The sequence below is a fragment of the Palaemon carinicauda genome, chromosome 4, assembly GCF_036898095.1.
Source record: "Palaemon carinicauda isolate YSFRI2023 chromosome 4, ASM3689809v2, whole genome shotgun sequence".
NCBI lineage: Eukaryota > Metazoa > Arthropoda > Malacostraca > Decapoda > Palaemonidae > Palaemon > Palaemon carinicauda.
This window is the reverse complement of record NC_090728.1, coordinates 188,087,839-188,159,927: the sequence shown is the minus strand read 5'-3', so window position 1 is coordinate 188,159,927 and position 72,089 is coordinate 188,087,839. Positions and strand designations below refer to the sequence as shown.

The 72,089-nt window shown below is 37.5% G+C and overlaps 2 protein-coding genes and 1 long non-coding RNA gene across 5 annotated transcripts in view; 2 read left to right on the top strand and 1 right to left on the bottom strand.

Moving 5' to 3' along the window:
- LOC137640290 (uncharacterized) overlaps positions 1-403 on the bottom strand; it is a 79,133-nt gene extending 78,730 nt beyond the window's left edge. The window contains exon 1 of the long non-coding RNA XR_011044325.1: positions 284-403. This is a non-coding gene — a long non-coding RNA (uncharacterized lncRNA). The remainder of the gene's footprint in view (positions 1-283) is intronic.
- A 611-nt stretch (positions 404-1,014) lies between these two features.
- Positions 1,015-16,221, top strand: LOC137639791 (uncharacterized). The gene is made up of 6 exons (XM_068372032.1): positions 1,015-1,046; positions 1,215-2,371; positions 8,038-9,119; positions 10,334-10,521; positions 11,865-12,056; positions 15,724-16,221. The coding sequence occupies exons 1-6, from the start codon at positions 1,015-1,017 to the stop codon at positions 16,115-16,117; spliced, it is 3,045 nt and encodes a 1,014-aa protein (XP_068228133.1). The 3' UTR covers positions 16,118-16,221.
- A 6,378-nt stretch (positions 16,222-22,599) lies between these two features.
- LOC137640288 (tubulin polyglutamylase ttll-4-like) lies at positions 22,600-64,126 on the top strand. 3 transcript variants are annotated; one of them, XM_068372901.1, is made up of 16 exons: positions 22,600-22,771; positions 27,061-27,902; positions 37,799-37,918; positions 38,469-38,690; positions 38,793-38,961; positions 39,310-39,442; positions 40,687-40,864; positions 41,494-41,651; positions 42,094-42,209; positions 42,541-42,736; positions 42,850-42,945; positions 43,099-43,223; positions 43,393-43,514; positions 45,999-46,072; positions 53,761-53,795; positions 62,412-64,126. In XM_068372901.1, the coding sequence occupies exons 2-16, from the start codon at positions 27,080-27,082 to the stop codon at positions 63,079-63,081; spliced, it is 3,237 nt and encodes a 1,078-aa protein (XP_068229002.1). In that variant the 5' UTR covers positions 22,600-22,771; positions 27,061-27,079; the 3' UTR covers positions 63,082-64,126. The 3 variants fall into 3 exon arrangements, with proteins under 3 accessions (XP_068229002.1, XP_068229004.1, XP_068229003.1); XM_068372902.1 differs by lacking the exon at positions 22,600-22,771 and adding an exon at positions 22,791-22,876; XM_068372903.1 differs by lacking the exon at positions 53,761-53,795 and having other exon boundaries at positions 22,601-22,771; positions 62,412-62,732.
- The last annotated feature ends 7,963 nt before the right edge of the window (positions 64,127-72,089 follow it).

The window sequence follows — 72,089 nt, the reverse complement described above, 5'->3', positions numbered from 1 at the left end:
TGCCATAAAGTGCAGGGCGAGGTTAGCCTAGCAAGTTAAGTTAATTTGGGGATTAAAAACAAACAAGTCTTACTTTATTTTAATAGCTAAAACAAAATAACAATTAAAGATAAATTGATGATATCCTGCCATGTAAAAAAAAAATGTGATTCCATAAATAACATACATAAATGTATAATACTAAATGCCTAGACCTAAGCAGATGTCACACTTCGGTGACGCCGAAATCGACAAATTTTATCTTGAAATGGAGAAAAATTATGCATAATCTATTAAAACTTACCTTGAATTGGAAGCAGATAAAAACAACAATAATACCCAAGATATTATATATGTTCGTAGTACTGAACACTCCTTAAAAATTGTATAAATAACGAGACGTTCTGAAAGGTTTCCACATATCACAAACATAAATAAGAGACTACTGTCATTATTCAGCGCCTACTCAACACCAAAAGAAAACCACAAGACGAAAATTTAATTTATTGTTTTCAAAACAAAATTTATTGACAAATCAATAGCTGACTATGGATGAATTATAGTATCTAATAAACATACACATATTATATATATTTGTGTAATAAGTAGAAAAAAAGGCTTCAAAAGTTTAAGGTTGGAGCAAATGTTTTTATGTTGACCAGGCTGACATGAGTCTTTTTATAGTTTGTATATGACATATCTGTTTTTGACGTTTTTAGTTTATATATGACATGTCTGTTTTGACGTTGTTGCTGTTTTCAGAATGATTTATTGTTAATTTATCCTCATCATTTATATTTCCTTATTTCCTTTCCTCACTAGGATATTTTTCCCTGTTGGAGCCCTTGGGTTTGTAGCATCTTGCTTTTCCAACTAGGGTTGTGGCTTGGCTAATAATAATAATAATAATAATAATGATAATAATATTTTAATAATAATAATAATAATAATAATAATAATAATAATAATACAACTCACAGGCCTAAGATTCTAAGTTTATTTGTGCCCATCTGTGTTTATATATTGTGACACATTATGCATATTGCTACTCCAGCCTCCAATGTATTGTAATAACTAATAAACTATCAAAGAAACATGGGGCCGGGCCCTTAGATATAGGGTTTAGACACCATTAAAGAGGAAATGACACTTATCTAATGGTTAAACCTAAAACTTATCTCCTGAGAAATTTGTTTAGAAAGATATTTGATTGTTGGAAATATATTGTTTTCAAGGTTGATCGTTGGAAATACAGGGTTTTCAAGGTTGATTGTTGGAGATACAGGGTTTTCAAGGTTGATCGTTGGAAATACAGGGTTTTCAAGGTTGATCGTTGGAAATACAGGGTTTTCAAGGATGATTGTTGGAAATACAGGGTTTTCAAGGTTGATTGTTGGAAATACAGGGTTTTCAAGGTTGATTGTTGGAGATACAGGGTTTTCAAGGATGATTGTTGGAAATACAGGGTTTTCAAGGATGATTGTTGGAAATACAGGGTTTTCAAGGTTGATTGTTGGAGATACAGGGTTTTCAAGGTTGATCGTTGGAAATACAGGGTTTTCAAGGTTGATTGTTGGAAATACAGGGTTTTCAAGGTTGATCGTTGGAAATACAGGGTTTTCAAGGTTGATTGTTGGAAATACAGGGTTTTCAAGGATGATCGTTGGAAATACTGGGTTTTCAAGGTTGATTGTTGGAAATACAAGGTTTTCAATGATGATTGTTGGAAATACTGGGTTTTCAAGGTTGATTGTTGGAAATACAGGGTTTTCAAGGATGATTGTTGGAAATACTGGGTTTTCAAGGTTGATCGTTGGAAATACTGGGTTTTCAACGTTGATTGTTGGAAATACAGGGTTTTCAAGGTTGATCGTTGGAAATACTGGGTTTTCAAGGTTGATCGTTGGAAATACTGGGTTTTCAACGTTGATTGTTGAAAATACTGGGTTTTCAACATTGATTGTTGGAAATACTGGGTTTTCAAGGTTGATCGTTAGAAATACTGGGTTTTCAACGTTGATTGTTGGAAATACAGGGTTTTCAAGGTTGATCTTTGGAAATACTGGGTTTTCAAGGTTGATCGTTGGAAATACTGGGTTTTCAACGTTGATTGTTGAAAATACTGGGTTTTCAACGTTGATTGTTGGAAATACTGGGTTTTCATGGTTGGTTGTTGGAAATACAGGGTTTTCAAGGTTGATCGTTGGAAATACAGGGTTTTCAAGGTTGATTGTTGGAAATACAGGGTTTTCAAGGATGATTGTTAGAAATACTGGGTTTTCAAGGTTGATTGTTAGAAATACAGGGCTTCCAAAGAAGCAAATGGAAATTAGGCCTATATTTGAAAAAAAAGGAAGGAAAAGTATTTCTTTCATTATAGCCCAGCGGCATAGTAAGAAATATGAAACCAATTGTTCAAATTGTTCTAAAAGCACCAAAATTGGCACACATGTGGATTAATACATTCTGAACAATTTTGGATATGGAGGCATTCAAGATTCTCCCCGTAGCACATTTGGCGGCCATTTTTCAAAATGGCCGCTATTTACCGTTAGCGTCATTGAATATGTACCATAATTTGTCTTTTTGTGGATGCTAAAGGTGATAAGTGTGCTAGAGGTGATAAGTATTGTACAATTACACATACTTCTGTGCTTACCAAATAATTTGGCTACCATTTCACAAGAAAATGAATTTTACTTTGCAGCGGCAGCGTTGGTGGCAGTGACGGCGGCTGCAGTAATAGTATAGTGTTGATAGTCATGGTGCTTGTAGTAGTAACTTGTGGTAACATGGTGGTGTTTTGTGTCTTTGCAGGTGAGGCAGCAGCAGCACCACCTGACATCAGAGACGCATTGTTCCAGACTGCAGCCATGGCAAAGAAGTTCCAACTGGTCGATACTTTTGAGCAACGTACTCCCACAACACCTCCTGAGACAAACTGGAAGCTGTGTCTTGTATGTCAAGAGGAGACAACAGAGTCACTTGTCTGCCCAGTACTGTCTAAACGCCGAGACCCTGGGAGTGGATACACGACAATGGCTGCAAACTTGGTCAAATTTGATGAACTCGGAGAACTGCCAAGAACTGTTCAGTTACAGAGACTAGATGAAGGACAAGGTGTTGAGGCGACAATGGTTGCCCACCAGGCCAAGTGGCATAAAACATGTATGCTCAAATACAATAACACAATGCTACGAAGAGCAGAGAAGAGACGCATCGCAAGCAGCTCAGCATTTGATAGTACTGACAATGTCCAGGCCAAGCGCGCCAGAACACACTCTTCAGAAGCCACTACCAGCGGCACCTCCTGCTTTTTCTGTGGAAAGTCTGGCACAGAGACCCTACATGAAGTAACAACCTTCCAGGTGGACACACGCGTACGGAAGTGTGCAGCGCAAGTTGGGGACAATGAACTCATAGCCAGGCTCAGCATGGGTGATATGGTGGCTCTGGAGGCCAAGTACCATTCCAAGTGTTTGTTGGCTCTTTACTATCGTGCAAAGACCACTGTAGAAGCCGAGCAGAAAACTGACCATGAAGGTGTAATGTCAAGAATCGTACTGGCTGAACTGGTCCTGTATATCGAGGAAACCCACCTAGAAGAGGGCACCACCCCAGTCTTCAGACTCGCAGAACTTGTAAAGCTATACACAACAAGAATGGAACAGCTCGGGGTTGTTTTGTGCCAGAAAGTTAATAGCACAAGGCTGAAAGAGCGCCTGTTAGCCCAGATACCAGGCCTGAGATCCCACAGCAAAGGCCGAGATGTTTTACTAGCGTTTGATGAAGACATTGGTGAAGCGCTAGGCAAAGCCTGCGAGCAAGACTGTGACACTGAGGCAGTTCACCTTGCGCGTGCTGCACAGATAGTTCGTCGATATATGTTTGAAGACACTTACCAATTCCGTGGATCATTCCCGGGCGGCTGTCAGGAGGACTCTGTGCCAAACGTACTAGTTGCAATGGTAAATATGGTGCTGGATGGCCCCACCATCAAGAATCAAAGCCATTCCTCTTCAACACAAGCAGCTCTTTCCATTGCGCAGCTTCTCAAGTTCAACAGTGTCAAGCAAAGTCGGAAGCAGGGAGCAACCAAGACACAGGAGCCTCCAGCTGTCAGACACAGTACGTCTCAAGAAACTCCTCTTCCAACCTATGTTGGGCTGATGCTGTATGCTGAAACACGCAAGAGAGGCATCAACCAGAGAACAGCGTGGAAAGGGAGTACGTCGGCGTGTTGTCGACTCAGCAGTCATACCAGGAAATTGGCAAAGTTTCCTGCGAGTTGATAGCAACAAAGTGGAGCTCTTCAGCTACCTCTCCACCATGCTTGCAGAGTCCTTTCAAGAAGAAGGCAAGGAACTGGTCGTCACTGATGGGGAGCAGGTGATCTGTGTTCCACAGCAAGAGGATGTCAACTCACTCGCACCATGCAACCAAGAAGAGGCAGACACCCGCATGATGCTACATGTAGCACATGCTGCACAACATGGTCACCACCAGATACAGGTTCGAACAGTAGACAGTGACGTCGTGGTCCTAGCAGTGATGGTAGTCCAGAAACTACCAGCTGGAGACGAACTCTGGGTAGCCTTTGGGACAGGCAAGAACTACCGCTACATTGCAGCCCATGAAATAGCTTCCTCCCTTGGTCCAGAGAAGGCATGTGCTCTTCCAATGTTTCATGCCATCACAGGGTGTGATACTGTGTCAGCCTTCGTCGGACATGGGAAGAAATCTGCCTGGGCAACATGGAACACGCTGCCAGAACTCACTGATGCCCTGCTGAGTCTGGCAAATGCACCCACAAGCATCCAAGAGGATACAATGCATGTCATCGAGAGGTTTGTCATACTCCTGTATGACCGCACAAGCAAATGCAAGGACGTCAACAAGGCGAGAAAGCAGCTCTTTGCAAAGACGAACTCTGTTCAGAACATCCCGCCAACCTACGCTGCTCTGGAGCAGCATGTGAAGAGATCTGCCCTTCAGGGTGGTCATGTCTGGGGCCAGGCATTGGTACCAACGCCCGTGCTCCCTCCACCAACAGACTGGGGCTGGCATCGGAGTGATGATGGGCTCTACACACCACTCTGGACCACACTCCCTGAGGCATCCAAGGCCTGCTATGAGCTGGTGTCTTGCGGATGCAAGAAAGGCTGCAAAAACCGCTGCAAGTGCAAGAACGCTTCACTGCAATGCACTGGTCTATGTTTCTGTGAAGGCGAATGCCAGTAGATTGGGACAGAAAACTTGCTAACCAACATTATGATCTGTAGACATTCATAATTCTGGTGACCAGATTTGAAAAGTTCGGAATCATAATTAACATAGTGTGGCAAAATCTACGTTATTGTATTACATGTATGTACTGCAGGATTACACAAGTACTGTGCCTAGAGACTGGGCTTTTGGTCGACTATATAACTACAATCTGACCATACTGTAAACTTCCCGTACTCTGTGTATTATTTTGACTAGCAATTTTGCCAGCAATTTGAAATAAAAAAGCAACTTGAGCAATTAAAGTGTGTTCCTGAAATCAGGTACTGGTTATTAGAGGTATTATGTCATTGAGTATTGAAATCTTCATCAAATGTCCACTTTTTCCACAAAATGGCGGCCAGTTTGGGGGCCATTTTTGAGAAGATTCATCTAAATATCTGTTAAACATTTATTGATGTTAATTCTGATGTAAAAAAAGGGAATTTTGGCCCATCTAGCACCAAACTAACGACACATAATGAAGTCTATGTAATGACGCTAATGTTAAATGGCGGCCATTTTGAACAATGGCCGCCATATCTTCCTAAGGGCTAATCTTGAATGCCTCCATATCCAAAAATGTTTAGAATATATTAATCTACATGTGTGCCAATTTTGGTGCTTTTAGACCAATTTGAACAATTGGTCTGCTATGCCGCTGTACTATTATAAAAGAGGGTTTGCTACATAGATTTCTGATCATTATTATGATCAAAGCAAAATTTAAGATAGATGAAGACTCAGACTGAACAGAACGTAGGAGAAATGTAACCTTAAAGATAACCAAAAAAAGGTTTGATAAAGAATAAGGAGATTATTTGGAAACTAAAAGATGAACAGCTGGTTTAGATAAAAGACAGGAATTGAAGATCTATAGGAAATAATGTAATATTTCGGATTGGAGTCATAGAAAGAGTAATGAGGTCTGGTGGTTTTGGGAAGGTGTTAAGAGAGAATTTAAACAGTGAGCTATGGAACAGGGAAACGAGAAGCCGCGGGTATTAAAGGAATTGGGCGAGAAGTTGAGCAAGAACTTTACGGAGATGAAGTGAAAGCAAAAATCCATGTATATGTTTTCATGATTGAATGGGATAGAAAAGTATGTGCGTGGGTGCGCAGATTGTCCGGACCTTATTAAAATAACAAACGAGATCCTGAGGTGTGGTGAGTTTAGTGTGATCGGGTAGCTGGTCTGAGTTTGTATGCTATAGGCCTATGCAGACTTTTCTTTTTAGAGGAAGGGGTAGTTTACTTTTCTTATTTTTTTAACAAAAGCTTTCCATCCCATTCTTATCCTTTTAATTTCGGTTTCCCGTCCTGGGGAAATTTTAATGTCTGTCATAAGAACGTATATTCATCAACAATCTCTTCAATATCTCTCTCTCTCTCTCTCTCTCTCTCTCTCTCTCTCTCTATATATATATATATATATATACTGCCTTGTCTTTCTCTCTCTCTCCTTATATATATATATATATATATGTGTGTGTGTGTGTGTATGTGTAAATTTGAAAAAAAATAAAATGAAATTAACTCATACAGCACATAATAATTCAGTTTCAAAATACTAATTTTTTATAAATTGATTTCATTTTACCTCTCTATTTACTTTTAGTTGTGTACATAACTTTCATTTTAAAGTTTTTTTATTATTCTTTATTGAACTGTTTTACTAAGTTTTACTTATAATGTTTTTATGTATTTTTTTAAGCCATGATTATGGAATAAGTAGCGAAATGTAGGCCATGATAAATATGAAAGATATATATATATATATATATATAATATATAATATATATATATATATATATATATATAGATAGATAGATATAGATATAGATGTGTGTGTACATAATGATATATGTGTACATATACTGTACATATATACACACACACACACACACACATATATATATATATATATAGTAAAAGATGTGCACATTCAGATATATGCACTATACAGACTGATTATACATAATTAAAATATCAAATAAATATGTAAACTCGCATGTTCATAATGACATATGCGAAATGATTTAAACGCTTTGTTTTTATTCCATTAATATCAAAATAGCATAAAAATACTAACATAATAATAATTTACGGACTATACACAGTCTTATAGACACGTGGCAGATTACAATACATGTATATTATTATTATTATTATTATTATTATTATTATTATTATTATTATTATTATTATTATTATTACTTTCCAAGCTACAACCCTAGTTGGAAAAGCAAGATGCTATTTCAGGGGACTCCAATAGGGAAAAATAGCCCAGTGAGGAAAGGAAATAAGGAAATTAATAAATGATGAGAACAAATTAACAATAAATCATTCTAAAAAAAAAAAGTAACGTCAAAACAGATATGTCATATATAAACTATTAATAACGTCAAAAACAAATATATCATATATAAACTATATAAATCGTATTTCAACTCTTTGTAAACTTTTCTGTACCAATCTAATTTCTGATGCATTGAATTTACCTAGAGAGAAATCGTTACTGAAAAAAAAAAAAAAAAACGTACAAGTAATCAAAGGAGAACATGGTTTTCTTACGGGCCAATATCATAAACGGGACAGAGCAGACAAAACTCGTAATGGTTTCATCAAATTTTGAAAACATCAATACGCTTTTAAGCTGACTGACGCAATGCGCAGGTGGCAATGCTCTGATACGCTACGTATAAAGACTCGAAATCGGACCAAGATTGCTCAATACCAGGGAAGGCACCATGAAACTCATTACTCTCTTCTTTGCTTGCAATCTAACCCTAGGCTTATGCCTTGCCTTAGAAAGTCTAGCAATTAGTAGACCTACAGTTTTGGATAAGGTTCCTCCCTTAGCAGATGCCATCTTGGAAATCATCGAGAATATCCTTACGGACGAATGGATTGTATTAATCACGGAAATCCAGTCGCCAGTTTTGGCGGTCGTGTTGCAGTCACTGCACACTTCGACGGAAAGGCCTCTGATTCTTCTGAGTCCGGAGGATGGCTGGGAGGAACAGCTACCGCCTTCGTCCCTTCTACGCGGGCGTTGTGCTGTCATCCTCATTGTCAGTGATTCACCGACATGGCTCTTGGACATTGGAGATGAATGGTCGCCCAGTATATTGCTGGTTGTTAACGCTAATTCCTCCTTGCAAAGCGAGAAGCTGTTGGCCATGCCCCATATACAGAGGTCTCCTTCTCTGTCGCTTCTTGAGGCGCCCAAAGCAAACGGCCCACCTACCGTCTATACATCACGACCTTTTCTCCGGAACGCAAGGGGGAAGAGGCTGTTCCTTGACCTCGTTGGTAAATGGGATATTAATGATTTCGAGGTCAAAGAAGACCTCTTCCCGAACCGATTTCGGACATTCGGCGGGGAGGTGCTACACGTAGCGTCCGATCTGGATGACTATCCTCTGATTTTCGAAGATGGTGAACACTTGGATGGCACGAACATCCGAATACTTGACGTCTTGGGTGACTGGCTTAACTTCACTTACACCACCACGATTTACGCCGAAGACGAAAATTGGGGCGAATTGGTCAACGGTTCCTGGAACGGTCTGCTGGGGGAGGTGTACCGAGGAACGAAAAATCTCACCGTCAATTATTTCACGGTTGTGTACGAGAGATCTCGGGACTTCGAACACACTTCGTCCTACTTCAACGAGGGCTTCGGCTTCGCCCTCAGAATTCCCCCTCCTTTGCCAGCCTGGATGAGCCTCCTGTACCCGTTCTCCACTTGGGTGTGGACGAGCACAGCCTGCATACTACTTTTCATGATCCCGATTTTGTTCCTGCTGAAGAAGGCGACGAAGGCTACAGCTGGTGTTTCTGTCCAGGACGTCACTTTGGAAATTTTAGCAGTGAGTAATTCAATACCAGTGATTCTTATTTTTTGATTATCAATTTATCGTTTAACCATTTTACTGTTTAGCTAGGGTAAGCACCTCTTCTAGGAGAAGGACACTCCAAAATCAAACCATAGTTCTCTAGTCTTGGGTAGTGCCATAGCTTCTGTACCATGGTCTTTCAGTGTCTTTGGGTAGAGTTCTCTTGTTTGAGGATACACTTGAGCACACTATTCTATCTGATTTCTCTTTCTTTTGTTTTGTTAAAGTTTTCATAGTTTATATAGGAAATATTTATTTTAATGTTGTTATTCATCTTAAAATATTTTATTTTTCCTTATTTCTTTTCCTCACTGGGGTATTTTCCCTGTTGGGGCCCCTGGGCTTATAGCATCCTGCGTTTCCAACTAGGGTTATAGCTTAGCAAGTAATAATAATAATAATAATAATAATAACATGTTCGCCGAGCATTTGCGTGGCAGCAGATCGATCCCAGCCCTGGAGTTTAAGCTGTTTTGTGGGGAAACCACTGTTGTGGTTGGGCACCATAGTGGGGCGATGGCCCTTCCTGGCTGACGTTCTGGTGAGCATCAATTCTGATGAAACTGGAACTGAAACTAGACACCTTTAACCTTTAATATATCCTTTAGAAGTATTTCAAAGAAAATATTTCAGTTTCAGGAATATTACACAGAGTTAGGCCAATTACAGAAATTGACATACGAATAAACAAACAATACGATAAACAAAATAGACAAGAAATAAATAGGCCTATGTCAAATTAAAATAACAGTCTTGCCTACCGATGAAGTATTTTTCCGATTACAAAACAGAATTGATGAAATAAGTGACATTCAAATTATTATCATTATTATTATTATTATTATTATTATTATTATTATTATTATTATTATTATTATTATTATTATTATTATTATTATTATTATTGTTGTCACTAACACGCATGAATTTTTTGTTCTTAATTATGCCACAAATAGTTTTAAATATCGAATTCACTCCACCTCTGAAAGAAAAACTTTAAGGAAAATTCTTACCATAAGTGTATCTGTCCGGCCAAGGATTCAAAACCTAATCTTCTTAGAAAGCAAAAACTTTTTACTTTTGGTTTATATTCCCAAGGCAGAGCTAATCCGATATTAAAACCTATATGTGGCCTAATATATCAATGGTACCATGAAATCTTAATAGTATTGTTTTCTTTATTTCAGGGCATACTGAAGCAAACTACCACTCAAATATTTACCAGCGATGTTATACGAATATTCATGGTATTTTGGTGGTTGGGGACTCTCATTCTTGGAGTGAGTTACACCTGTAACCTTATCGCCGTTCTGACTGTGCCAGTTTTCCCGCCAAAAATATCTTCGATTCAAGGACTCGCCGAGAGCAGTTTCAGGTAAGCGTTTAATCAGACAATATATATAGGGATAAATCAGTACTGTATGTGATATCTTACTTTGGTTATAAAAATATCTAAAGAGAATATTGAAAATGTAAAATAAAATAAACAGGGTATTAAGAACCACTATGTATGGCACATATAGATTGTGAGAAAGCTTTCAATTCTGTCAAAACTTCAGCAGTAATGAAAGCCCTTCAGAAGCAAGGAATAGATGAAATTTATGTTAGAACACTTTTAAAGATGTCTGTATGGGTAGTATACCAATCCTAAAACTATGTAAAGATAGAAACTCCAATTGAGAAAGCAGTTAGACAAGGGGACCTCAAATTATTTACAGTTTGTTTAGAAGAAATTTTTAAGAATTTATATTAAAAAAATGCAGGAATTAACATTAATGAAGAATAGCATAACAACTCAACATTTGCAGATGACAAAGGTCCATTTAGTGAATCATGGATGAATTGCAAAAAGTAATAGAAGATTTTAATAGAGAAAACAGAATGGTAGGACTGAAAAATTAATGTGAATAAAACTAAGTAAGATATTGTTAAATGAAAATGCAGAAAGATAAGAAATAAGGGTTATGGCCCAATCTCTGGAGATTATTGAAATACAGATCGTAAGTGTTTCTCCATGACATGAGACCGAAATTAAAAGAAGAACAAGTATGAGATAGAGAACTTTTGGTAAACAAGATTATAATATGAAAATTAAAATGCCACTCTCTCTAAAAAAAAAATCTATTTAATCAGATGGTCTTACCAGTATTATCTTATGCTTCAGAAGCTTGGAGCCATACTAAATGCAAAGAACATAAGCTAGTTACAGCTTAAAGAGCTATGGAAAGAATAATGATGGGAATAACACTAATAGACAGAAAAGAAAAGAGCATCATGGATACGAGAGAAAACTAAAGTAGAGGATATTCGAACAACATGTAAGAAAAAGAAATGGACATGGACAGAACATTTATTGACTATGACAGATAATAGATGGACTTTAAGAATAACAGACTGACTCCCTAGAGATTGCACACGAAGCAGGGGAAGGAAGAGATGACGGAAGATTGACGAACTAAGAAAATTTGCTGGTTATAGAATGGTGCAGAAAGACCATAAACAGTTAGAAGTGGAAGGACATGTTCAAGGCCTTTGTTCTGCAGTGGATTAGCAACGACTAAAATGATAGTAATTAATGGGTCAATGGGTAAACTTGAATGATTCGAGTGGGGGAGCCGTTTCAAAGACTGTCCTTATGAATACTACTATTCATTTCGTTTAAAACTGAAAAATTGCATTTTTTACTTTTAATCTAAATATGTTTTTAAATCAAAAAAGAGTGAGCATGGTCGACTACGGGGAATTCGTACCAGAAGCCTTGGCCACTTCCAACGACGAGTACCTGAAGGCCCTGGGAGATCGCATGGACCTCGTCTACAACTACGAAGACGACGAAATAAGCTACGAGGAACTCGTCAGGAAAGTCCTGGGTGGATATCATGCCATCATTGAGACTTACTCTTATCTAAGGTTAGGATTCTCAACTAACTCTCTCTCTCTCTCTCTCTCTCTCTCTCTCTCGTCTTAGTCTGCTCTAGGGCATTCTCTCTCTCTCTCTCTCTCTCTCTCTCTCTCTCTGGCTTGTCATAGTTCACTTTATTTTTTCTACCTTGCCTTGGTCTACCTTGTTTCTGTCTGACTTGCCTTTGTCTTCCTTGTCTTAGTATGTCTTATCTCTCTGCATTTTCTTTTTCTGTCTTGTCTCTCTCAGTCACGATTCTCTTTGCCTTTTGTCTGTACTTTGTCATCTCTGCCTTGTCTTTTCTACCTTGATTTTCCCTACCTTCCTTCTACTTGCATTGGCATTCTTTACCTGACATTGGCCTGCCTTGCCTCTCTCTACCTTATTTGTCACTGCCTTGTTACTATCTGCCTTGCTTTATCTGCCTCATCTTTCCTTATCTGACTTGTCATTATCTTCCTTGTCATGTCTGCCTTATATACCTGTGCCTCTCTACCTTGTCTTTCTCTGCCAAGTCTCTTTTTGACATGTCTTTATCTTCCTTGTCTTTGTACATATTATTATTTTTGTCTGTCCCCCCCGCTCTCTCTCTCTCTCTCTCTCTCTCTCTCTCTCTCTCCTTCCTTGTCTTATTCTGCTGTGTTGCCTTCCTCTACCTTGTCTCCGTCAGACATGTCTAAATTCTTGCCTTGGTCAACTCTCTCTCTCTCTCTCTCTCTCTCTCTCTCTCTCTCCTTCCTTGTCTTATTCTGCTGTGTTGCCTTCCTCTACCTTGTCTCCGTCAGACATGTCTAAATTCTTGCCTTGGTCAACTCTCTCTCTCTCTCTCTCTCCTTCCTTGTCTTATTCTGCTGTGTTGCCTTCCTCTACCTTGTCTCCGTCAGACATGTCTAAATTCTTGCCTTGGTCAACTCTCTCTCTCTCTCTCTCTCTCTCTCTCTCTCTCTCCTTCCTTGTCTTATTCTGCTGTGTTGCCTTCCTCTACCTTGTCTCCGTCAGACATGTCTAAATTCTTGCCTTAGTCAACTTTCTCTCTCTCTCTCTCTCTCTCTCTCTCTCTCTCTCTCTCTCTCTCTGCCCAGCTGAAATCAACACTGAAGATCTACAAAGAGCACTTTAGTGTATTCCAACTGCACACCTCCTTTGCATCCCATCACCGCTTATACTATTTGTAGTCAAAAGAGAGACATTGCTTGCAGTCATCCTAAATGTCTTTAACTTCAATAGAAAACACCTGAAAATGGAATTAGTAAATAGTATTTTCATCTTATAATCTTTTTTATTTACAAAATACATAAAATAAACTATCTTCAAGATTATTTTAGTGTTGTGAATTAATGTCTGAAATACTTTAACAATGTTATGAAGGACAAAACTCCCTATTGATTTATTATCTGTCTGTTTTGTCATAATAATGAATGGTTTTGTTTACGTTTACTCGAGGTAAATTGGAAGTCTTTAAACATCAATAAATCTATTGATTATAACTTAAATAATGGTTATGACCAGAGGTTATTAAAATGTGATAGTTGCATGCACAGTTAATTGCATACATTATTTTTACCAATATTTGCGTCAATAGGTGTAGGAGGAGATGATCATATATATATATATATATATATATATTTATCTATCTATCTATCTATCTATCTATCTATCTATCTATACATACATACATACATACATACATATATATATATATATGTGTGTGTGTGTGTGTGTGTGTGTGTGTGTGTGAGTGAGTGTTCTATGGACATAGCCGTTTCCTTAGGCAATTTTCAGTAATTGACCAACACTTGTGGAATCAACCATTTTAAGAGAACAGTTTTCACGTTTTCTGTAAGCCATATTTTTAAAATTTGGAAGTAAGAGACATAATTTGTTACTATGATACTCCATTTATTAGATATTTTAGATATTAGATATTTTAAAGAATTATCGATTATTATTACTTGCTAAGCTACAACCCTAGTTGGAAAAACATTATGCTATAAGCCCTGGGGCTCCAACAGGGAAAATAGCCCAGTGAGGAAGGGAAACAAGAAAAATAAACATTTTATGAATAGTAACATTAAAATAAATATTTCCTATATAAACTATAAAAACTTTAACAATACAATTGGAAGAGAAATAAGATAGAATAGTGTGCCCAAGTGTACCCTCAAGCAAGAGAACTCTAAACAAGAAAAAAAGAAAACTAGAATAGTTTTGCCTTATAGTAATATACGACACAAGTGTTTTTTTTATTGTTTATTCTACTCTTGTTTGTTTGTTTTTCATTGTTTCTTTTTCTCACTGGTCTATTTTCCTCGTTGGACCCTTTGGGCTTATAGCATCTTGCTTTTCCAACTAGGATTATAGCCTAGCTTGTAATAATAATAATAATAATAATAATAATAATAATAATAATAATAATAATAATAATAATAATAACACACTTATGTATATATATATATATATATATACAGTATATATATATATATATATATATACAGTATATATATATATATATATACTGTATATATATATATATATATACAGTATATATATATATATATATATATGTATGTATATATATATATATAATTTCCAAAACACCAGCTGCTAAATTCCGGCGCTGCTGCTCGGTACTATTATTCTCCTCTAGTGACACGTCTTTACCAGGCGTTACTATTATTCACCTAAATCACCTCCCGGGTCCAGGGTTGCCATTCTTACGATAATTATCGTACATGTACGATTCTTTTGGGTCCGGTACGATGTACGATACATACCTTGGGTATATACAATGTATATGTGTGTGTGTTTGATTAAGCAATTATACTAAAATAACTTGAAATAAGCTATATATGTTACTCCTTAATAATCATGTTGAAAGTGTGTACGATAATTTTGGTTTGAAAAAACGATAATTTTAAGGTTCATGTATGATAATCCAGTGGAAATAATCTGGTAACCCTGCCCGGGTCCCGCGTTACTATTCTTCTCAGCGCGAGGTGTCGTTACTATTATTCATCTTGAGATATGTCACAGGGTTGCCATGATTTGTAAATGAGAAAAGGCCTATTTTAATTAAACGCGGCTTTAAAAGGCCGAGCCATTAGTAGAAAAAGGCCAAATATATAGTATTTACGACCCAGCTTTTTTTCAAGATATTACTAAAGGCCAACTAATTAAAAAAAGAACAAATTTTAGGTTTTTTTTTGGCCTGAAAAAAGGCCAAACTGGCAACCCTGATATGTCAGCCTTTTGATGGTAGATAGTTCTCATGAGCGAGATTTTGCGGACACTTTCTCACATTATATATTTTTTTCAGATTCACATAACTTTTAGTTTAAAGAAGTAAATAGATTTTTATTTTATTTTATTATCTATTGTTATGTATGTTCTTCCTATATTAATACGTGATTAGCTATTCTGATACATTTAGAAATATTTACTTTTTAATGATAGAGTAAGCGGCAAAACAAATCAATAATAAACCATCAATATTAAAAGAAAAACTACGATAAAATATGTCATCCATAAAACAGCATTAAAGAAAATGGTCATTTCTGAGAAATGCAAAGAATTTCTTACGCGTTCAATCGTTCTTCATTTATTTTACTGAACATTCTTCAGATAAGAAACATATTACGAAGTTTATTATAAGTATATTTTATTTTGTATTCACAGAAACCTCCTGGCACACGACGAGGAGGCTAATGGAAGAACATACGTCCTTAAAGAACAAATATATCAAGGTGCGTTGGCGTTTTTCCTGGCCAAACACACACCGTGGACGGGGCGTTTGGATCAAGGGCTCAAGCGACTGGTGGAAGCCGGACTGGTAAATAAGTGGTACACGGATATCATGAGCAGTTCCGAAAATGCAATGAACTCTACAAAAGAAGCTTCTAAAGAAAAGGCATTAACTATTTTCAACCTCCAAGGCCCTTTCATACTCTTGGCTTTGGGATTTTTAGCATCGACGGTTGCCTTTGTCTTGGAATTGTTGGTGTGCGTGAACGCCAGGGAGAAAAGACAGAGTGGGCAATCTATCGTAGAGGAAAGCGAATACTCTAGTTAATTTTGATTGAATCAGCTATTTTAATTAGTTTTTGGATATGAATGCTATTTTATTACTTTCGTTGGTATTTAAGTGGTAGTTGGCGCCATTGCAAAGTGAGATAATCTTCATACAATACTATTTATGCAGTAGGATATATCGCTTTATTTTGGTGTAATGTTTCGTGAAAAAATCAAGATCTTTATGCTGGGTATTATTATTATTATTATTATTATTATTATTATTATTATTATTATTATTATTATTATTATTATTATTATTATTATTATTATTATACCCTCGTATACGTTAATAGCAGGAAATTTTATTTATCAAAGGATTGTGGCTTTAGAAAACTATTACAAATTATTATTATTATTATTATTATTATTATTATTATTATTATTATTATTATTATTATAGCCTCGTACACGTTAATAGCATGAATTTTTAGTTATCAAAGGATTGTGGCTTTAGAAAACTATTACGAATTAGAAAATAAAACATTTTTCAACACAATCAATAATAAAAGGAATACATTAAAGCCAATGTAGACAGAGGAAACGAAAATCCCAGTCCACCACCAGAAAAATCTACTAAAACCAATGCTCTAAGAAATTTCGAAATATACATTGAGAAAAAAAAATAATCCACATAAATAAATTACTTATCTAAAAAGTTTTTTCTTCTCGCTTTTAAGATGCTATTGATAAAAAGTGCTGAGATATCGAAATGATCTTCAGAGTAGCTTATGTTCCTGTAAAAATATTCTCTCTCTCTCTCTCTCTCTCTCTCTCTCTCTCTCTCTCTCTCTGAGGAAAGGAAATAAGGAAGTAAATTAACTACAAGTGAAGCAGTTCCCGATTAAAATAAAATATTTTAAGAAGAGTAACAACAGAAATAATTTTTTATATATAAACTATTAAAACTTAGAAAAAATACGAGAAAGAGAAATAAGATTGAATAGTGTGTCCGAGGGTACCCTCCAGCAAGAGAACTCTACCCAAAGACAGTGGAAGACCAATGTACAATGGCTAAGGCACTACCCAAGACTAGATAACAATGGTTCGATTTAGGAGTATCCTTCTAGAAGAGCTTCTTATCATAGCTAAAGAGTCGCTTCAACCCTTACCAAGAGGAAAGTAGCCACTGAAGTTCACATTGCAGTAATTGACCCCTTGAGTGAAGAAGAATTGTTTGGTAATCTCAGTGTTGTCAGGTGTATGAGGACAGAGGAGAATCTGTAGAGAATAGGCCAGACTCTTCGGTGTATGTGTAGGCAAAAGAAAAATAAGCCGTAGCTTGTAGCATCATGCTTTTCCAACTAGGGTTGTAGCTTAGCAAGTAATAATCATAATAATACTACTAAACTAATCGTAATGTCTATTATTATCGTTACTAGCTAAGATAGTATGTTAGCGTGAAAAGTGTCCAGTTCATTCATTTACAATCAAAACAAGTAGCAAAGACAATATTAAGTTTCCAGGTTTGACGAGATTCTAAAATTGCATCTATGATATTGCTTCGAAGTATTCCTGAAAGTTTGTAATAAATGGAAAGTTTATATCATATGTATGTTTATAGATATACGTACACACACATTATATATATATATATATATATATATTGAAAGTTTATATCGAATGTATGTTTATAGATATACGTACACACACATTTTATATATATATATATATATATATATGTATATATATATATATATATATATTGAAAGTTTATATCATATGTATGTTTATAGATATACGTACACACACATTATATATATATATATATATATATATTGAAAGTTTATATCAAATGTATGTTTATAGATATACGTACACACACATTATATATATATATATATATATATATTGAAAGTTTATATCAAATGTATGTTTATAGATATACGTACACACACATTATATATATATATATATATATATAATCGAAGGAAGTTTAGTAGATCAAAGTTAGTGCAATTGCTTTGCGCTTGTTCAGCAGACATGAATCTTTTTGCACATTCAACTTCTTAAAACAAGATTCTTTATATTTAGCATATAATATCTTCGGCTATATCAAATTTACAAGTGTCTTTTAAATTCCCATGTCTAGCCTAGACTATTTTCTGTTTTTAGACCCTTAATTACTTCCACCAACAAAGTTGGAAGCAGGTTATGTTTTCACCTCTGTTTGTGTGTGTTTGTGAACAGCTTCCTGGCCACAGTTTTAATCGTAGTGATGAAACTTGCAGGGATTTACTGCTATGTAAAAAGCTTGAAATTATTAAATTTTGGAATGTCAAAGGTCAAGGTTACGGCCAAGCAAAAATATCCAATTCACGTAATCAGCCATAAGTTTGAACATCGATGTCACAGACTTCAAACTTGGTTCATATATGAGTGTATGAAAATCCACGCCAATTAATACATGTCAAGTTCAAAGGTCAAGGGCACGCCAATTGATACATGTTAAGGTCAAAGGTCAAGGGCACGCCAATTGATACATGCTAAGGTCAAAGGTCAAGGGCACGCCAATTAATACATGTTAAGGTCAAAGGTCAAGGGCACGCCAATTAATACATGTTAAGGTCAAAGGTCAAGGGCACGCCAATTAATACATGTTAAGGTCAAAGGTCAAGGGCACGCCAATTAATACATGTTAAGGTCAAAGGTCAAGGTCGAGAAACAAGCTGCCGCTGCGGAGGTCTGCGCTCTACTGAGTGCCCCCTTGTATTTACAACTTTGTGCATTTCCATTTTGTATCTGGGCTTATAGTAATACGAACGATTATCTTGATAATGAGATAGGTTTTCATTTGCTTAATTTGTTATCTTTAAAATATATTTCTTAGATTGGTAGTTTATATAGATTAAGAATTTACTCCCATCACATCCGGGAAACTTCTTTCCAACTTCTTGAACACACTGTAGGCAGCATAAAGCAAAATATTATTATTATTATCATTATTATTATTATTATTATTGTTGTTGTTGTTGTTGCTATCATTATTATCACTATTATTATTATTATTATTATTATTATTATTATTATTATTATTATTATTATTATTGTTGTTGCTATCATTATTATCACTATTATTATTATTATTATTATTATTATTATTATTATTAATATCCTTATTATTATTATTATTATTATTATTATTATTATTATTATTATCATTATTATTTTTATTATCATTTTTATTATTATCATTGTTGTTGTTGTTATTATTATTTTTACCATTATTATTATTATTGTTATTATCATTGTTGTTGTTATTATTATTTTTACCATTATTATTATTATTATTATTATTATTATTATTATTATTATTATTTTTACCATTATTATTAATATTATTATTATCATCATCACTATTATTATTACTATTATTATTAGTGTTATTGTTATTATTATTATCATTAATATTATTATTATCATCATCACTATTATTATTACTATTATTATTATCATTATTATAATTTTTGTTGTTGCTATTATTATTATTATTATTATTATTATTATTATCATTATTAATATTATTATTATCATTATTATTATTATCATTATTATTATTATCATTATTACTATTATTATTATTATCATTATTATTATTATTATTATTATTATTATTACTTGCTAAGCTACAACCCTAGTTGGAAAAGCAGTTTGCCATATAGCCCAATGACTCCAACATGGAAAAATTCCCAGTGAGGAAAGGAAATGAAGAAATAAACAACACGAGAGGTAATGAACAATTAATATAAAATATTTCAAGAGCAGCAACAACATCAAAATAGATCTTTCATATATAAACTATAAAGAGGTCTCTCTTTATATTATATATAAATATATATATATATATATATAAATATATATATATATATATATGTATATATATATTGTACATATATATATATATATATACTGTACATGTATGTATGTATGTATATATATATATATATACTGTACATGTATGTATGTATATATATATATATATATATTGTGTCAGCCTGTTAGACATATCATTCGCTGCAAGTTTGAAATTTAGACTTGAAGCTCCTATAGTCTTTATAGACAGACCTATTTAAACTTTTGAACTTGAAGCTCTTATAGACCAACCAGCCTATAACTTGAGCCCTGTTTTGGCATATGCCCTATTTAATCTAAAACAATAACCAATCCTGTAGGCCTACTTACTATTAAGTGAATGAAAAGGCAAATAATTTATCTTTATTCTCGAGAAACTCAAAAGTGAATAGAATTATAACTAGATAAAAAAGAATATAGATGAAAAAAATATTCTCCACTAATAAGGTAATAAATTCTAACAACATTTGTCCAAGACAGAAAATATGCCCCTACACACACACACACACACACACACACATATATATATATATACATATATATATATATATATATATATATATATATATATATATATATATATATATATTATGGGGATGGAAAGTTCATTTTACAAGTTAAGGGTATTTCCTAAATAAAGAAATATTTTTTTTGAGTGAGATCTCCGATATATGCCATATATATATATATATATATATATATATATATATATATATATATATATATATATATATATATATATATATCTATCTATATATATATATATATATATATATATATATATATATATATATATATATATATATATATAAAGGTCGGGGTAAGTGTATTGTCCCGGTTATGTTATAAACTGATAAATTATCTTTTTAAAACTATTATGATATAACATTTTTTTTTTTCGTGAATGTTAGTGTACTTTTGAGAACTATAGCTAATTCCAATGATACTTAGCTTAGTTAGTGATGATAATAATAATAATAATAATGATAATAATAATAATAATAATAATAATAATAATAATAATAATAATAATAATAATACATTGGCTCAACAAAGTTCAAATTACACTTTTCACATCATCAAGATATGAATGTGTAATTTACTTTACAAAAATAATTTATTTTATAATAAGCTGTAAATGAAAATAAGAATATCACTAGTTCTAGGAATATATGATAATATTATAAACGATTATCACATACTAAGAACATATTAACACTATAGTATGTGAAAAACATCTAACATTAAATTGAAATATGATCGTATATTAGGTGGATTTGAGAATTGAGATATAGTCAGGAAATTAGCACGTTCCATTTATTATTTGTATTGTTATTTTCATAGATTGGTGTAAGTGAAAAAGTTTATTCAAAGGAAAGTATCTCAATTTCCATTTCCATCGACCGTTACATCAATCTCGCAAAAAAAAAAATACCTCATCAAATACAAACATTTCTCTGAGGCAAATACGTAATAAAAATCTTATGAATTTACGTACATTGAAGTTACATATGAGGTGATAAAGATATAGTAAAATGAAGTTATCTTGGGGAGAGGGAGACATACGCCATCTGGGGTTGCAACTAATATGTTGTCATGAAACCCCCTTTCTCTCTTTCTCCGCTCATTTATATTTCTGTGATGTATTCTTATTACATGTATATATTCTTATATCATAATTTATGAATGGGATGCCATACGGATGAGAGAAAAAAATACCGTAGCCATTACTACTAGCAGTGAGGATGTCGGCGTAGTTGTAGTAAGACGAGACGACAGAAATGTAAATATTAGAAATTACCCCGAACGGGGAACATATAAGAGGCCTTGATATCATGTGATGATCTCATTTATCAATACTAAATTTATATGCAATATTCTACGTCTTATTTATTAGCAACTCTAATTTTAATTATGTTAACTCATAAAAGAAAAGCGTCTACGCATATGGGAACAAAGTCACTTTGTTACCATAATTTTTCCCCCAAAAATCTTGACTCCATTTTCTCTGATCATCCACAGCCGTCAGTATTCCGTTACTATTTCTTGTAACTGATAAGGTCTCTCATATAGCATATAATTGCATTAATATGTTGCCGTTTTTATTCTAAAGACATTTTTCGTACTGAATGTATAAAGTTTTTGCGCAGGCGGCAATTTCATCAATCCGGATGCTCTCCTTCACCCGCTTGCCGAACTTATGCTTCTTGTCTTACCCCCACCAAACAAGAAATTCCGATTAAATTACGTGGCATATATTTTGATTTAATTTCCTAATAGAAACTGTTAGTTAGCATCAGCTTTATGGATACATAATACTTTGGAAATTCAATATTAAAAAATAGGGAATCCATTACCAACTAATGTTACATAATGCGTACTCTTTTTATGACGGCATTAAGGCATCAAGGAAGTGAAACGAAACTCCACCATATGCAGACAAGACAAAGGCTCTTTTATGGATACACCACCCTTTTTTAAATTGATAATATCCCGTAAGTTTTAAAAGGCTGATAATTATGATAATATTAGCATATATTTTCTGCTAATAGACAAAATAGAAATATTGGATGCTTAAAAATCAAATTTGGCGGTGATACGCATGCGCAGGTGCGTGTCCAACCCGTAGGAGCCTCTACCCTCTGCTACGACATGGCGAGTACTCTCATTCCTTTGGAAACAACTCGTGTAAATCTTTATTAGTTTTGGCGTCGTGCGTAATATTTAAGAATTGTTTAGTGTCCAGTGGCCTGGAGTGATGTGTTCCCTATCACCATGTGACGTCCAGAAGGATAATAAAGCCGTGAGTAATTTATGGTGGAATATAATGTGTGGCCCTCTTAAATCCATTGTGTTGATTTTTGGTGAGCGAAATTGAAGCCATCATAATCAACGCGGGAAGTTGGGGGTAAATTTTTTATGTTTATAGCCTAATAATAGTGTCATTAATGCTAATTAGGAGTGCCATGGGTGGAGAATCAATGTGGCATTGCCGTATTGTGGAGCCGTTGGGAATTTGAAAGCGAAATAAACTAGGGACGTTTGCAATGGAGTAGCTGAAGTAAGAGAGAACTTCGCTCAGTCAGTGGTGCTGGGTTCTCCATGAGGTACGGCCGCGTACTGCCCCTTGCTCCTTATGCCATCAATGAATTTTATCGAAATATGACATTAGTCGTTAATCCCTCTTCCTTATGGGATGATAATTATCTATTAATTGTTCGTAATGGGTCACGAAAGATCTGAAAAGTGTGTCAAGGTCATTGTCCCGTACTCGTGGAAGGTGGCGAGGCTACACCATCTTGTATCCATTGGGGCTTTCCCTTCGTCCCTGGGATTAAATTTAAGTTAAATATTAATGAAATAAAGACTGTTTAGTGTAACGAGAAGGGTTTAGATAGTTTTTGAGTCGGGGGACACTTAATTATGGGTGTAAATAGCTGTCGACATTTTGATTTCCCGGAGAGCATGATGGGGGATATTGTGGAAAAGATGAATGGCGCAGAAAACGATCTCATAAAAATCAGAATTTTATTTAAATTTTTTAGTTTTTTTCTTTTCTTTCATTTTGGTATTTATAGGTCTCCAATCGAGCAGATGACTTTGAATTATCATAGTAATTAAACGTAGAGGTCATATATTTATTTCCTTGTGTTGCTATGATCGTCTGTATTAGAGATGGTTTGATAAGGTAGCTTACCTTATATGTACTGTGCATTCAAGGTAATATAAGAAAAATATAATACAATTCCTCAGTTAACCTTGCTAAAACTTTCAAAATGTTTTGGCAGCTGAAATTTACCCTAGAATCGTTTGCCAAATGATGAATATACCTAACCTTAATCAAATTAAAATACCCCAGACATTATCTAGTTTATAGACACTATGGGTACTAGGAGGTAATACTAGAAATCTGAGCCCTGATTCTCAAGTTTTACTATATATTCAAACTGGGTCCCTTCCCCCCCCCACAGTTAAGCCGGGCATTGAATAGCCTCTCGGATCCCAGTTCGCATTTCATTAATTTTGTCCGATTCTAAGATTGGTGATGTTACATCTTTGGCGAGTATAATGTATGGTAGATTAACCTTATTCCAGTATTCCATGGCAGCCTAACCGAATTGTTAATTGTAGTTGAAGGCCAGGTTAAGTTACTTGCATCGGCTGGTAGTCGGTTCTCGAAAGTACGATTCTTGCTCTCCGGCTAGGAAGAATAGCCGTCAGCTCTGTGCGATTGAAAATATACTGCGTATTTATTATTGCACAAATTTATAGCGTATGGTACACACTGAAAACTTCCCTTACTATATGGACGTCAAATAATTTGATCGTACATGAACACCCATAGATTGGGTGAGCTATATGAGTAGGTGTCCCTCTTACTTCTTGAAGTATGGGTAGGTCTAAGGGAATTGACTCAACTATGTATCAGTAAGGCGGAAATCAGTACATTAAATCCTACATTACTTTCATAGGTACGTCTTGGTATCTATTTTTATTGACAAAATGCTGTTCTTGCCAGGAGGCTTTCCTATGCAACTTTTTTGTTGTAACTTTTCTTGCAAAAATTTTCCTTTGTGCAATAAGTCAATTTACTTAATTTCTCTTAATCCCAGTCTGATTTATAAGCTACAGTGTTGTTTTGACAAATAAGTACAGTGATGCTCTCAGGCAGGTAGGGACACGGCAATCAAGGTTTTGTTGAACACTCGTGTCGGCATTAGAGTAAATACTTACTTTTAGGTTAGGACAACTTACTTCAATATGTAGGATTTGCTCTGGTCTGGGTAAGCTTATGTTTGTCTTATAAGCTATACTACATTACTTTTGATATTGTATCGGCTTTAGCTCCTCAATCTTGATAGTATCGATACTTAATGTGTTATTTTGACTGTTTAAAGGTTCTGGCTTTTATCAATTGTATATGATTGTTTCTGATGCTTTTTGCACCATACAGTATTTGCTTGATAAATTATGAGTGTAATTTGCTGCTAAGATTTATGTTTTTGATAATCTTTATTTACTAATTTGCTTGTATATGATGAAAAACATTTTTTTTCTCAAAGGTTATTGTGGAATCTAAATTAATTTTTCTTTCTTATGGATGCTGGCTTATGTCCTAAGTATTAAAGACAGTATTTAAAAGTATAAGATTACCCTTGTTTTTTTACATTTACCACACCAGTGCATCATTTAAAGCTATTATTTAGTAATGGATCTGCAATTTCTGGATCATCTTGGCCCAATGACTTTGGGTACAGTTTTCAAAGTATCTTCAAAATTGCTTTAGTCTTCTTCATTAGGTGTACAGTCCTTGAGAGGTATGATGTTTTCCGACCTTATTCAGAGCATTCATTAGACCTTTTTATTATTAGCTAAGCTACAGCCCTACTTGGAAAAGCAGGGGGATGTATGTATGATAGCGGCCACTTGAATGTATGATGATGACCGACTTAGAATACGGCAGTATGTTTGGTTAAGTGGGGAAGTTTTGGTTGATGTCCATTTCTTATGGAAGCAGGCGGAACTGGTTGCTTATACAGTATATAAAGGCTCCAAAGCAGGATGTTATAACCCCAAGGGCCCCAGGAGGGAAACTAGCTCAATGAGGAAAGGAAATATACAAGAGAAGTTTAAGAATAATAACATTAAAATAAATCTCATATATAAAGTATAAAATTTCAGTATAACAAGAGGAAGAGAAATAAGATAGGAAAGTGTGCTCGAGTGTATTCTCAAGGGTCGGTTGTGCTCAGCCTGCATATTCTAAACACTTCTTTGGATTTATGAATCTTGAATCTCTTTCTTACGATACTCTAGAATTGTTTTCAATTATTTAACCTTCTACTGTATGCTCTGCTTTCTATGGGTTTTCATATAGCTGCTAATGTTTGTCTCGCATATCTCTTGCGGGAAATTCCTAACAAATGTTTTAGTTCCTGCTTTATATCCTTGTTGATTTAGTAGGAAATTATGTTCCTTTTCTTAGATTTGTATTATAGATTATTCAGGGCTTGATCTTAATGTTTACATCTTTGTGGCCATTATTCTAGCATAGAAACTAGAGGATATGAACTTGTTGAAAGAAATAAAAAAATTGTATAGTTGGTGATATTTATTACAGGTTTATATTGCTGACTATATTCGTATAGTTATACTGCACCTTGTAGGGTTGTGTACATGTATAGATTGAGAAAACCAGCCTATAAAAGTAGTGCCTGATACTCAAAACAGATTTGCTTGAGTATAGGCAATGTTCCCCATTTAACATTGCACAATGGTTGACAGGTAGGAAAGAGAGACTGTATTACTGCAGAAAATATGTGAAAGGACAAATCAGCTTGGATTGGTGCATGTTTTGGACATTTTACCCTTGAGTGTAAAACCGCAGTCTTGATTTTCCACGTGCACATCCACTACTTAACCTTATTAAAGATGTCATTATTTGCAAATGGTTACTGAAACCTGGACCTGTAATATCTGCAATGATTTTTACCTCTTGTCTTGTGGGGGGGGGGGGTTAGAAATTAAAGTTAACCAATAATTTCTCTTGTTGATTAGTGTAAATTTAATACTTCTTGTGGTCCCTTGACTGAGTAGTATAACAATTTATAATGTCTATTTACAGTGAGTCCTTAGGAACATAGCTTTTAAGTGATAAAGTATAATAAACTATTAGAGTAAAGTATATTTTATGTTTATTGCAATAAGTAAATATATATTTATGCGCTGGTGACAAAATATTGGGCTATATATGTTTGGCTAAGCTGTTGGGTATCAAATTTTCACTGTCCCTCTAGTTTTTCATTTTGTTGTATTTGTGGTTTTGAAGAGTGCTGCTTCTTAATTACTTTAATGTCACAATGCTGTTTGGTTAAAGGGATAATTGTTTGACCTCAACTTTGCCTTATTGAACTTAACACCAATATACTATTTGATTTTGTTTTCTAATGTGATTGTGAATGCTTTCCTTTTTGCAAGAATCTAACTCTTGGAAAGTATATGCCTTGTATTTGATTGGCATACAATAAAATGTCACTGAAGTATCATGAGATATGCTGCCTATATACTCATTGTAATTTCACGTACTTTCAGATAGCGATGTTGAAATAGAATGTCCGACTGTCCGTGTGTGTTGTCCTTGTCACAAAGGCCACCTTTTAATGTCTTGGTAGGTGGGCTGCACCTGAACACCATGAAGGTTTCCGATGCCTCCCCAACTGCCAGGTCACCTACAACAACAGCTCAGCCGACAACCATCTCGAAACGCCACAACCCGGACACCACTGCTGGAGTTGTGGAGAGTGAAAATGCTCCCCTTGCCTTACATAACAAGCGTCAGCGTACGAAGAGCGGATCAGAATCAATGGATGCTTTGGCAGCATACCAGGATAGTGCCATAGCTGCTCCGGACTGTTGTGGGGGCAGAGGAGAATCCACTCCTCTCTGTGAACGCAATGTGAGAACTTCAAGACCCGAGGGGAACCAAGAGGGTACCAATTCCCAGTGTTTGGAAGCCCCATGTTCTTGTACTGTGTGGGACAATGGTGGTGATAATTTAAATAATTTTATTGCTGGAGATTTAACTAGAAGTAATGTAAATAGAGATTGTAGATGTAAAGGACAGATAAATGTGTTAGAATCAAGTGATAATAGTTTAGTTGTAGGGGAATATTCTAATCACAGACCTGTAGTTAGCGGCACGGGTGGACTGTCGCCTCACTGTGTAGCAACATTAGAATATGTGACAAAATTGCCTGAAGGGTGTTCGGGTGGTGTTAGTGATACCTCAGTGCTCAATTCTACAAACTTAGGTCATCCAAGTGATGCCATCGATGACTTGGAGGACGACGACAATTATCTGGATTCCTCGGAAGAGGAAGTAGAAGATGAATTCACATTACTCAATAATGAAGATGATGAAAGTTGCGGTGAAGGTAAGTGAAATGATTCTCTCTTCACTTTGAAATTTTCCTACAATATGCTATAACCAGGTCAGACATACAGGATAACTTAATAGTTAGAATATTCTTATGATAGAGTTTGCCCCTTTTGTATTTGACATTCTGTAATGGTGTACAGTAAATCCTTTGAAGAGATCCCCTATGTGTAGAGTAGCACCATTGGTGCACCTCTTGTGTTATACACATTACTAAAGGCTCTTTGCAGTGTTCCTGAACTCTTAGATGTCCCCATTTTTTAACCTTCTACTAGACCTCTGTTACTGTTTCCTTTCTTCCATTTCGCTGTCCAGCCTCTTTTGACTTTAATCTTAGATACTGCAGGATTTTCTTGCAATTTCACCTCTGGCTCAATGGGGAGGGGCAAATTTTTAAATCAAAACTTTGGGGAGGATCCAATGTGCATCCACCTGTGTACCCTGTGTGTGGTAAATTATGTCACTTGTGCCCTGAAAGGGAACGTTTTATGCATGATCTGGCCTAGGGATCTTTCCTTTTAAGTAGTAAGTTGGTTGTGTGAAGCTTTTTGTTAAAGAATAAACAAACATGACCCTCTGGTTCCATCTAAGTTAAAGCCTTGTGCTTTTCTCTTTTGTTCCGACACAAATACAAACCTTTGTTCTTTAATGGGAGTACAAATTCAGCAGATGGAAACTCGCCTTATAAATAACGAGGGATTACTAAGCTAACTGGAGGGTGGCGTTGAAGGCCCCCTCCCTCCCCACCATTTCATCTAATACAGTATCCACTTTGACTTAAGCTTCCAAGTAGTGCAGACATACTTTCTGTGTTGACAAACTTGGCGATACTTCTGCCTACGTAGAAATCTTGTGCGGACATGAGATCATGCTCAAGACTTCTAGGTTGCAAATGCTGCAATTTTATGAACAGGAGCTCTGGATCTCCCTCTATTATGCCCTACTTGCATGTCATTACTGCATGCAATCATCACCTTGTGAGGAACATAATGAGTGGCTAACCATGCAGTGGCAGTAGTATGGCAAGTAGAGGCAAAAAGGTAAAGCTGATCATCTAGATTTTACCCATGACATTTTCAAGGCAACAGAAATCTTGGATCACGAAAGAGGCCACTCTGTCACCATATTTATTTGATGCAGTCATCACTACGTTAACTCCAGGGACATCAGTTGAGAGGCTAGTGACCTAGTCCACTCTTTTTTGGTTTCAGATTCGGAGAATATGGAAGCTGCTGCAATGGCTAGCCTTCAGGTGACCTGGTTGGGATCAGTGGCTTCACTTTCTCGGGATCAGTCGATCTGTAAACAAAGAATAGTTCAGTCAATGAACCAGTGCACCAACATGGTGCTCCAAAGGATTGATGTAGTGGCAGCCAGATTTGAGGGCAAATTGTGCAAAAGAAAGCACTGATAATAAGAAATTTCCAAATCAGCCAGAGCTCAGCTCTTTATTTCCTCCAGAAGATGTAGAAGGAACGATGGAAAAGTTGAGGAAAATGAGCTGGGATCCCCTTTTCCAGTGTCATAACTGGCCTTTCAAGCTCAATTCCAATGACCAAAGCATTTAAATTCTTTAAATTGTCCTTGAAGAATGCTCCCACGACCTCCAGATAAAAGTCCACCACACCAGTATGTTCCTCTTACTACAGGAGACCTGCTGCATTCATGCAGCCCTTTCAACCCCATTATGGAAAGCCCAGAATGGAAAGGAGCAAAAGAGAGGAACCAGAGGGGTTGTGGTAGCCTGATGGAAATGTCCATGCCTGGCATTTTATTGGACAGGATTTTCTTGCCCACTTAAGCTCGATAGTTTCTTGTAGTAACTGCAACCTCACCATCCTAGTGGGCTAGGGATGGAAGATTTGGGGAGCTTATAGCTCTACCTGCTGATTCATCAGTAACCGTTGCCTGGCCCTAGCTTGATGGAGAGAGCTTGGCCGCTGATGATACTTATTTATGGTCAGTCTCTAGGTCATTGTCATGTCCCTTGCCTTTGCCATTTATGAAAGATCTTTAATGGGCGGCTAGTGTCGTGTTTTTAAGGACGGGACTTTGAAATTCCTACCATTTAATAGGTTGACTAGGGACATATCCAAACTGCATATTATTTTCGCCTCTGACCTTCAATTTTGTGACGCCAGTGCGATTTATCCCGAAAGTAAGGGTTTTTTAAGTTCTCCTATATGTCCCTTGATGATTAATATTAAGTTGTTCCAACACGGAGTACTTACCTAGAACTACTTTCTTAGGAGTTACTGGTAACTCTTCCCAACCGACCAGAATTTTGTGTAGTTTACCCTATTCCCGTTTTCTATGGGGGTAACCTCAGGCGGAGTGATACACGCCCTGAGGCGACCCGGGGTCGGATAGCGTGCTAGCTCAGGTCATGCTCCTCAGTAAGTTTCTGGTCGCGACGTGATTACCATCTCGCCGCTCTCTCTCTTACCCTGTGCGACCCTCTTGTGTCCCCCGACCCTTTGTGGCTACCACGCGTTTCCCACGTGTCCATATCCTTATCCTTTCCTCTGTGTCTCTTGGTGTCTTAGTGTTGCGTTATGGAGCATCCCCGCTGTTGTCCTGGGCCTGTGGCCGGGAAGTCTTGTGGGACTTTCCTTTCCAAGCCCGAGGTTGATCCCCACTCACTGTGTTCGTCGTGTAGGGGCAAGGTGTGCTCCCCTACCACCACGTGTTCGGAGTACGAGTCCTGGAATGAGATTCAGTGGGTCCTCTACGGCACGAAGAAGAAGTCGCCCAAGAAAGCCAACATGCTTCTTCGTTGGTGTCACCAGCTGCCTCGTCGGAATGGGGCTCCCTTCCATCTTCCCCTACCCAGAGTAGGGGACGAGATAAGTCCGTTGCGGGGAGGTGGCCCATTGCCCTTCCCCAGGAGTCTGAATTGGCGGGGGGTTATTCAGGCATGTGAGGGTCCTAAGGGAGGTGCAGGAGTGTGTTCGGGAGACGAGGTCCTGGTGCCTACAGGGCCCGTCTCTACGGAAGATCCTATGTGGGGGAAGTCGGGTGCTACCTCTTCCCCAGCGTCATGGGTTTGTGTTTCAGGTGCTTCAGCTGCCGGGGGAGACGCCGAGAAAGAAGGCTCGTCAAATTCGGACCCCGCCGCTTGGGATCCCCTTAGGACGCCCTTCAGGTCACCCTTTAGACTAGAGGAGGAGTTCGATCAATGGTTCGGGCGTAAGAAGGTTCCTCGGTCTCCCCCAGCGCCCTTGTCAACGCTCCCGCCCGTCTTTCTTCAGCCCGCGACACCAGAGATTCGACGTGGAGTCCCCCCTGCTGAGTTGGACGTCTCAGGCGATTCGGCGGATTCCCTCTCCTCCTCCTCGTCATCCTCGGACTCATCATCGTCGGAGGACGAAGTCCACGAAGAGGAAGCGGGAGAGGTCCCGGAAGAAGAAGTTGTTCCGCTCCCATTCCAGACAAAGCAAGGAGTCCAGGCCCTCCAAGAAGAAAGCTAAACGGAGTAGATCGAAGGAGTGGGTAAACATCACGGTACTCCGGAGCGAGCTGCTTAAGGTTACCACAGCTGCGGCCGCTTCTGGTTGGCTCCCTAAGGCCTCATCTCCACCGTCTCGCCCTCCTTCTCCTCCTACAGACCTGAGTCCCGTCAGGGGAGGTCGAACCAAGCCCTCCCGTGACGTACCTAAGTCCACGAAGGCCTCTGCTACATCAACCCTACGGAGGGAGGCCCTTCACCAGATGGAAGGCGTGGCGCCAGCCGCGGGCACTTTTGGGGGACTTCAATAAGCACCAAGGGCGTCTGGCGGTCCAAAATAATCCCACTGACACGAGAAACCCCGCAGAGCAGGGTAATCCCATAATGGATACCTTCGCCTCTGCGGGTCCGCCCGTCCAACGTTACCCCCCACCCCCCACCCACCGTCACGGAAGATAGTCGTACGGGGGGACTGGTGACAGAGGGCCTGGTAGAAGGAGGAGAGTGCTCTTCGGATGACATCTCCTATCGGAAAGTATTGGCCCTCATAAGGCGGCACCATCGGCTAGATGAGCCCAAGCCCTCGGCGGAACAGACCTGGCTCTCCGGACTCAGTAGGCATGTGGAGAATCCTATGCTGCAGAAGCCTTCCTTAGCTCTCCCTCTAGCTCCTGACGTCAAGCTTGGGATGGAGCACATCGATAAGTACTTGGCCGGCCTGGCAGACGCCCCCTAGGAGCCAGAGTTCCTCGAAACTTCTCCCTAGTCTTAGGACGCAGAAGAGGTTCTACGTACCAAAAGGTCGTCGTGGAGGGCCCCGCGCGGTTGAGTCAGCGATAACCACGTTGAACCAGGGTGCCGCAGAAAATGGCCCCAGTGTGCTTTTCCCCTACGGAGACTTCCCTGATGGAGGACATGGCTCAAGATTTGGTATACGTGTCCTCCTGGTTAGACTGGTGGGCCTGCACTTTAGTGGGTTTTCAGTCATCACATGATCTCTCCCTCCCGGAGAACCAATCCTTATTGAAGGAGTTGATCAGCTCGGGGCAAAGCCCTTGAATTTTTGTCGTATCAATCTCTCTCCCAGGCCACCAATTGGGTTCTGCGGAAGAGGGATACAGTCCTCAGCAAGCTAGTGAGGAAACTGCCCGACCGAGAAGCGAGGAAGTTGAGGAATACCTCTGTGTGAGACGAGTCGATCTTCCCCCTCAAGTTAGTGAAGAGACAATGGAGAGGGTGAGGAATATGAAGGACGTGGGAGAGCCAAGAGATGACCAGCGCACAGGAGACCCTCTGTGGACGTCCCTCATTCATCCCGTGCATCTCCTACCCAGCCTAGAAGAGAGGCTCCTTCGGCCTCTTGGCTCCAAGCAACGCAGCCTCCCCGTAGGGGTAACACGACCCCTCAGTCGGCCTATAGACCGTCCTTCAGCAACTCAAGGAGAGGTCGGTCCGGCCGCTCCTCCAGAAGGAGATAGGAAGAGAGGCCCCCTACTCCTACAGGAGCCTCAAGTAGGGGGATGCCTCAGACACTCTTGGCAAGCATGGCGGGATTACGGTGCGGATCCCTGGACAGTGACAGTCCTGAGGGAGGGTTACAGACTACCCTTCCTAGCAGAACCTCCCCCACTCATTCCGGCCCTACAGGCCGAGTGGTTGATACCCAAGGACCCCTTGAAATGGGCGGCGTTGCAAGAACAGGTGTCGTCCATGATCACCAAAGGAGCGTTGGAACTGGTCGAGGATCCCGGCCTGGGGTTCTACAGCAGGCTCTTCCTGGTGGAGAAGGCAACAGGGGGGTGGAGGCCAGTCATAGACCTGTCGGCCCTCAACAAGTTTGGGGCAAAAGCCGACTTCAAGATGGACACTATGAGGACAGTGTTGGCCGCCTTGAGGTAAGGGGACTTCATGATGTCCCTGGATCTCAAGGACGCTTACTTTCAAATCCCCGTTCAACCCTCCAGCAGGAAGTTCCTCAGGATAAAGTGGGATACCCAAGTCTTGCAATTCAAGACCCTTTGCTTTGGCCTGTCAACAGCCCCTCAAGTGTTTACAAGAGTTTTCATGATGGTCTCCGTATGGGCACATGAGCAGGGCATTCGCCTGATCCGATACCTGGACGATTGGTTGCTTCTTTCAGCCTCAAGGGAAGAACTGAGGGAGCAAGGTGTGAAGTTGCTCCGTCTCTGCAAAGAATTGGGTATCACAGTCAACTTAGAAAAATCCCAGTTGATTCCCATCACTAGGATGACCTACTTGGTGAGAGCCTTCCCCTCGTTGGAGAGGTTGTAAAACCTGGAGCGAGTTCTACAACCCTTCCTGACAGACCAACCCAGGAGGGCCAAGGATTGGCAGAAGTTGCTAGGCCACCTAGTGTCATTAAAGAAGTTAGTACCATAGGGGAGACTCAAACTCCGGGCGGTTCAATGGAACCTGAAGGAACACTGGACCCAAGGAAGAAATCCCCACAAGGTGGTTCCGGTTTTCCCAGAAGCGAAGGTATTTCTACAGTGGTGGAACGACGGAACGAACACCGAGAAGGGGATGCCCTTCGCACCCGACCCTCCGGAGATGCTGTTGTTCACGGACGCATCGAAGGAAGGTTGGGGGCTCACCAAGTCGACAAAAGGAAAATGGTCCCGCGAGGAAGCAATGCGACACACAAACATTCTGGAGATGATGGCCGTGCTGAGGGCGTGTCAAGAATTCGTTCACCTTCTCCAGAGAAACACTGTGGCGTTAATGTGCGTCAACGCCATGGTTGTAGCCTACGTAAAGAAGCAATGGGGTCTAAAGTCAAAGGAGCTATGCGCTCTATCGACGGAACTACTGAAATGGGCTGCAAAGGAAGGGATCAAAATCACAGCAAGTTTCATCCCAGGAAAGAAGAGCGTGCTGGCAGACGGCCTCAGCAGAGTAGGCCAGGTGATAGGGTCAGAATGGACTCTAAACCCGGGAGTAGCTCGAGCAGTCATCCTGAAGTGGGGCTCTCCGGTAGTAGACCTTTTCGCCACACGTCTGAACGCCCAGCTCCCCATGTTCTGTTCTCCAGTCCCAGATCCGTCAGCGGCGTTCGAGGACGCCTTCCAACATCCTTGGGACGACCTCGATGTGTACGCCTTCCCTCCCTACGGGATGATCAGGCAAGTTCTCAACAGACTGAGAACAACGGCCAACCTACAGATGACTTTGGTAGCGCCTTGGTGGCCGGAGAGGGAGTGGTTTGCAGACCTAAAAGAACTAGCTCTTCCTCCTTGGCCGCTCCCAGACAGGCCAAGGCATAAGAAATTTTCACGAAAACCCTCGATCCCTCCGCCTACACGCGTGGAGGTTATCAAGCGGCTCCTGAAGAAAGATGGATACTCATTGAGGACCGTGGCGAGGATGTCAGGTTACCTAAGGCGTTCCTCAATCGCAGTTTACCAGGCAAAATGGGCAGTCTTCTCAAAATGGTGCACTTCCCGGGATATCAAGCCCTTGAGGGCTTCAATTCATGACATGCGGACTTCCTGGTGTACCTCAGAGACGATGTGGGCACTTCCATTCCAGCCATAAAAGGGGTACGTGCAGCATTAGGTCAGGTCTTCCTCCTAAAAGGCATTGACTTAGGAGCCTCCCGACACATCTCGATGCTCATCAGGAGTTTTGAGCAGTCATGTCCCCCCCAGGAGGTGAGGGTACCGCAGTGGGACCTAGCTAGAGTACTCAAAGCCCTGTCAGAACCGCCCTTCGAGCCCCTCAAGGACATCCTGGATAAGGAACTCGCCCTCAAAACAGTCTTCCTCTTGGCCCTGGCTTCGGCAAAGAGAGTTAGTGAGTTACACGGACTATCGTACGAAGTCTCACACTCATAGGGGTGGCGAGAGGCTTCATTAAAGTTCGTCCCTAGTTTTGTGGCCAAAACACAGAACCCGGCTTGTTTGGATCCTTGATTCGAGGGTTTTTCGGTGCCAGCGATCCCTCGGTCAGACAACCCAAAGGACTTGCTCTTATGCCCTGTTAGAACAGTAAGGAAATACCTGGAAAGGACATCCAAGCTCCGTCCTGAGATCAAGAGTTTATTCGTCTCGACAGGACGTGTGAAGAAACCAGTCTCCAAGAATTCAATCTCCCTCTGGCTATGCCAAGTGATCAAGACGGCTTATGACGTCTCAGGAACCCCTCTCTCAGGCAAACCAAGGCCTCATGATATTAGGGGTCTTAGCACCTCCCTAGCCTTTGAAAAGAACATGGCCGTGGGCCAAATCCTGAAGGCGGGCACTTGGTCCAGACAGTCCACAATCACAGAGCACTACCTGGGGCCTGGAGATTGGTATTCGACATCTTTGCCCTGAATTATTTTGTGTACGTATTACATTTGAGATGGAGACGGTGAACACCATACGGACAGCGGTTACATGCTTTCTCTTGGTCGGAGAAATGCATACTTCCAAATACCAGTTCATTGGTCATCAAGGAAATTGCTCTGCTTCATCCTTGGAAGGAATGTTTAGCCTTCTGAGGACCTCTACGTCTATATTTTTCCGGTGTGTTGTGTGTTCAGAAGAGTAGTTGTGGAATGATCTTCTTAATCGGGTAGTTGAATCAGTAGAACTTCAAAAGTGTAAAGTTGCAGCAAATGTTTTTATGTTGAACAGGCTGACATGAGTCTTTATATAGTTTATGCATGACATATCTTTTTTGATGTTACTGTTTGTAGAATAATTTATTGTTAATATGTTCTTATCATTTATTTATTTCCTTATTTCCTTTCCTCACTGGGCTATTTTTCCATGTCGGAACCTTTGGACTTATAGCATCTTCCTTTTCCAACTAGGGTTGTAGCTTGGCTAGTAATAATAATAATAGTCCTGACTACTCTAAACCTCAGGGTGACCCTGGTGGCTCCCATATGACCACCAGCAGAATGGTACACAGACCTTGTGGGTCTCCTGAAAGAGGTTCTGAGAGAATTACCCAAATAGACTAACTGGCTTTTACAGTTACACTTGCACACCACAATGCGGTATCGTCCCTGTCTTTTCACGGGTGTAGATTATTCAGCATGTCCTCCGAGTGAAAGGCTTTTTGCAAGGTGCTGCAACTGAGAGGTCTGGATACCTCCGAAAATTCTTTGCTGTAGTCTACCATGCAAGATGGGCCATCTTCTGCGGCTTGTGTCCTAGAAGGAGTACTTTGCCGGTCAGTCTCTATAGAAGGAATAGCAGAATTTTTTTTCTACCTGCGCAGAGAGAAATCGGTTTGTCTCGGCAGTGAAAGGCTATTGCTGGGCCTTGAACCAAGTCTTAAGGCTAAGGGACTGGATCTGTCCTTTTCATGGGAGCAATCAATGCTCATGCAGTCATGCCCTGCAAGAGAACTCAAACTACCAAGATGGAATAATGCCAGAGCTCTTAGCTCCCAGAGGAAGGATCCTACTGAGGAGAGTTTTCCTGCATGTCTTTGCTTCAGTAAATCCCTCCATTACTGTACAGTATAGGTTCCTCAATGACCAACGAAGGAAACCTAGCCCAGAAATATTACCGCAATAGGGGAATTGGAGTCAGCACTCTTCAGGTCTAAATGCCCCAATATCCCAGGGATTTTTACCAAACTTTCAAATTAACTTCCTGCCAAATCCAACCTGCAATTTCTTGGCAAGGTCGAAATGGCAACTTGGTGTGCGGACGGGGCGGGGCTTCCTCGCCACCCGCCAGTAACCACAGACATCGTCAACAGCCAAATTTCCCACTCTGCTGAAATTATACTCCTATTAAAGGAATCAAGTTTGAATATTTAGGGATAATACAATTTTTTAAATTTGATTTTATTAATACTGTACCTTCAGATACTGTTGCATAATAATTATTCTTGAATTTGCAACGTTGACATGGAGCTCATCACTAAAGTCATTACAAAAAGAGGGGAAAATTCTTATTGCAAGTCAAATATAAATCCAGTAATGTTCAGATATACAGGGTTGTATCTTTGTAATTCATCTTTGCAGTATTGTTTTTAACCTTTTAAGTATATTAAATGAGAGCATTCTTTCATTATGAATTAGAGAAATTGTTGTTGATGTGTATTGTACCAAGTACTGTGCTGAATGCCTTTTTCTCTTTCTTACAGTAGCTACATTTACATTGTTTTACATAAGTTTTGTATTCATAGTATACATTATATAATAGGGGAACTTTAGAAGGTAATGTATACGCATGCAAATACTTCACAAAAAGAATTCTTCACCCATTAGAAAAGAAATTTATCAACTGTTTGTGCATATGGTTAAAGTCTCTTTTCAAGAGAAGAAAGGGCATTACCGAGACGTTAAAAATATCTTTGATGATACACTATCCGTCAAACAGTTGTTGCGTCATTGTTTTTCAATCATTTGCTTAAAAAATAAGTATAGTGCAATATTTTATGTTTCGTGCAATACAAATTTTCAGGATTTCAAATTTTTTCAGATGATCAAAGTGTTATCAGCTCAGTTACCGTGGGTTCAACGTGCTCATTGCGTTCCGTGGCCAGCGAAGCCCTTAATACTGTTTGTATTAATGAACATGGAATTGCTGCAAATGAAGATGGTATGTACTTAAATACTGATTGTTTACACGGCTGTCTCATTAGAGTTTTTGCATTAATTTTATTCATCTGGAGGCGATTTTAACGTTTCAGATGCTGTCTCAATGGAGTTTTTGCATTCATTTTATTCATCTGGAGGCGATTTTAACGTTTCAGATGCTGTCTCAATGGAGTTTTTGCATTCATTTTATTCGTCTGGAGGCGATTTTAACGTTTCAGATGCTATCTCAATAGAGTTTTTGTATTAATTTCATTCATGTGGAGGAAATTTCAACGTTTCTAATGCTGTCATAAGTGTTTTTGCATTCATTTTATTCATCTGGAGGCAATTTTAACTTTTAAGATGCTGTCTCAATAAGAGTTTTTGCATTAATTTTATTCATCTAAAAGTGATTTTAACGTTTTAGATGCTGTCTCAATAAAGTTTTTGCATATATTGATTTATGTAGAATCGATTTTGATGTTTAGGATACTTTACACAGATTGTTAACCTTGATAATAGCATAAGTTAGTCACTGGCCACCCCTGATGTTTCTTTTTTCTTCTTTTCAGGTTCATTGTTGTATGCTGAAGCACCAGCACTTACACCTTTGCCGTCCCTAAGTCCTAGTCTATTTTCACACGTTCCACCATCGGTAAATTTTTGTCAGTACAATGAGAAAACGGCTGAACTTCCTTTGGCTATTTCGAGACTTCAGAAATGGAGATTTACCAATATAACTCCTCTTATTGTTAGAAAAACTATATCAAATTCTGGCTTCAAAATTACAAAAAGTGAGTATGCTGTATTTATTGTAGCCGTTATCAGCTTTCTTGTTTATAGACGTCTCAAAGTTCTCATTTTTTTGTATGTTAATTAACGTCGTCTTTTAACAGAAACGATGCAGTGGTGCGGAACCTGGGGGAAGCACATGAAGAGTCCGTGCTTCAAGGGCGTCAGGGAATTTCAGAAAGTGAACCACTTCCCTGGAACTTTCCAGATCGGTCGTAAAGACAAACTATGGAAGAATTTTTTGAGGTTGCAGGCTAAATTTGGAAAAGAGGAGTAAGTTTTCTTTTTTACGTTATGAGCATCAAACGTTCATTGCAATGTAATTTTCATGAATGTAGTGTGGCAGTATATTGCTAAATATTTTTACTCAGTATTTGAGTGTATGGCTTACAATCTAGTTTCATTGGGAACTAAAGAGGATATTAATTGTTTGGCAATACATTACAGTTTTTCTTTGGGTAGCCTAGTCTACAGTCTTAAGATGGGGTAGTGAAACAAGTTTGGTTGTTTGTTATTGTTACTGTAGTTTAATTTGGAAGTAGCAATTACCTGTAGATTTTGTAGCTTTGTAATTAACGATAGTGATTTTATGCCAGTTATATCACTGAAATTTATTTCCAGGTTTGGCTTCATTCCGAAGACTTTCGTATTGCCGGGTGATGTCAAAGCTCTGAAAGCAGCTTTTGATAAAGAGGGAGTAAAAAAGAAGTGGATTGTCAAACCCCCAGCATCTGCAAGAGGAACTGGAATTCAGGTTTGTAAAGTTACTGTTACCGTGATGATTGGAGAAGTTCTTTCTCAAACGAGGACATGAGCTGGTCTCATGTGGGCAGAACCTGACATATATGCTTAGGTTTGATAGGAAAGCAGAACTGGATTGATAAGGTATTAGTTCAAGAAACCATACTAGGCTTTACACACATTGCTTACAGGACGACATTGATAAGGAAATGCTAGTATATAAATACAGGGTATTAACTTAAAAAGTAGAATTCATCATTAAGATGAAATAAACACTAAAGTAGAATTATGAACTTGAAGATAAGGATATTTTTAACCCTTTTACCCCCTAAGGATGTACTGGCACGTTTCACAAAAGCCATCCCTTTTCCCCCATGGACGTACCGGTACGTCCTTGCAAAGAAATGCTATAAAAATTTTTTTATCATATTTTTGATAATTTTTTGAAAAAATTCAGGCATTTTCCAAGAGAATGAGACCAACATGACCTATCTATGACAAAAATTAAGGCTGTTAGAGCAATTTAAAAAAAATATACTGCAAAATGTGCTTGGAAAGAAATAACCCATTGGGGGTTAAGGGTTGGAAATTTCCAAAGAGCCTGGGGGTAAAAGGGTTAATAAATTGTTGCATATGGCCGAGATTCAAGTTGGCAGTATGTTGGAAAGATTGTACTAAAATTTTGAAAGTAAAGTTTAATGAGAAGAAGACTACTTTAGAGGCTGATTATTTGATAGAGGTTTTTAGGCACAGTGAGAAGAGAAAAGCAATAAGGCAAGTGGTAGGAAGGACCAGGAAATCGTAGGTGTAGAAGACAAGATAAATACATTGATATAAATACCTCATAAATCAAACCAATGTTCTCTATTCTTGGGTAGTGCCATAGCCTCTGTACCATAGTCTTCCATTGTGTTCGGGTTGAGCTCTCTTGCTTGAGGTTACACTCGGGCATGTTATTTTATCTCATTTCTCTTCCTCTTATTTTTATATATAGATTCATTTTAATGCTACTATCATTACTTCTCTTAAAGTTTATTATTTTCCTATTTCCTTTCCTCACTGGGCTATTTTCCCCTGGTGGAGCTCTCGGGCTTATAGCATTCTGCTTTTCAACTATGGTTGTAGCTTAGCTAGCTATAATAATGATAAAGGAAAACTACATTGAAATCTGAATACTGTACAGGGGAAAATTAATAGTTGATTGATGCTATATAATGCTAGATTGGCAGTTTATATATTTCTTTATTTTATTTTTAGGTTGTCCATAAATGGTCACAAGTGCCTACAGAATCATCGTTAGTGGTTCAGAGATACATAAGCCGCCCTTACCTCATCAACGATACTAAGTTTGACATGCGTATATATGTCCTCGTCACGTCCTTCCATCCACTACGTATTTATCTTTATCAAGATGGACTTGTGAGATTTGCATCAGGTAAGATTGGTCAAGTTGTATGTTATCGGAATAATGATCATTTATATTTTAATACGGTTGTAACAGATTGGTGTCGTGTGCATACTGAAAATGTTAAATCCAAAAAATTTTAAGAAACCACCTTGGCTTTTAATTTATATTCTAAATCATTGGGGTTTGTCATGCACAGTAGTTCAAAATATTGTTTAGTCAGTAGTGAATTATAAGAAAATCCTAAAATTTTGCAATATTTTATTTTTCATCATTATTCATGAAATTTCATTATGATTAAAATTGCTTTTTCATGTTGGCACAATATATTTGATAAAGTGGGACAATTGACTTTTAATAATAAAATTTGCAATACAGTAGTTTAATTTTTCATCATTATTCATTAAATTTTATAATGATTAAAATTGCTTTTACATGTTGGTAAAATATATTTGATAAAGAGAGACAATCGACTTTTAATTATAGTTATATAAAGGTCTACAATAATTTAGTGTGAAAACCCAAATAAAACTTGAGCAAGTGTGTTTTCGCATAAACTGGTTGGTGTTCGATTGATGCTACTTGTTAAATTTTACAATTTTGTCTTACCATCATATTCCATTATGAAGTGGTTTTTTATTATGCTGATTTTGTTACAGTTCAATACAACAATGCATCCACGAGCTTGAGTGATCGGTACATGCACCTAACAAATTACAGCGTCAATAAGTCGTCATCGTCGTACACCCACAATGTTGATGCTGGACAGTGCCAGGGACATAAATGGACCGTCAAATCACTCTGGGGTTATTTAAAGGTATGAAACGTTGCGTTGGAGATGCCATTCAGTTGCTTATCAAGAGTTTTTGATTTTGCAGCAGTTTATTGTTTGGAAAATCTAGATGCTCCGAATTTTACTGCGATGAATTTTTCTTCTGGATTGTAAGTTTAAAAATGCCATGAATGTAAATCTGTGTCCATATTTATATGAAAATATTTGAGCTGTAACTTTTATTACAAATGAAATTTTTTTCTGGATTATAAGATTTTAAATGCAAAGAATGTCCAAATCTCTGTTCATATTTATAAGAAATATTAGAGCTGTAACTTTTATTTCAAATGCTCTTTTTTTTGGGGTTGTAAGTTTTCAAATGCAAACAATGTAAATCTCTGTTCATATATGAAAATATTTGATCTGTCACTTAAATATGTTCAATTTTGAAAAATTGTTATTACTTTTATTTTTTCCGCTGTTCCAGGCAAAGGGCGTGGATACATCTGCCTTGTGGAGTCGCATTGCTGATTTAGCTATAAAGACCATAATAAGTGGAGAACATGATATCATCATAAGGACAAGGAAGAACGTCCGCTCCAGGTAGACTTTCCTTTGGGAATGGTTCAGCATTAATTACATTGCCATAAACTTGAGTCTTAGTTGTAATTTGTTGTTTATTACTATGCTTTTGGCATTATTTATATAGTCTAGTAATTTTAGAAGTTATATTGATCCTTTGTGCTCACACATGAGAATGATGATGCTTTGAATAATGTAGGGAATATGGTTCTGACTGTGGTAAACTGTAGCATAAGTTCTTGGGATAGTAATGATGTAATGTAATAGACAATTAGGTGATTTCCTTTAAGCTAAAGTGGTTTCATTTAGGTATTATATACGTACTTTCTAAGATAAATGCTATCTTTCACAGGTATTCATGCCATGAACTCTTTGGCTTTGATGTGATTATCGATGAACGTTTAAGGCCTTGGTTGTTGGAAGTGAACATTTCTCCATCGCTTCATTCGGCGTCGCCGTTGGACCATTCTGTCAAAGGCCCGCTTATTGTTGATGTTTTGAACATGGTGTCCTTCCACATTCCAGATAAATTAAGCCAGCAGCAACAGGTACAGTAAAGGTTTTTTTATATTTACAATTAACCAAGTAAGGTAATTGATATTAATTTTATACCATAAATATTCAAACCATGTTTTAATTTACGTTTAATTTCTGTTTGCAGACTAGTTTGTTGACAGAGTTAAATCTTGGGAAAAAGGTGTCTGGACTTTGCTTGGATCGACGACTCTACACGAGACTTCTAACACTAGAAGAACAGGTTGGTTACAGGATGTAACATTGAACTTATTGTTGAAATAATATTCTTTAAAGATTAGTAAATACTTCCCCTTACTGAGATGTATGTAGCAAGTAATTACAATTTGTAAGGGGGTTATTTTTCTAAAATGCTAAATAACTTTTTTCTCATCAGCAAAAGCACATCAAGGTCAACGCTGCTCCTCGAAGTCAGTACCTGACAACGGCCATAGAAAACCTTACTCCCGATGATGTCCGTCATCTGTTGGTATCGGAAGATGAACTGCACAGAGCGGGAAAGTAAGCATGTTACCTGTTTGAATGTTGAGGACACTTTAAGGGGAGGATTTTAAGTACTTCTTGCCTTTTGTTTTGAGTAGTAAACACGTATTTAATCATACTTTACCCTGCAGATAATCAATTGAATAACTTGAAGATGTTAGTTACAAGGTTCTATCTTTCCTTGCAGATTCTCGCGCATCTTCCCAACAGCAGAAACCCATCCATACATGGGCTTTGTTGATAAACCTCGTTATTATAACAGGTTACTAGACGCGTGGGAGGTTGCCTATGGGAGTTGCAGAGAAAAAGGTAAATTGAAGGTCATATTATTATGTTGTACATTGGTTAACTATAATTTGATATAGGATTAATTTTTAATTTTTCAATCAATTTAGTTATAATTTATTTAGTATTAGGGGAAGAATGATATTAACAGTTTAAAATGTAGCTCGTGAATGGTGGAGGAAAGAGACACTAACAATGCCATAGAGACTGATCATACATTGTTATGATTATCAACCAAACCCCATCTCCACCCAAGTTAGGACCAGGGCCAGCCAGTGGGTGCTGATGACTTGGTAGGTAGACCTATACTCCCCCAAAACCATCCTTAGCCCACAAGGATGGTGAGGTTGCAGATAAGTAGGTCTCAAACCTCAGTTCAGGCTGGAAGTTTTCGACCCTTGGAAATGAACAGGGTCAGAATGTTAAAGATGATGAATAATACTCTTCGGGTTTTATCTTGTTTAGGTAATGTTATATGATAGTAATAATGATATGAATTGTTTCACTTTGCAGCATCTGTTTGATATTCACCTTTCGGATTTCTTGTTCCAATAGATATTTATTCTATTGCACTTATAAGAAAATTGGTTAAACTTCAGAATTCCAAACCTAGGACAAATGTTTTTTTTATTTTGGTTGCAGGTTTTATTTTATTGGTTCTTAAACAATATGTATTAATTGGTCTTATTTTTTTTTCATTGTTCATTCCTTTTACCCTGTTTTCCCCACTGATCCCTGCTTCTCCAACTAGGGTTGCAGCTTGGCTTGGAATAATAATAAGCAGCACAAAGTACAAATTAATTGAAAATACACATTGGCACTTGTTTGCACATTAAAATATGCACCATACTCTCAAGTAAGATGTCAGTTTTCTATAGAAGCAAAAGTTATTGTTTTGTAAGGTACCATAAAAGAAAGAACAAAGCTAGAGAGGACTATATCCTTTCATACTGATAACCTAAGCTTTTTTTGTAGGCTTAATCCCTGTAAAGCTAACTTTGCGTGATTATCAAAAAATTAAAAAAAAGATATTTCGTCCCTAAATTTCCCGGGTTCTTGTGCGGTAATGTTATGAGTCAAATATATAGACGTGATTTATTTGTTAATATTATTAATTGCTGAGATACAACCCTAGTTGGGATAGCAGAATGCTATAAGCCCAGTGAGGAAAGGAAACAAGGAAAAATAAAATATTCTAAGAACAGCAACAACACCAAAATAAATATTTCCTATATAAACTATAAAAACTTTAACAAAACAAGAGGAAGAGAAATTAGATAGAACTCTACCCTTACCAAGGGGAAAGTAGCCACTGAATAGTTACAGTGCAGTAGTTAACCCTTTGGGTGAAGAAGAATTGTTTGGTAATCTCAGTGTTGTCAGGTGTATGAGGACAGAGGAGAATCTGTAAAGAATTTGGCAGTGTATGTGTAGGCAAAGGGAAGTGAATTGTAACCAGAGAGAAGGATCCAATGTAGTACTGTCTGATCAGTCAAAAGACCCCATAAAACACTAGCAGTAGTATCTCAACGGGTGGCTGGTGCCCTGCCCAACCTACTACCTTATAATGTGCAAAGGAAAATATAACATTTAATTTTATTTACATTTATGGTTAAGATTACCAGAGGTGAGTGAATTTTTATCAAAGTCTGTAGTGATTGTTCATCCTGATGACTGTATTTTGATTGTAGAAAAAATAAACTAATTATATTTTGTCGATAGAATTTACTGCTCATGATTCATGTCAAATCATCCAAAATATAGAAAACAAAAATTTTCCTCATACAGTAACTGAATTAATATTTTTTCTTTTCCATAGGGTAGTTTAATGTTATCTTTGTTTTCGAGATAATTAAACAGAACTGTCAACAAAACTAAGTTGTTGGCTCATTGTTGAAGATAATACAATGGGGTTTGGGGATAGAAATTATATACAGTATAACATTTATTTTAACAGTACCAGCATTACGTCTTAATTTGTTTGTGTATCACCACAACAGCAAAGCTGTACTAGTCGGAACCACCCATTGTAGGTTGATTTGCTGTGAGCAATCTGACAAAAACGTCCCACCATCACCAATCCACAGTAGCCAGAGTGGTGATGAATATGGCCAAACTGCACACATGTCTGAGGCTTTCGTCCTGAAGTGAATTAAAAATGACTCCATTTGTTGTTTGCTGTTCTGTGTATGTTATTTATCAGTGAAACCTAGATACGAACGTTCTAGTATATGAAAAACTCATTTTATAAAACGACACGAAGCTTTTTTTCGCCTCGTGTTATGAAAAAATACTCAGGATACAAAACTAATTTTCACGGTTAGGTTAGATATATTGAGGGACTCAAATGTATTTGGCTCTACAGTATTTTCTATTTCATTGTACAAAAAAATCATGTAACGAAACCCACCCCAGAACAAGTTAATTTCGTATCCTGAGGTACTACTATACAGTATTTATGTACACACTTATGTTGCGTATGTGTATTAATTTGAATTTATATTTCAGGAATAGAGCGTTTAGAGGCGCTCTGTGCCGAAAAGTTCCACCTAAAAGTGCCTCACTCCTTCAAAATGCCAAAGGTAAGCCGACATTCTCTCGCATTTTCCTTGTGGTTAATACCAATTGTTTAATGTAAAATAATGTATTGCTTAGAATATTAAAGGGTATTATTTGAGTGGTTGTGCTGTACATACATTTAAAGCATTGAGACCCAATATCCCTATTTGTTAGTTAGGTTGAAATGTTAGACGAGTTGCTATTCCGAAATGTAGCATGACAATGTAAAACTAGATCTTTCCATTAGATATTCCGAAACTTTAATTTCTTCCAGATTTGGTTAATATAGTTGATGTTGTGCATTGAATTTTTGCAAGCGAGTTAAAAATTGTGGATGAGACATGTAAATTAAGATTCCTGTAAAAGATATTCTATTGTGAAGGATTGCCATTTACTCAAGAATGGTTCACTTAAGTGTTGTGGGTTAATATGAATGATTTATTTTTTCCACTTCAATTGGTCTAAAAATTTCCTCGCAATTGGTAGCACTGTATCTATAAGATATTTTTGTCCTTGCATCCAAAAATTTGATATGTTGTCCCAAGTATAATGAGTTGTTTGACACGGTTGTCAGGTTAAATTACTTATAACATTAATCTTACATATCCTCAGTTAGGGATTTGTCTGCCTTCAGTACTGTACGCTGTGTTTTGGATATTTTAACAATTATTTTTTTTATTCTGTAGTTGTAGTCATTGTTAAAAGGATTTACATTATTTTAGTGAGAAAGTTTACCATGTTTATCTGTCAACATGCCCAGGGATTGAAGATAATTTGAAGGATTCTAAAAGGAGTTTTGGTATGAGACTTTACTCTTGATTGAATAGTTCGGTTGAAGGGACTAGTTTTCTTGAATTTCACAATCATACTTAGTCTATGAATTATAGTTGTTTAAATTGTGACGTAAATGATTAGTTACTGCTGTTCTTCCCTTATTTACTGAAGCTAATTTGTAAGTCTTATTTGCAATTTTTTATAAAAACCTGTTCATATGTGACGGTTAGACATCTACCACAGATTTTGAATGGCAATTCACAGTAACTACTAATCTTTTTATTGTGTGTGATTTGTTACACAGTAACTTATAAGTTTTTTTTAGGAGTAGGTAACTTAAATAATTTTCGTTACTTTAAACAATGCGCACGACAGAAATTAACTTAAAATGTGAGCAGCTTGCTTCGTTGGTAAGTAGAGACGTACACTAGTCATGCACTTGATGTTCTTTCTACAATGTTATTAAGTGCTGTATATCTCTAATCATTTCAAGGTTAATTTTTGCTGGTTCAATAGTGTCAGGGAGAGAGAATATGAGGGTGTCATATGTTGATCCAAGGAATAGTTGATGAGTTTGGCCTGTAAATTGTAACACTTTGTTTATGTTCTCATTGATTTTTAACGTTGGCTGGCCTACAGAATTAGTTTTAGTTGCACATCCTGGAACGATAGAAATTCAGTTGCTCTCTTTTTCTATAACCTTCATAACTTTAACCCTTTTACCCCCAAAGGATTTACTGGTACGTTTCACAAAACTCATCCTTTTACCCCCATGGACATACCAGTACATCCTTGCAAAAAACTGCTATTTAAATTTTTTTTTGCATATTTTTGATAATTTTTTGAGAAACTTCAGGCATTTTCCAAGAGAATTAGACCAATCTGACCTCTCTATGACGAAAATTAAGGCTGTTAGAGCAATTTAAAAAAAGATATACTGCAAAATGTGCTTGAAAAAAAATAACCCCTGTGGGTTAAGGGTTGTAAATTTCCAAATAGCCTGGGGGTAAAAGGGTTAATATGTGGGATTTTTTTAAACTATAAATAGAGAATAGAATGCTGTTTAAACTTGATACAAAATCCATTGGCTCTGGCTGTTTGTGCCATTGCCTGATGGTAGTATTCTTTATCACCGTAATTTGCAGGTATAAAAACTACTGTAATTTAACGTTTCCTTAGATGATAGTAGTTAATGATGATTGTAAAGTACATATTAAGTTGAGGGTCGCTTTTAGTCAGTAGCGCATACTTGTTCTCTGCCATGAAAGCACTTGGTGATTCACCTTAACCTATTTTTGAAAAAAGTCTGAATTTGTTTATAGTTTTTTCTCCCTCTTTTTGGAAAGTAATATATTTGAGAATGTCAAAGAATTATCTGAAAATTTAGGGACCATAAGTTTTTATATTTTATGTAATTCAGCAGGTAAAGTATGCATGTTTTTTATTAGATATTATTAAAACAATCGGGACTTGGTAGTTCGTGCTATAGATATACGATGTCTTTAAAATATTTTTCATATAAACTAGATCTTGCATATTTCTACTAAAGCACTATTTACAAGGAATTCTCATTGATACCTACAGTACTTGAAACTACTGTATTTCATAGATAGTGGTTTATATTTTGTTCTTGTTTTATATTAGTCTTAATATTTTTCATTGCTCAATTGGAGATTTTGATTTCAGAATCTCAACTTTATTAACCTGATTGTGTAATGGCATGGTTTCTCATTGCTTAAATATCTGGTGTATAATTGATATTTATGATAGTTATCCATTTTAGTTTATCCATTTTCTTTATTATGAGAGCTTTATATTGCGTTTGTGGCGGTGAAATGTCCATGTTTGGATAAGATTTTTGAGTATATGGTGTATTGTAGGTAGTATATGGTTTATATCAGATATTAGAGAATAGGGAAATTTTCTGGATTAACTAATATGTAATACGTCACACAAGCTTTATTTTATTAGAAGTTTTAGATGCTTACTAAATACATTGGCAATTGTCATTACTTACATAAAGAAACAGGGTAATCAGTGTAAACTCTTAGAGTTAACACTTTCATTCTCATTGTTTTTGCGATAATTATGAAATACCTTGAATGTTACTTGGACTTGGGAGCGAATGTGGTTTATGCATTTCATTGTATTTGAACTTTATTAGTTTCTTCCTTGTGTATTTTTCTTTTGTTCAGTTACTATTTCTAGATTCAGATCTTAAAAGTATTGTTACTATTATTAGCTAAGGTACAATCCAAAAGCATGATGCTATAAGCCCAAGGGCTCCAACAGGGAAAATAGCCCAGTGAGGAAAGAAAATAAGGAAGTAACTAAATTAGGACTAATGAATATAAAATATCTTAAGATCGGTAACAAAATAAAATAGATCTGTCATATATAAATTATGAACAAAGACGCGTTTGAACTTATGAAGTTCTTAGCCTGAGAATGGCCTCTCCATTATGGCAATATTCATCCCAGGAGCTCTAAATTTGGTGGCCGTGGCTATTGTCAGGAATTTCTATTTCTATTAAAATGGTCATCAGCTCCATGGTGTTTTATCATCATCTCCTAAACCTATTGACGCAAAGGGCTCACAAAGCTATTTTTCAATCACATGATATGTTCTTTGTCAGCCTGTTGACAAAATATCATTACAACATATTTTTAGAATACAGGTTGCCTGTTGAATCTAGTTGGTGCGGAATGGCTTCCCTGGCTGCAGTTTCTCGGGTACAATCCAGTTTGATTTTGCTGCTGAGACTTCCTAACCTTTGGTTTACAAAGGCAATGGCTCTGGAAATGCTTAGTATCATCAGATGCTGGACTGTTTACCCCAACCCCTCTGGAGATTTTTGGTCTATTAAAATGTAGGAGGAAAGTTGGCAAAGTTTTATTGCTTGCAAGAAATAGGATATTCTATAATGTTATGCCTCTATTTAGATGATTTGAAACTACTGTTTGTGATGAAAAGTTGTCCCTATCCACGAGCAAAAATTACAGGTCTGCTTTTCATTCTGTGTTAATTGTCCATGGTTTTAACTCTGGACTGCTAGTCATATTGCTGACCATCATCATTTGCATCAGACATGGCTGGTATCTAGCTTTGGCAATTCTGAGCTTAACTAGACCTCCTTTAGAACCCCTTATTTCCTTTTTAAGTAGATTTTGTGAGGAGTTTTGTCAAAAGAACCTACAGTACTTTTAGTTGTTCACTGATGCCAGACATTGGTTATATCAGTAGGTCTCGTGTCTTGGATTTCATAGTGCGTACTATTAATGATCACCTAATTTTCTATCTCCAAGCTGTTTATTAATGAGACAGACCTCCTTGGCCTTACTGCTCCACTTTTTCATTACCCAGGTAATTGGAAATTTTTAGTTATTCCTTTCATATACGCTTAAAGTTGAACCTCTTGTTTTCATTGTTCTTTGAATATAATCTGGAACTTGCTGTCATTGTCCAGAAACATTGCATCTGGCCTCAACATATCTCCATAACAGTGGGATCTTCCAATTTCTTGCTCATTTATCGATAAAGTCATATTATTCTTGAGTAAATGCCTCCATGCCTCAAGCTACCAGTGAATCTTGGGTTACAGTTATTTTGATCAAACTAACAGTACAAACTAGGGTCAGGGTGACTAGTCTGTATTGTCACACTTGTACAATCTTTAATTTGCATACTTGGCCATTGATTTAGGTCTTATCTTCTCTACCCTGCATCTTCTTACTTGATGTATGGCCTTTCATTTTACTTCCCTCCTAAATAGTTATTCAGGCTAATTAGGATTAGTGGGACTGAAGTGTTCAAATAATAATCAAATGTCTTGCAACTCAAAACAGGTTTTTCAATACAGTCCCATTTATCATGGTACCATACTTGTTTATTTGCACTAAAATGTCCAATTGTGGTGCAGATCTGGGCCAATAACTTAAGCTAGTCTTAGGTACAGTTATCCCAAAATCATCCCCTAATAAGATGTCAGTGCTATTATGTTCAGAATCATTACAAATAAAGTGTGTACTGTATGAAAAACCAATTTCAAAATTATACAGTAATAAGGCCTCTTAAGGGGGTAGTGCTATCAGATCACTTAATGCATGACCAAAAGGTCTTAGTAGTGTCCCTTTGGCCCTACTGCATCTAATTTTTATCTATATTACCTTTCCTGCTTTCTGTCCAACTTCTTTACTTCCCAGTGCAACTGTGATATTTTTCCATCGCTCACCTTGATGCATGACGACCACTCCCCACTCATTTTTGTAAATAAAATTGTCAAGCATAGCTCTGTATTGCACACTGGAACCTAATCTGAATAGATAGGTGACCATAGGCAAAAACATTTCTGTCATTCAACCGGTGGCGACATAAGCACACGGAAAACTAAATCCTACATCAAAATATGCGGACAATAGAAACAACCATGCTTATGAGAAAAATTCTTTAAACTAGAAACGATACCTTTTGCAATTTTCCCTTGCCTCATCCCAGTTTGAGTGGTTATCTCTCTACACCCAACCCACAACTGCTCTCACAATATTCTCATTTTAGCCTCTCACAACATGTGTACATTGTACACGAGTACATTTGGTAGAAACTTGAAGGTTGAAAAGTTATCTGGAAGTTCTACTTTGTGTTCCTTGGGAAGCTAATTATATTCAGTACTGAATGTTCTTTGAATCATCCTTAGAACACCCCCAGCTTCTTTCTTACCTGTCACTTTTGATTAGTTTCTCTTGTCTTTTTCTGCTTTTGTACACTTTCCTCTCTCTTTCTGGGTTTTGACAGTCATATGTGATCATATCGTCTAAGCCAGTCCTACATATTTGAAAATAATTGAAGTTTGTTAATGTCTCTTATTCTATTGTAAAACAATGATAATCACCGTTGTGCTTCCTGTACTAAATTGAAACTAGTTGTTAGATGAATGTCAGTAGTTTGAGCAAAAAAAGTAGATGATCTTAGGAATTTATGGGCATTGTTTTAATTAATGTTTATTCGCTTCTGAATTGGTTTGAAATGCAGGTATAAGGTCATTTCAGCAAGATTACTTTTCAATAAATTATTAGTGTGGCGAGTATCCTAGGCCCCAGTACTCGGCGTTTTGACCCAAATTCATGAATCCAATCCAATCATATAATATATGGTCAGTCTCTAGGGCATTGTCCTTCTTGTTAGGGCAATGTCACTGTTCCTTGCCTCTGCCATTCATGAGCGACCTTTAAACCCTTTTACCCCCAATGGACGTACTGGTGCGTTTCGCAAAACTCATCCCTTTACCCCCATGGACGTACTGGTACGTCCTTGTAAAAAAAATGTTTTTTACAATTTTTTGCATATTTTTGATAACTTTATGAGAAACTTTAGGCATTTTCCAAAATAATGAGACCAACCTGACCACTCTGACAAAAATTAAGACTGTTAGAGCAATTTAAAAAAAAATATATTGCAAAATGTGCTTGAAAAAAATAAACGCCCGGGTGTTAAGGGCTGGAAAGTTCCAAATAGCGTGGGGGGTAAAAGGGTTAAGAAACCTTTTGACAGAATTTCTGATCCTCTTTTGTAAAGTGATATTTTCAGTTAACCAGTTACAGTTAAGCAGTTACAGTTAAGCCTTGGAGGTTTAATTTGTCCCAGAAGACTGTTTGTATACCAAAGGGTTTGAAAAAAATAATAAACGTAATGGGTAGATGAAATGAATGAAAAATTAACCTATCGAAAGCAGCCTTGACGGTGGCATAAGGTGAAGAAAGCATACCTATGATCTCAATTACTATTTTTACCTTTGTTTATCTGTTGGCTTTTCTTTTTTTGCTTTTCATCATTACTACCCGTATTTTCCTTGTGTTTATAATAGCAAATAAACAAAACTAATTAGCAAAAACAATAACATTTTTTTTTGAGTGAGCTCTAAGAGATGGTTACCCTTAGGTGTAGTGTACAGTACTGTAGCTGTAAATTGAACGTTATTATACCTCTGGTGATACACGTTTTGACTTGCTCTACCTCCAGCAAGTCGCAATATTTGCATGATCTATTAAAAAAAATCATCTGCTGACGAGTCAAAAAATCTTGAGATGGAAACTGTTCTACTTCCAGAGGTTCCAATGTAATATTTATGAAAGAATTTTAAAATTTCGGTTACAAGGCTCGGTGATTATAGAAGAAAGGTTTTTTCATGTTTGCTGTGTTGAAGATTCTCTTTGAGTAAAACTTATTCTTAATACAAATTCCCATTCAGTGTCTATAAATGTATGCACACCTTCATGATTTATTGTGATCCAAAGCCAGAACCGATAAACACCGCTTACATACCTCGTTAATTTTGAGGGACGAAGACATTACGAAGCTGTTAGAAAAGTTCTATATCCTCATTTCAAGTGATGCATTAATTGGTACAATGTACAGTCAACCATTCTCCATTAGATATACCATAGTCATAGGGTATAGTATTGCTTTTTTTAAAGTTGCCTGTTAATAGACTGGAATATTTCACTAGAAGAAGATTTGTGGTCTTTGTAATTATATTTCACAGGATTACAAGGGATTTGCAATAATGTGCAATTGTATCAGAATTCATAAAGACGAGTAATCTCGTGTATATTATGATTATGCCTAGCATGTGTACATTTTAATAGTTTGAAAATGAAAGACTATTTAAGTTATTTCTCTAGTTCAATTATTATCTGGGTCAGACTAACATTTCCTGTGCTCTTTAGTAAGAAAGTGTGCTATTATCTTGAGATCTTTGAAAGTGCAATTGGTAATGGGTTATGTATTTTAATGTATATACATTCAACTAATGCATTAGAAGTTTAAATAATTTCTGTAATTAAAAGAAGGGAACTAAGTGAGAGGGAATTGATAAAAAGGATTGGATTCTTTACACTAGTGCTGCGGAGGGCACAACTGACCTCCAGGTTGTTGTTTCAGGTTACTCTGACAAGCAGCAACAAGGTCGCCTCCAGGTAGGTGTAGAATCTTTCCTTGCAGAAAAAGAACTTTGTGATGTAAATTGAGGAGCCAGGGTTTACATTGGTGGTACCCCAGCAGCAGTAGGTACAACACACAAGCAGAAACCATAATGCATGCAATGCCCATTCATTTGTGAGCTTAAACGTGTTTGTAATTTTTTTTCTTATTTAAATGGGAAAGAACAGATTGCATCGCACTCGAAGTAATGGTCACTGATGTGTTGTTTGGGAGAGGTGGTGGATGTACGTAATGGTTGAACATGTAGGCACATGACTATTGGTTGTCACACGTTTTTGTTCAAAGTATATTGATTTGAGAAATAAAAGTCATCTCTTGATTATTGGAGTAAGGGAGCACAGTGTATTGCAGATAGTTTTTCATCATAGTGAGTGAAACGTGGGGTACTCGACGCTACCTACAAGTTTTCCCGTGTTTACTTTGTTAGGTTTACGTTAGAGCAGGAATATTTTATATCATAAGTATCAGTTATTTTTTTTTTAATATAAAGGTTTTTGTTTGTGCATAATTTTATTATTTTGAATTAGAATAAATGGAGAGAGAACAAAGTTTTCTTTTATGAAAAATATAAACATCGATAAAGAAAGAGATTGCTCTGTGTAAATATAGGTTGATTTAATTTAATAGGGAAAGATAGAAAGGGGAAAAAATAGCCAGTCAAAAGGCTAAGGACCGCAAAATGAGTAAAAGGAAAGTTTCATCAAGTATAGCAAAAAAGAAGTCTGTGAAACCACTGAAAGAAGACTACAGAAGTTTATGGGGTACCATCGAGGGAGGGTTCATGAGGAAAGAAACATGAGGGTGGAATCAGGATATGGCAGGGCAGTTAAAAGTAAGAAAGCCTGAAGAAGCTAAGGCTAAGGACAGATAGAGATGTAAATGGGAAAGAGGGAAAAAGCTTAAAGGCAGATAGCAAGGGCACAAAGAAATCTTTGGAGGATTGGAATCAGCATCACAAAACGGCAGAGGGGAAAGAATAATCTGAAGAGCAGTGTCTAAGAAGACTTCATAATATATATATACAGTATATAAGCATAATATGCTGAATAAAATGTTGAAAGAGAGATATTAAAACAGAAGTTGACAAAACACTTGACTGATTGAGGCTATTTTTAGAAGCGGCTGAATTAAGAGAATGAACTGAAAGACGCTGGCAGATTAAAGGCATTTATGGAAAAGCCTCAGAACCATCTACAGTAACTTTTAACTTGATAAAGGTAGATGATCTGTCATCCATAAGCTTATTTAGATCCAAGTACTGCATGTGTAAATATGGCATAGGAAGACAGAAATATAGAAGTGGGGAATTGTATTAGTGATCAAACACTAATGGAAAAAAAGATAAACTTTTTTGAGATTACAAATAAAAAAGGTGTTCTTTAACATGTTAGAAAAGTTGCACAGAAAAGGCTGAAAAGAAGTCATAATCCAGTAGGCCACTAAGCCAGGCAGATATAAAGATGGTGTTTGTAATGTTGTAGCTGAAAGAAAAGTATAATTATACTCAAAGATGAAAGAACTGTTCCACATGAAATTGATATTGCTATTCATAATTACGAGGCATGAAAAGTGTCCAAGTATTAATAGCAGAAACTGAGGAACTGGCAGTGGAAAAGTTTAAGAGTAAAAATGGAGAGAAACTGAAAATTGATGTCGGAAAAATCATACGTGGTGATTGGAACACCGTGCCATGTATCAAATTTATAGATGTTTAAAATGTAAAACTAGCAAAAAGTGAATAAAGAAGAATCAAGAATCCTGTTGTAATTGATAAGACAAGTCTTTGAACGGTTACAATACTTCTGTTACTGGACTGTGAAGCACAATTTGAGAGAAGAGTAAGAGAGTTGCAGCAGTATGTAGGAAATGAAGAGATAGTCAGACAGCTGATATGAGTAGACGGTATAAATTTACAATAGATACAGTTCATAAGGCCTGTTTTGTATGCAGGAGAAACATGAGCATCAACAAGAAAATTTTAATAGCCTTTATGTGTTACCTATAGAATTTCTAAGATTCATGGCTGGAGTATGGTGGGAAGACCATATCAAAAATAAGGAATTTGTCAAGAGCCATGGTTTGTCCAAAAGTTGGAGGAAATGCTGAGAATTCAAAAGATTAAGGTTGTTCAAACATGCAATGAAAAAGGATGACATGTTAGTAGGACAAACTGCAATTATGGCAATGGCATGACAAAGACTTATAAAAGGTGGAGGAAAACCTATCCCTGGTGAGAATTCAGGAATACTACTGAGTACAGGATAGAAGAGAATTCTTTTTTCACATCCAACTTAACGTTGACATTTATACTTTAGAGATAATTTGGTAAAGTAATAGATTCACACCCTAAAACCTTGAAAATAAGCCGTGGCTTATTTTAAGTATTTTTTAAGAAAGGGGGGCCGCCCTTATTTTCAAATCGGGACTTATTATCCAAACAAAAAACCGGTTAGCAACGAGAGCATTGTCTCGGCTTATTATCAAAACAATAAGTTGTAATCGATCGATTGTGAACTACTTGTTTGTTCTAAAAATAGGATATCAAAATAAACATCTGTAAGAGGCAAATGAATAGTGTTCAAGTGTCTATAATTCTGGACACCCATTTTTAAAGCAGTGAGCTTAAATTAAGAGTGGGGCAGCTCTAGTACAGCCATGTATTTTAGTGTTATGCGTAGTGTTCAAGCTTTAACCGAGTGTTGAAATTTTCATCATGCCTAAGGATATTTTTTAAAGGATTTTTAAAGTAGATATAGAACGTTGGTAAATTTTTATGGTTTTATCAAAGTTTTAGACATTTAATTTTGAATCTAATCATAAATGTCATGGAATTTTTATTTTAAAAATAAAATAAAATAATAGTATTTAATATCTTGCATGTAGAAAAAAAGAAACTAGTTTAAAATCTTTCCTAAAGCCATTGTCATGACTGGCTTATCTTTAAAGGGCTTATTTTCGAGTAATTTTCAATGCAAGAAAAAGGTTGCTTATTATTAAAACCGGCTTATTAAATCCTGTTAATTTTCAAGGTTTTAGGGTATTTGCAAATATAGGTTATATAACTTTTCCATATTTTTAAATGAGAGTTTTCCTGGTTGTAATTAAAACAAGGAAAGTGGATTAGGTAAAATATAGATAAAACCTGTTTAATCTGTGATTTAGAGGATTTATGAGAATGGTCTCCTGAATTATGGTCCCGTGGTAGCAAAACTTTTTGTAAGTGGCATATGAATCTATTATTTTTTAGGTTTAGATTGAAAACATAGATACTATGATGTTAAAGTTGAAAATTTAACTTCATATTTTAATGCTGTGCTCCTGAAGTCAACCTTGGTGTTGCAGTATTCATATGTAGATTCTTTACCTTCTCTAGCTTTATTCATTATAATGTCTGTAAGGTTTTCTATGTTTGATTTGCAGGATATATTTATTTTTTCACTTCGCAAATGCTAACTTTATTTTGCCTTCATATAATAGTGGTTACTTGAACCCTTTCCTCAAGTGTCTTTACTAAAACATTTCAGCTACGAGAGATATGAAGGGAGCTAAAGTTAACCCCATTATTTAAAAAAGAAAAAAAACTAAATGAAAGTCTAGTAAAGCTAGTATACGTTTTAAGATAAAGATTGTAAAAGTTTTCTGTTTACCATCTATAAAAATAAAATTTTGTTACGTTCAAACATTTGTGCCTAGGATCCCACTTAAGGTACCACAACCAGTGGTAGTAACAATCAGTTTAAGACTTGTACGTACTCATTGATATTCCACTTTTGTATGTAAGAATACCATACTTTAGTATTGCAGTTGAATTTCAGTAACTGTATTCTGTTTACCTTGTTAATGAGAAATATTTTTTAATTTGAAAGTTATAAATCGAATTTTACTCTGTGTATAGCTGAATTTCCCTTTAAACCCAAAGCCCAAGCATTTCTGAAAACAAATTTTATAATAGTGTTCTAATTGTGTAGAGTTGATATTTCTACTCTGAAAATTGAGGGTAAGAAAGTTAATTTTAATTTGAAAACTAAAGTCTTACCTTGTTTTCTTAAACTAGATATTGTTGTATCAAAGAGAGTAGAGATTAGTAGTTTGGTTACTTTTTAATAATGAGAATATAGTACTTAAAGACTGTGCAATTGAACAGACATTGCAGAAACTTTGAAACAAAATAAACTTTTGTGAAAGACTAGCTCTATAAGTAGATAAACCTAAAAGTCATCACTATGTATAGTAAGCACTTTAGTTGAGTGCCAGGTTAGACTGGATTAGGTAGTTGTGCTTTTGTGTGGGTTTTTTCCATGTGCTTCATTTGAATTAAGGTATAAAAATAAAGAATACTCTTGGTCAATCTATAAGTTTAGGTCTGTTTTGTAAAAACTTAGATTAGACACTACATTTCCAATCTAGACTCATTGGATGCCTTCAACTTGATTGACAGAATCTTCCTGTACACTATTCATACTCCTAAGGTAATTTTCTTTATTATTGAATAGAAAAGTTATATTGATGAAGGTAATGGAAGTTGAAATTTGGATCTGCTTCTGGAACTAACTTCTGTAAAGTAGATTGTTACATAATTAAGGATTATCCTTTCTGTACTTTGCAGATGTTTGCACAATTAAATATCAATCATCTTGGTAACGATATAATCTAATCAATCACTTTTATAAATCGTCACGGTATGTCCTTATTTGATTCACTGCTGAAAACCAATTTATATTTGGTGCCATATATCTGAAAGTGATGTGTTTAGATTTCAGGTTTTTTTTTTTTCAATTATGTACAATAAGTGTATAGTACGTTAGTTAGTATTTAATTACCAAATTGGAAATTTGGATGGAGATATCCCTAACTGGTGAAATTTTAATTAATTGGGGATTTTCAAAGCATTGTATGGAACTTTACAGGATTATGTGACACCACCTCGTATTTGGAAATACTGAATTCGAAGTTAACATATCGTTTCACCCAGAAAGCCAAACGGACATGAGTATAAGAAGGCCCAGTGGTTTCACTGTGCAGTGTTCTATTGGAAAGTTGTCAGGTGATTTTACGTTAGTCAAAACTCCACTTAGATACAAGATTCAGTAGCATTTGCTTCTTCTCTTGCTAAAAATTGGTCATAAACAGCTACAGTTTATAACTTCTTGAAGGCAGAGATAATTTTTTTCATTGATTATAATTCGCTCTGTTAGACATTAGTAAGGTAATTGGTGGAACAGTTAGTTTACCTGTGAGAAATCCTTCATTGTATTACTGAGGTAAAGGAAACTTTGCTTTATTTATTATTAGGATCATGCTGTACTTTCTGAGTTTCTTACGGCCTCACACTTAGTGCTTGCATCAAAGGTTAGAAATTCATAATAACTATATTTCTTTATTAATAGATGTTAATAGCAGTAAGAAGAAAGGGTGTTTCAGTTTTAGCTTCTTACTGAAAATCCTAAAGCTTGATAAATGACAACTGCAAACCTTGACGTAGTATGCAGTCATGCAGCGTTAATCGTTTTTATCTTTTCCATCTTAAGTACAGTGAACATTATTATGTGGTTGAAGTACAGTGAACATTACTATGTGGTTGAAGTACAGTGAACTATATGTTTTTTTTTAGCTGTTTTATGAGGAGAATATTTGGTTTTATGGAGAATTGAGTTTTCAAATTAAGCATTGTGTACAGATGGGCACATCAAACAGGTATACTAACCAGTGCCGCCAACTCGCCTGTGACATTATCAGTACATTCAATATTGCGGATCCCAAACCATCAGTCTGTTTTCCAGTAAATTTGTGACAGTAACCAATGGGCTGAAAAGTCTGTATTCCCTTGGGGGTTAGTGCCATCAGCACAATTAACACGTGTACTGGAGGCATTACTTTTTTATATTTTATTTATCCTCTGTTCTCACTTCTGTTCCTCCATCTTGCTGTCTAACCTCTTCTAACCAGTACTTTGTGTAACTGCAAGGTTTTCCCCTTGTTACACTTAGGCTTGTATTGGTCTCCAGGCCTCATCAGCAAGCTATGTAGTCCAAATGCCTAAATCCACTCTCTTGGCAATTCCCACCTTGAGCAAACCTAGTGGCATACCTGATTTTGCTTTTTAAGGCCTTATTTGATGGGAGTAGCAAGGGAGAGACTTAGTCGACAGGCAAAGTGTTGAGGGATTTAGGGCCTTTGTTCTTACAGCCTTCTAGATTTGAGTTTTTGGCCTCTTGGTCACTATTCTCCTGTTAGTCAGTACTTAGAGCTCGTTCCATTTTGTTTTTTGATTATGCATTTGTTTTCGTGTATCAAGAGCTAAGAAGAAATGAGGACCGTATTTGTCGCCTTTTATGTCAGCCATCTGATGAACCAGTGACATTTCCTAATCGAATGAAGTTATGTGTTTGAAGACACCTATGATGCAAGGACACTACAAGCTATAACCATTTGATCTTGCTGCTAAACATAGCAAAGTTCAAGGATGGGAGGATATGAAGAGCACAATACAGGCTAAAGACTGCTATGAATTAATGAGGACCAAGACTGTCACTGATTTGGATGACATTCAGAACAGTTTTGGCAGTTTTCTTATGAATGTTGTGCTTCAGATTGAGGGATAAAGAATACCCGCATCATGGTGGAGAATATAGAAAGATAGGTAGACTACTGCTATGTAAAATGTTTCAATAGTAGAGAGAATAAAGATTTGTAATACATAATTCGAGCCTGTATTGCTCTTATGCTAGGCACTGATAGAGTAAATTGTATGTGTAACAGTTAGTTTGAAAAACAATTGTCGAAAGGAGCTTTGAAAATAAAAAGGGGTAGTTGGAGACCTAAGCCTGAAGTGAATTCTTGTTGAAATGGTCATTGGACAGAAGAGAGAGAGAATAATTTCATGTCTTCAGTTGTGTTGAGGAAAAGAAATTTTATTAATAATGATGAGATGAAGGACTATGAGAATTGTGGTTTGTATCTCTTATCAATCTTAGAGAAGTTCTTCAGGCTTCTGTTCCATACTACATAATTCCATCCAAACTCAGTCAGCATCCTTGGGTGTCATGGCTTTCTATGGTTTCTCTCCATGGAAAATTAGTGCAAGCTGCTAAAATGCCCTTATTGTAAAACCAGCTCTGCAATTACTTCTGGACTTCCATGGAACACAGATAGCCCCCTATCCTTAAAAGTTTGACTGTCGTTAAGATTATATAGAATCAAATTGTTTTATTGCATTCTTATGACTTCCTACGGATTTGTTAGCAATCACCGTGCATTTACTTCAAGGGAACTGTTTTTAGACGGGGACAGTATTCTTGCTAGGAGTGCGAAAGCCTCATTGTTACTCTTGGAAAGGTATTTCCAATAAATGCCGACCATTGCACAAAAGGAATTCTTAGAAAAGGACTTATTTTCCTCTTCTTTCATTTGCAAACTAACCCTTTGATTAATCAAAAGGCACTGCACTGATGAATTGGGCTGTGTTCTAGTAAAAATTATTTACTGTACTTATACTGATGAAATGTGCCGTGTTCACCGAATTAAAAATTATTTACTGTACCTACTCGTATACTCCTATAAATAGAAATTATTTTATATTGTTTAGAGGGAGATTTTTCAGTTATCCTGAGGTTAAGACTATCACTGATAATGGTGTTTACTGTACTTCATGACCTACTGTATAATATCACATTTGTGTTTTTGCATGTATAGTAGTTTAGTTTTTTTTCTTCCCCAAGTTAAATTTCCATGAGTGATAGAAATTGTTAGGTCTTATATTCTTGCACATAATCTACACTTGTTACACTGTTTAGTGGTTTGGTAAATATATCATGATGCGACATGTCATTACTGGCGAGAATTTTTCCCATTTTAATTGTAAGCTTAATTTGTTTGTTTTTCTTACGAGTAACATTTTACGAACATCTTTTGTCTTACCAAAATGTTTTAGTGGTTAAAACTTCTAACAGCGAAGGGGTGTTTCATGTCTGTGATATTTTCCCAACTTATATATGTGAATATTTCTATGGTGTTCATGACTGTTTCTCATCCTTAAATGTTTGCAATATTTAGTGTTCATGCTACAAGCATTCATAAGGCTTGTAATGTTTTGTTGATTTTCAAAATCCTATGTAAAGTTATGGTCGTGTCCTTTTATTTATTGTCGAGCGATGTTTGTCCAATTTAACGCATAGAAATCCGTGACGGGGATTTCTAAGGAAATGAAAGAGGTGAAGCACGACAAAATAAGGACACTGTTGTGCTGTTGAAGATGCTTTTATGGTTTTTTGTGGGGTAGGGGTTTTTAGTAAAGATGTCTCAATAACCCTAAGAATTTTAGTCGAGTTTAAATTTATGTAGAAGTACCCAGGTCTAGTGTATTCCAGTGCACATATATGTAAAAGCTGTTGAAAGGATTATTTTGTACTTTTAACTTCTTAATGTTTATTTTCTTTTGTATTATAACATTTACTTTTATTTTGAGGTTTTAATGTTTAGGGACATGAATTTGAAGCAAGGAAAAAGAAACTCATATTAGTCAAATTTATATCCTAAAAGGTACAATTACTTCATTTAAGGGAAACTACTTATCATAGATTTCTCCCTTTCAGACTGCCACACTCCCCCCTACTGGGGAAGTTCGTTCCACAACCACAATTCTCGCCCCAGCTCCCCCTAAAATCCCAATCCCAACCGTTGTTGAGGGGAAAGAAGAAATCTCTGTCTCGTCCAAGGCTGAGGGATGCCAAGATAAAAGTGAATCCCTTGAAACCAGCGTCGGTGTCTAAGTTCTTGATGGTAAGAGGTATAGCCTCAGGATTAGAGAACATAGAAGAAGCCGAGAATGAAGACAATGTGGACATGGAGGGCGAGGAAGTTGTTACTGTGGAAAGAGAGCCTATGCAAAATATTGGACAAAACTGCAACAATCAAGATACCATGATGGATGGTCCAGGTGATGAAAGACAAGAGATAGACTCTGGTGAGCAGCAGAGATATTCCAATATAAGTGAAAATATGAAATTAAGCAGTGAAGAGGAAGTAATCGAAACAAATTTCTCAGACAAATTTGACAAAAACAGTGAAATGGAAGTTGAATTTGGCCTTCATAAATCTAAAATTTGTGAGATGAAATCAACTTGCGATGGAAGTGGACATGAAGGAGGACAGATGGATGAAGCTTTAGTAAAAGAATTGACAATGAGTAGCGATAATATCGACAGTAAAATTAAGGAGGGTATTGGACATATTGACAAATTAACAATATCTGATGAAATGTAATTTATGTATAAAAGGAAAATTTATACGTGTATCATAATTGTATATTTTACAGTCGGGTATAGATTTAAAATACTACAGGATTTGGAAAAATAGTAATCTTTAATATTTTGTCCAAAGAAAACCGATGTTGCAGTTTGTCGTTTTCACTGTTGACTAGACATGGGATAATTTTGTATCTTCAAATAGTGAAGGTAATTTAGAAATAAAACCCCTTTGGTATTAAAGTACAAGATTAAAAAGAAAAGGAATTTAGGAGATTCCATGCAGTTGACTGAACTAAACCAGTGCTTGATGCTAGGAAGAACGCAATTCCAGTTTCGTGTACTATGGTGTTCCAAGAATGTTTTGATCGAGTGGTGTTTAGCCTCTGGTTTGGAGTACGAAACACCTTAGGGTCGATGCCTTGCCTTGGATCCAGTTTTTTATCTAATTTCGGATGTTAAAATATTTCAACCCAAGTATTATTTTAATGAGTTTAAGATGTATGATACTTCTAAGGTAGGTTGCATTGTAATAAAGAAGCTGTACGGTCCTATATTGCGTATTTATTGTTCAATATAATGTAATATATGGGGACAAAAGCTAAATATTTATTTAATGCATATGGTATTGTGTACTTTTCTTTTATGATTGGCTTAATGTGGCTGTATTAAGGAATTTTTGACAAAATTTACAGGAATTTTAAGTTTCACAATTCTAAAATTAATAAGGCTTTAGCTGTACTGTTGATTGGTATATGGAAGAAAATTATAATAAACCTTCCCCCTTTATTTTTACTTTGTGTGCTCTATTTTTTATTCAGTTACTAGTACCTGTGATTGGTTTAATGCCTTTTACAAGTATTAGTTGAGTATTTTGTCAGTATAATTTAAAGAGACTATGTCAAATTGGTTCAACAACTTTTTATTTTTTAACTGCTGGTACTTGTTAGAATTTTGAATTTACAATGGGGTATTGGATAGTAACTAGTTAAGTACCAGAAGTCTACTGGAGTCAGTTTTTGAATAAAGTGAAAGCAACTACAGAATAAAATTTGAAAGATGTATTTATCATTTGGTTTGCCTACCATAATATAAGAAATGGAATAACCGGTAATTCGAAAAAGTCTTATGATCTTCTAGAGTCATCATTATCAGGTTGGTGAAGTGTGTTTGCAGGTTGAATTTGGACTCTCTATAAATCTCTGTTCAGAGATTGATCAACTCTTTATGTATTTTGAGCCTGAATTAAAAGCGACATTTTCTAGTCAATTGCTTTGGTTAACAAGCTGTAAGTTGCGAGTCAGATCACATTTTTCCTTTTGCCATTGTTTTCAATGCATTTATCACCTTGATTTTGTTTGGCTATTATTCTGCATTAATCAACTAAAGTTCTTAGAGGTTATAAATGCATCTTGTATTCTTTTTCATATGACTTACTGCTACAAAATATTTCAAGGGCTGTTCTAGATATTGCTTGCCAAGAACATGATTGTTTCTATATTTTGTTGGCATTAATGACCTTTGATGTCACAATGCCAGGAAGTTTCCAATCAATTCAACCAATCTGGGTATGGAGGAGAAAAGCTGGTAATTTTAAAAGATATGAAACTGACTTTGATTTTTAGCATGAGCTTTTGAATTGTATGAAGTACTGTACATCATTTTAAGTCCAGTTTCTTTAGGTTCTTGATTGATGTATACTACATAATTTGTAACTTCCTCCGGGACTATGCTTTCTTTGATCTTGAATCATCTTTTTCATTTCTTCAAAGCAGCTCAAATGAATGAATGCTTTAAAACTTTGACGCAGCGAAAACAGCTCGACTTATACTATGTTGAAGTCAAAAGTACAATCTAATTGAAGTTATCATTAATCAGACATTTGATTTTTTTATGGAGTTTTCGTTATGTCTGTAGCTCAAATTTACATAATTCTAATCGGAACATACTCTTCACTGAATAGATTATTTTCTTTTACAGAATAAGATTCTTGATAAATGAGTTATGCAAGAGAAATGCAGCATAGTGAGGAAGATGGTAGAAAGGAAAGTTTGAAGATGCCATGTTTGTGCAATGGACAGTGTCACAAGAGAGAGAAAGAACTGGAAGTCATGAATGTAGTTGGTAGTGGAACCACTGGCTTGAATATTGAAGGAGACCCTGAGGAAATGGAGGATCGTCTAGTATTTACTGTATTACCCTCAGGCCTAGTCAATTGTGAATCCTGTATTGCAATTGGCAGTAAGAAAATATGTATCGTGGTCATGGAAAAAAATTTAAAGAAAACAAGCAAGGTGACAAGTGGCTATCGCCTATTTTCTTACTTATGCCCTTAGTCCAATCTCGGTTTTTCATGAATATAATTTCCATGTGACCTTAGTACATGCATTGAATGGAAAATTGTAATTTCAACAAAGATTTACTTTGTAATCCAAGTAAAGGATATCTTGAAAGTTAGCTGCTGTATTGTACTCAACAAATATTGAAACTAATTACAAGGATGACTAACTGAACTAACTCAAAAGGAAAATTAATTGCCAGGATCAAGACTTCTCCCTTTTGTCATGTTCAGGGATTGTGATGGACTTAAGTTGCTGGATATCCTACCATAGCAAAGGATTTCTTGAAGTACCCGAGTATGGTGGCATGGCAGCAAGATCTTTCCATCAAACAGTTTCTTCAGCAGGGTCGGGGAGTGTGTGAATGGTTTTAGCTTAGGGTCATGGATTGAAGGGTTCTTTGTCTTCACCACAAACTCTAGCACAGACTCTATACCTTTAATTGGCCAACCTGATAGTCAATCTTGCATGCTTTGATAAAACCATTGCTGCAAGAGAGACTATCTTCAAAGTGATATACATATCAATCGGAAGACCGAACAATCCAATGAATAAGAGAAAATTCAACAAGCATAGAATCAAATAGCAGTATCCCATGTATAGGTGCAGTTGAAGACGACACTGGCTTGATTTAACACTGGTAATAGCAGGCTACCGACGCTAGAACCCGTGTCCCCCATAAGGTAGGGGTAATCTTCAATGAACCAACAGTGGCAATTGGGGCAGTTGATCCTTAGCAAGTCATTACGCAACAGTTTTGTTTTAAAGTTAAATGTACTATAATTATTTTCAACTTCAGTTCGTGCATTTAAAAAAAATTGTTCAATATGGTTTTACATAAACTTGCAAAATATTACATTGTAAAGTAATTTTTATCTTCACATAAGAGTATGATTTAACTCTTTGAGTACTTTGTGACTACCTACTTCAATCTCTCCAAATTTTCTACTCAAATACAAACTCTATCCTTTCACAGGAGACTAAGCCTTACAAACTCTATCCTTTCACAGGAGACTAAGCCTTACAAACTCTATCCTTTCACAGGAGACTTCGCCTTAAAAGGGAGTTAGTTCCTATAATCAAACAGGCTGGTTTACTAACCCAGGATATGTCCAGGAGCAAAACTATTACACCTTATCGATTTTTCAATAATCTGACTAAAGATTTTGCCATTGCTAGGCTCGGTCCAACTTATGTCGTCTGAATTTATGATAATTATGAGAAATGAAGGAAAAGGGACTCCATCATGAGGCTTTCCTGCATCTAATGTCCGGTACAGGACATGAAAAAACTGCTGCACCCTAGGGTAGGAGAAAAGCTAGTCCTTCCTTACCTCCTAAGAAACAGTTTGCAACTGCTATCGTGGACAAGATGCTTCTTGAGGGATCTAAGCTTGTAACATTAATTATACCGACCACAACCAAGGATGAGGTATCCAGAAAAGGGTCCTCTAGTGTACTAGGACCAATGTCGTCAACAGTTGATTACAGCAACTGGCAACCCAGGTAAATGGCCAATGTGTCCACATTATTCCCATGGGGTGATGGGAGGTGCCCCTAACATTGCAGACGGGTTTGAACTGAAGAGCAACAAAGTTTTCCTGCAACCGAGAGTCCATTGATAGCTAATGGCAATCCAGAAGAGCAAGAAGCCTTTATACCATATAAAAGTAAAGAGTAGAAACTGCCCTTGGCAATTGAGTGGTTCTTGGAACAAGACATAAACTGCCTTGGTATCTGACAAGTGGTCTATTAGAACTGAGTGTTGAATCACTGTTGGAAACTTTGTAATGCTAGTGCATTCCCAGTATGGCTTTCTGATGTGGACCACATCCCTGAGGCACTTTGATTTCTCACGTGTGCTGCCCATCCCATCCCTAGTTTCATGTGTGTGAAAAGTGGGATTGTCAGCTGTAGCTCCCGTGACTAGGTTCTAGTCATTCAGCCAAGTCCAGATTGTCCGGTTATTCTAAAACCGGCAGGTAGGGAAATGCCTGCTGGTGACTTTTAATGCTTCAGACCCAGCTGGTGGCAGCACCAATGCAGAATGAGCTCAACAATGAAAGATGTCCCATTGAACATTGCCACTGTCAAGACAGTCTTTTGTCATGCAAGAATAGCTGGCTGTGCTCTGTCCCAGAGTCTGCTGAAAGATTAAAACGAGATTGTTCCAACACGGAGTACTTACCTCGAACTACTTTCTTAGGAGTATCTGGGTCCGTCTTGGCCCGGGCCCATGGCCGGTAAATCTTGTGGTGCCTTTCTCTCCAAGCCGGAGGTCGACCCCCCACACCGTGTTCTTCGTCTAGGGGCAGTGTGTGTTCCCCTACAGCCACGTGTCCGGAGTGCGAGTCTTGGAAGGAGATCCAGTGGGTTCTCTACAGAACGAAGAAAAAGAAAGCAGTCAAGAGATCGCCTAAGAAGACTAGCATCTCTTCGCCCAAACAACCTATGGATGACTTTGGTAGCGCCCTGGTGGCCGGAGAGAGAATGGTTTGCAGACCTAAAGGAACTGGCGCGCCTCCCACCTTGGCCCCTTCCAGACAGGCCAGACCTCCTCCGTCAACCACACTTCCAAAGGTTTCACGAAAACCCTCGGTCCCTCCGCCTACACGCGTGGAGGTTATCGGGCGCCTCCTGAAGTGGGAAGGATACTCGTCGAAGACCGCAGCAAGGATGTCAGGGTACCCAAGAGAGTCCTCGGTCGCGGTATACCAAGCGAAGTGAGCCACCTTTACTAAATGGTGCGCCTCACAGAACATCAGGCCGTTGGAGGCCTCCATTCATGAGATAGCAGACTTCCTGGTCTATCTGAGAGACGACGTGGGTACGTCGATTCCAGCCATCAAGGGAGTCCGAGCGGCGTTGGACCAAGTCTTCCTCCTGAAAGGCATTGATCTAAGAGCTTCCAGGTACAGTAAATCTCGATGCTCATCGGCAGTTTCGAACAGTCGTGTTCCCCCTAGGCCTCTAGGGTGCCCCAGTGGGATTTGGCTAGAGTTCTTAAAGTCCTGTCAGAGCCACCCTTCGAACCCCTCAAAGATATTCTGGACAAGGAGCTCACCCTCAAGATAGTCTTCCTGTTAGCCCTTGCGTCGGCGAAGAGAGTGAGCGAGCTCCATGGGTTGTCATACGAGGTCTCGCACTCGAAAGGTTGGCGGGAAGCAACTTTCAGATTCTTACCTAATTTTGTAGCCAAGACTCAGAACCCAGCTTACTGGGACCCTAGGTTCGAGGGGTTCTCAGTGGCAGCGATCCTGCGTTCGGACAACCCAAGGGACTTATTACTGTGCCTAGTCAGAGTGGTGCGGAAGTACGTGGAGAGAACGTCTAAGCTTCAACCTGGGATCAAGAGTCTGTTCGCCTCTTCAGGGCTAGTGAAGAAGTCAGTCTCCAAGAATACGGTCCCTTTCTGGTTACGGCAGGTAATTATGAGAGCTTACGACAGCCCTGGAGCCTCCCTTCCGGGAAAGCCAAGATCCCATGATATTAGGGACCTGAGTACTTCGTTGGCCTTCAATAGGAACATGACGGTGGGCCAGATTCTGAAGGCAGGCACTTGGTCCAGACAGTCCATGTTTACGGCTCACTACCTAAAGGACTGTTCTTGGAAATCTTTGGACTGTTTCTCTCTTGGGCCCGTCATTTCTGCGCTCCAGAAGATTTAAGGTTGTAGCCCCGGGAAAGCCGTGGGCGGTATGTCCAAGAGACACAGGTTCCTTCCTTACCTTTCCCCTCCATTACCCTGGATCCCTTCTCCTACCATGAGGAACTACATAAGTTTTTTTTGCGTAGTTTTCCCTAGTTCTCGTTTCCATTTTGGGGTCAGTAGAACCTAGCCTCCTATCTAGGTTCGTTTTCCCTTCTCCAGACTCTCTCGGTCCGGAAGGCCACTCCCACCTCCTAAAGTATAAGTCTCCTAAGAAAGTAGTTCGAGGTAAGTACTCCATGTTGGAACAAATCACAAATTTTAAGTAATTTGTATTTTTCCTAACAGTACTTACCTCGAACCCGCTCTGTGACCCGGGGTCGCCCCATGGCGCGTATTCATCCGCCCAGAGGTACCCACTATAGAAAACTGAGATAGGGGAAACTACACAAAATTCTCGAGTCCCTCGGACCTTCATCTTCCGAGGATAACGAATTTGACGAGGAGGAGGAGAACGATGACGGGGAGGAAAGCGAACCCGCTGAGTCGACTGATACGTCTAAAGTTGCTGTGGGATCTTTGTGCCGGTCCGCTGGCGAAGACTGCTGCAAAAAGACGGGCGGGAGCGTTGACAACGGTGCCGGGGGAGACAGAGGTACTTAATTGGGAGCTAGCCAGGTGTCGAACTCCTCATGGGCGACCTGAAGGGCGTCCTGGGTGGTGCCCAGGCAATGGGATCCAAATTAGACGTCCCTGCTTCTTTCTCGGCGTCTCCCCCGGTCGCTGAAGCACCTGAAACACATACCCATGATGCGGGGGAAGAGGCTGTAGCAGGCTTCCCCCACATCGGATCTTCGGCCGAGACGGGCCCTGCAGGCACCAGGACCTCGTCTCCCGAACACACGCCAAGTGGAAAACCCCATTGAGTTAGCAAAACTGTTCGAGGCAGTAAAGAGCTCTGAACTGGTGTAATAATCCCTGAGAAAGAAGAGGTGGTACTTTTTGTAGGATTAATGGGAGGTTTTCTTTAGATTCATCAAAAGCAGTGTCTTATTTTGCAATGGCAGACTATGATACATCTTCATCTTTAAACAGCTTAGGGAGAGGACGATGATGACGACCTGTCTCCAGACCCCAAGCGCCTCCACAGAGCCGTCTCAGACAAATCCAACCATGTTTATATACTACATAGATTTTTTCCAGGATTTATCAGGATTTGCAAAATCCCACTTCGTGGCATAGCACAGATGGCAACTGCCAATAACCAGTGGTTGATCCAGGAAACTGCTTGGAGGATTTACATGGTAGCAAACCTAATGCCAAGAATGATGTGACCTCATACTGAAGTCTTTTCCACCAGGGTCCAGCTGTCAATGCTGGATTAATGGTTAGAGGAAAGTACTCTGGCGCACAATCTTTGTTATAAAAATAAAAAGGGGGCAGGATCCTTCTCAATCTACTGGAGTTAGTAATTCCAATCTGGATTCCTCACTTCCACTGGCAAAATGGATCGCAGTAGGGTCGACAATCACCTTCCCTATAGAGTATTTCACGCACTGAAGCAAGACCAGCATGGGGCGACATATTACAAAGGTAGAAGGCACGAATGAACACTGATCAGGCTCTCTTCAAAGACTAAACTGCCCCAGATTCTCATTCCCCAAGAGACACTAAGGGTCTCAGCTTCTTAGGAGCACGGTACCTAGTAGCGTGCCATTGCATTGCTCGATTGTCTGTACCCGAGTGAAGAGCCTTTTTGACAATTGTGCTTACTATGACATCTCTGTGCCTGTACAAATGCTGAGAATTCCTGTTCCAATTGTATATTGTGCAAACAAGTTGGAAGTTCTCTATGACTAAGTGCTTGAATGGAACAAGTGATCAGATCCCTGGAGACATGATCCCACAAAGAATGAGCTTGAGGTTCAAATTGTGTGGGGTCCTATCACAATGTGAATGAGTGGAGAAAAATCACAGTATGAACAGCACTGTGGAGGCAGAAGACAAGAAAATGATCAAGAGATGCCAAATCCTCTTCATGGTCAAGGTCAAATGATAGATATTTTCCAAGTTTCTCTCATAAAATGGAAGGTGCCCGATCATGTTGTGAGCTTGTGGGGACAGTGACATCTGTTCCTCTAACAGTTTAGGGCAGTGTCCTTCACTTTGACAAACTTCTTCATGAAGCACTGGTAGCAGGACATGGGGATAGATTTTAGCATTTGCTTCTGTCCCTCCCTCCCTCCCAGAGATTGATTAGTCAATTGTCCTGGAATGGGTTAAAGGCAGTACTGTAGTTCCCATTATTGCAGTGTTCAGCCCTGCAAACTTCCTTATGGTCATGTCAACATCATCGCCTCAAGCCACCAGTGAAGGAATTAAAGAGTAACAGATGCCAATCAACAAGAACATTTATTAAGTGGATAACGGCAGGTTTGAACAGAAAACTGTCTTGTACAATTTATCCGACAACTACTGCGTATCCTTGCATTCTTCCTTGAACACTACAATCTGCCCACCACAGTATTAAATGTAAAAGAAAAAGCAAAAAATTAAAACAGCCAGAGGAAGAGTACTTACAACCTCCTGTTGTTGTTAAATCACCATTTCTAGTGTTGCCAAAAGCCTACTACTATTAAAAGGACATTTTTATTATAGGAACAATAGAACTTTAACTAACCCTTTGAGGGCCAGTTTTTCTCAAGACTAAAATGCAGCTAAATATGGACATTTTCTACTTGTTTTTCAGGCTTTAAAGACCTAGTACCAATTATTTCTGGGAAAGGATTAGGACAACAGGTTTGTTTGAATTTTCATAACTGCATTTACTCAACAATTCACACTTCTCTCAGAGATTCTCCCTTCAAAAAAATTTTAGATGAGGTAGCCCGCAGTGGAGAAAGTCATGCTCCAGGGAGGTAGGTAGCTGCAAGAACTTTATATTGCACCTTGCAAAATACATTATACTCCCAGATCAAGTGGAGGTGGTTTTGCATACATTCAATACACCAATCAATTGGTTTGATTAATTTTTGCAAAA

Coding starts and splice junctions, on each gene's coding strand:
- LOC137639791 (XM_068372032.1), top strand. CDS start 1,015: ATGCATATTGCTACTCCAGCCTCCAATGTATT. Junction 9,120..10,333: donor TCACTTTGGAAATTTTAGCA/GTGAGTAATTCA, acceptor TCTTTATTTCAG/GGCATACTGAAGCAAACTAC. Junction 12,057..15,723: donor GAGACTTACTCTTATCTAAG/GTTAGGATTCTC, acceptor TTGTATTCACAG/AAACCTCCTGGCACACGACG.
- LOC137640288 (XM_068372901.1), top strand. CDS start 27,080: ATGTCCGACTGTCCGTGTGTGTTGTCCTTGTCACAAAGGCCACCTTTT. Junction 27,903..37,798: donor TGATGAAAGTTGCGGTGAAG/GTAAGTGAAATG, acceptor AAATTTTTTCAG/ATGATCAAAGTGTTATCAGC. Junction 41,652..42,093: donor CACTCTGGGGTTATTTAAAG/GTATGAAACGTT, acceptor CCGCTGTTCCAG/GCAAAGGGCGTGGATACATC.